Raw genomic sequence first — 72,089 nt, 5'->3', positions numbered from 1 at the left:
ATTGCCCCACCGATGAAACATGCTGCTGCATTTTCGAGTTCTTCGATTACTGCTTGATCTACGGTTGCTGTGAGTATGAGAATGCAGTTTGCTGCACCGGGACTGAGTACTGTTGCCCGAGTGATTATCCCATCTGCGATATCGATGAAGGACTCTGTCTCAAGGTATGGAAGTCTATCCATCCTCGTGCTCTTTAATCTTTGGCAATGAAAAATAGATGGAACTAGAGAAAAGCAAAGTGTCCGGTAGATATTTGCACAAGAGTCATGAATAATCTAAGGTAATGAATAGATAGCTTACAATAAATTGAGGTAACTATCCTCATCTTTCAGCTACATCGTTCTGACAATCAACTTTACCATGTCTGCGAGTTTTTCAAGTACCTGCATAGCATCAACTGAACTTTAACTGGAAGAAGATTAATTTTCTGTAGCAAGCAACTCAAATCTGCCCGACACTTTCATCATGGAAACATTGCAAACCATACAAAACTAACCGAGTGTAATCATATCCTAGAGCGATATTCCAAGATAATTAGAATTCGGGTAGCTAATCTCACATCTTGGTTATTGCAGAACGCAGGAGATTACCTGGGAGTAGCAGCAAAGAAGAGAAAGATGGCGAAGCACAAGTTCCCCTGGACCAAGAAAGAAGAGACCCAGAAGACGTACCATCCTCTACAGTGGAAGCGGAACCAATTGGCCACCGCGATGCGCTGAAAGCCCGTGAATCGAAGTCAGGTCGTATTTCCTAGAGCTTGAAGATTGTTCTCAGTGTTGGTGTTTCATTTTTCGCCCTAGGCGGGCATTCTTTTGTTCTGGTCTTGGACACACTTTTTCATAGGTTCCACGTCTGCACCAAAGCACACTCCCAGAAGAAAGAAAGCAAAACAAATGGAAGAGGAAAATCGTTTTTTTCCCCTCTCTGAATGATGTATCTGAAACAATTTGTTCTCTGATAATAGATCGTGCTTGATTGGTGGCGTCTTCAAGAATAATGATCCGAGTTTCCAATGTAAACATTCCAAAGGATCCATTAATGCAATTCTTATACCGTACTTTGCAACAAGGAATGTTTCAAACTTCTTGGCGCCAAGAAACTTCATACTTTGGATTTCTTATCGAGTTACAAACGTCAAATTTTTTTAGGGAGCACTTCATAGTACAAGTTAGAGCTTCATTTGGATACCTTTATGGCATGTTATCCGCAACTGTCCGGTCACGAGGATCATTCGGAGGCCTAATCGGATCCTGATGTCAAAGCTCGTTTTGTCTTCCTCACTCTTCATTCCACTGGATTTCCGCCTGGAATCGATTCTGTACAATTCCAGTGTATGGTTGGTGTAATACATCAGAGATTGTGGAGAGCATCGGAATCACATCGATGCAAACCGTGTCGCTTCCAATATCCCATTGCCGCTCTTCGATAGACATTGTGCCCGTAGTTTCAGGGCAGAGGCGGGCAACACCACCAGGAGACTCTGTCCTGGAAGCGTCTTCCCCGGTGCGATTAAGATTTAACATGGATGCCACCTTTTGCAAGGACAAATTGCGTCGATATCAACCGTGAAAACCATATTATAAATCACTTGACTGTCTCACGTACATGTTACGTAAATTATATGTTATAAATACATATAATGCACATGTATTATAAACTATTATAGTTGACAATTCAAGTTCACTAAATTTAATATCTAATTGAGGCGCTTTCTCCAAAAAAAAACAAATCATTTATTATAAGATGAGGTCTTTTTAAATGCAAACAAAGTTTAAAGTCAAAAGGTAAACGGAAAAGTCATCCCAAACCAAATTTCATAAAGTTAGCTGAAGATACGTATCAAGATATTAATGAGAAAATGCAATTTCTCGTACTCGTAGATGCTTAAATTCTTTTTTATCCAAAGATGTTCATGAATAAAATCATTGCGATAAAATCCTTAATAAAAAAGTTATACAAACTATACGTTAATGTAATGATTCCCACATATACGTTAATTGCTTAGCCTTTACCAGCTTCATGGGCAAAGAAGAGCATTCATGAGATTACAATCTCGTCTCCACTCTCCTTCTCCTTAAATCAACAAATTAAACTAGATGTACATAGATATTATTTTCTTACTGATTTGAAAAAAAAGAATTTAAAAAAAAAAAAGCCTCATTGGGAGACTAAAGTTGGGCCCAATGATTTTTTGGCCCAGATGATTTGATCAGAAGTGGCTTTTCTTTTCAGGGCCAATCAAATTGTCGAAATCTTTCAACCCTACGTCCTATTCCAGCAAAGGCCGTCAGAAGCTTTTAACCCACCCACTTCAGCCATTCATTTTGTAATTGCACTGAGAAAGTGCACCTGTCAGAACTTTTACAGCGTGGTCGTCATTTAATTATGCTAAATGAAGAGACATCAACGTGATCTATGTACACAGATCCTGCAGCAAATGAACAGACTTTGCCATATGATATGATGAAAATGTGGCAAAGAACGACAAGGAACGTTAGACAAGGAAACAAGAGAAATTGTATGCGTGTAATTGCTGATGAATAACTGAGTTTCTGACTTGATCCCATCTATGATGAGTCCAGGGAGTTTTTGAGGGCTAAGTAAAGAGCACATCTGCCATATAAAGGCCTTCTTGAAGTAGAAAATCTTGCTAATCAAAGTTTAAAGTGGACCATTGGGAGGCTTTCTATGGAGCGATAAACCTGTAGCAAGAAGAAGATCAATGCACCAAGTGTCAAGAAAAGTCAGATATTCCAAAGAGCAAAAAAAAAAAAAAAAGATTCAAGAATTCACCATAGCACTAGTAGATGAGATGGAGCTTTTAGATACCCCTATTCAAGTGGTAAGAGAAGGAAAGGAATGGGCTATGATGGTTAGTCTAATAAACCACCGAAGACGATATGAGGGTTTTGAGCTAAAACTGTCAAGAGTTGGACAATCCTTTAACGGTCCAAAAGCCAAGAGCCTTAGTGGCTCAGGAAAGGCCCACTTTAGTATTACTAATGGAAACAAAGAATAAGGAGTCGCTGGTGGAAAGGGTAAGAAAATAGCTTAGGGCGCGTTTGTTTGCGTTTCTGTTTAAAAATTGTTCCAGAAACAGAAATAGAAAAAAGTGTTTGTTCTCAGGAACAATTTCTGAACAAAAAAAACGCGTTTGGAATCTGTATAAAATTCATGTTTCTGGAATAGAAAAAGAAGAGAAAACACGTTTGGAATCGTAAAAAATTTCTTTTCGGAATAAAAAAAGAACAGTAAACACGTTTGGTAATGTACAAAATTTCTATTCCAATTTTTTTTTTTTTCAATTGTTTTTTTTTTTTTAATAAAATGTGAACTTGGTATTGAATTATCATTCTCATGAAATGCTCATCAATTTAATTTTGTTCATATTAAGTGAAAACAAACATTCTAAACTTGATCATATTTGCTTAGTCGGAAGAAATTTTTTTAAGTTCGTACCAAAATTTTCCCATTTATTTTTTTTAAAAATAAAGTGTAAACTTGACTTTGAATTCTCATTATCATAGAATGTTCATCAAGTTAATTTTGTTCATGGTGAGTAAAGTCAAACATTCTGAACATGGTTATAAGTGCATACTTTGAAGAAAATTTTATAAATAAACTTTGTTCCAAATTTTTCTCACGTGCCTTTTTTTCAATAAAGTGTAAACTTGACTTTGAATTCTCATTATCATAGAATGTTCATCAAGTTAATTTTGTTCATGGTGAGTAAAGTCAAACATTTTGAACATGGTTATAAGTGTATACTTTGAAGAAAATTTTATAAATAAATTTTGTTCCAAATTTTTCTCACGTGCCTTTTTTTCAATAAAGTGTAAACTTGACTTTGAATTCTCATTATCATAAAATGTTCATCAATTTAATTTTGTTCATGGTGAGTAAAGTCAAACATTCTGAACATGGTTATAAGTGCATACTTTGAAGAAAATTTTATAAATAAACTTTGTTCCAAATTTTTCTCACGTGCCTTTTTTTTCAATAAAGTGTAAACTTGGTATTGCATTATCACTCTAATGAAATGCTCATCAATTTAATTTTGTTCATGGTTGGTGAAGACAAACATTTTGAATATGGTCATGTGCATACTTGGAACAAAATTTCGTAAGTAAAAATCCCACAATAAGAGCTACCTAAAAGAAGAATACTTCATAGATCTCTACGTAGACCCTTTCATACATAACATCACAATAATGAAGTAATATAGTTCATTGTTCAACTTCATCACATTGGATTTGATAAGTGAATACTTAAAAACAAAATTACAAAAGTCGGAAACACAAAGTCATGAAATTTCAGGCATATTATGATCCTCGCCATTTTATTTGCAATCCTTGTCCTAAGCATGTTTATTCCAGGCGCATCATGCAATGTATCATCTGCAACCTCCAATTCTGCAGGTCCGCATACATATTCCGGATCTCCATATAGGGAAAAGTTTCTATCCATCGCATCTTGATCACGAATGTAATTGTGGAGAGCACAACAAGCAATTACAACAAGTGCTTGCTTCCGAATTGTAAATGGAGGCATCTGTCTCAAAATGGTGAATCGATTCTTTAATACCCCAAATGATCTCTCAATTACATTTCTCAGTGAAGAGTGCTTTTTGTTGAACAATTCTCTTGCTGTCCTTGGTCGTCCCCCATTCCCTCTATACTCGCTTAGATGATACCGATCGCCTCTAAATGGAGTTAAAAATCCTGGAAGTGCTGCATAACCTGAATCTACCACGTAATATTTCCCTGTAACATGATATATATAAAATTTGTTGTGATATTGAACCATAATATATAATCATAAAATTGTCTTTATAAACAAAGTAAATACCAGGTGGTGGTCGGGAAATTGCAGTTGTGGATTTTCGAGTCTTTGCTGAAAGCACTCGACAATCGTTGCAGATCCTTCCCATCCAGCATACACGAAAGTAAATTTCATATCAAAAGAGCAAATACACAGCACATTCTGGGTTGTTCTCCCACTCTTACCTCTAAATGGAATCTGCTGAGACACAGGAACGGTAGCATCTATATGGGTGCCATCCATAGCACCTACGCAGCCCTGTTAATATATTAACAATCTAATATCATATAAGATTATCAACTACATGTATTTCACGGTATAAAATCAATATAAAAATCATACCTTGAAGTAGCGTTTATGACTAGGATCAATAAGAATTTCTTGTGGAATGACGTCAAAGGACGGTGGTTTGATTATCTCCTTTGAAAGTTTGATCATTGCTTTCAACACTTTATTGAAATACTTGCTGATCGTTTCTCCTGAATGTTGGAATCTCTCACATAAATCTCTATTTGAGTTATTGTGAGTAACCACACTTAAAAATATCCCAACTTGTTCATCTATTTCAACAAATCGACTATCTTTCAACCAACCCCTTACCCTCATTAAGTCACATAAATTCAGAAAAACATGTCTCTCCATCCTAAATGCTTCATATATCCTATCTGAATGTCTATGAACAATCTCCCTTATCCATTCTCCTCCTGATAATTGACTATCCCTAATAGGTTCTCTCGTATGGAGGGATGTCTCCATCGTAGCTAAGCAGAGCCACGCTACCAATATGTTAATGTCATCACCCGAGAATTGTTCAACTGGTTGTACTTGCTCATTAGACACACTATTTGATCCCCCTTCCATAGTACCTATACAATCACAAAAATAACCAAAACATCAATATAGATTTTGAAAACACATCCTAATAACAATTAATAACATAAGTCATAAAATCTCAATAAGATATGCCATTACATATAAGTACAAGAGTCTCAACACTAATCATATTTGAATAAACTAGAGATTAATAGATAATATACGTTATACAATCTAATGAAACTCCATGCAATTCATAATATATTTCCAAATATCTACTAAAGAAATTGAAGAAGGCCAATCCTCCTTGCAGGTATGCATGTAATGAAAGCCTCCCTCCATTCACGATTGACGCATGCTCGTTCCACTGCTTTATTGTAAACATCTTGCTCTAGCTCGGGCATATTGTTTAGAATTTGGACCGCAGTAGATACGGAGAAAGGGTCAACAGGTGGTTGTGAAGTCCCTGAGCTTGCAGAGCCATCACCAGATGGAGTTGATGACCTAACTTTTAGAAAATCTTGTATGGCTCTACAAGTTTCAGCAAAATTGGATTGGTTGCTCTTTCTTCTCCGCCTACTATTTGGAGTTCTATCCAATTTGTGCTTCCCACGAGCTGAAGTTCCAGTATCGTCTGTTGTAAAAAGTCTGTCATCACTATGGTATCCAATGAAATCATTTGCATTGCTACCATCATAGTCACCACCTGCATTGACACCATCTGCATCGCCACCACTATTGTCACCACGTACATTGTCATCACCATTGTCATCATCATCCGACAGATTGTCTTCTTGAGCACATCCTACGGCATAATTCCCAGTAGCATATGTACCACCAAAAATAATACAAAGCTCAGGATACTGAGGAAGTCCATTCTTCCTGAATTTTGCCCACTCGACATTATCCTACAATTTTTACAATAATGACATTTCAGCAATATAATCATACATTTTATAAATGACATCTGTAATGATATCAAAATGACCACAAAAGTTAAGAAATACCTTGATATGAGATTCCCATACACTTGGATCGTCGACAATAACTTTTTTGTTGACATTATCCCAACCAAATCCGGACTGAGAAATGAGTTTGTGAAAACTGCCATACTGTTTTTTCAATTTATTTACCTTGTTCCTCAGCTGAACCATGGTAAATTGGAATCCTGTCTGTCTACTGAGTTCAGACTGTACATTCCTCCACCCCACTTTGTTGAAAGTGGAAGAGGTGCGGTTTCCCTTTTTGACATCATCCACCAATAAACCGATAAGTATATTGGTTACAGACTCCGTCCACTTTGCATTGTATGGGTGTCTCTCGGATGCCATTGAATCTTCGACAGGTTGAGCATCACATGAGTTATGAATTAAATCATTAACATAAAACCGTAAGAACTACACGCCATATACAAAATTAGCATGGTAACCTATATGGATCCGTATACCTATCCTATTTTGTGAATGGTCCAACTAAATTATAAGATCTCTAAGATTAAGACAATGAAAAAAAAAAGCCGAGAGGCCAACTTTAGCGTGCGGATGATTGTTTCCAAATTCAGCAAATTGCGATTTATGTGGCAGGGACTGGCAAATTCCGGACAAAGCAAGGGAAAAAGAATATGTCTTCGTGGATTGGCACCGGCAATCCGGAACTTTGGATGGATCCACCGAAGTTCTCAAAGCATCAGCGTTCACCTGAGAATGAATCAACCAATTGAGGATGTACCTTAAGTAAAGAAAAATTCAAGACAATAAGCAATAAGCCACCAACGAAACAGCACCCTCCATTCTCTGCAAATCCATAACTTAAAGAGAAAAAATCGAAGCATTATAGCCATAAGATACCAAGGATCTCGCATAATGTATAATCCCCAACATTCCTACAAAAAAAAGTCGAACAACGTTGTTCTTATAGATTCACAAAGAATGTACTAAATGAACTACACGTCATATGCGGTTGCATATGAAAAATGACATGGTAGGGCACAAAGTTTTCACTAAGCAGTTGTCGCGACCTACCCAAAGGGGGGAGGGGAGGAGAAGAAACACAGAAAACACCAGCACAAAACAGAGCGAGGGAGAGAATCGAGCCACTCTCTTCTCACGTGCCTTTTTTTTTTCTGTTCTTTTCTTTTCTTTTACTTTTATTTTTCTCCTCCCCTTTAGTCTACCCCTCTACACGTTCTCTTCTTTGGGCGTCATCTTCTTCCTTTTGTCTTTCTCACTTTTAACACCCATTTTTCCCTTTTTCTTCCTCGACTTCCGATTGGATCAAAATGTGGCTGAGCCGCAAGGGTTCATAGAGACACACAGAAAATACTAATATTAGACCAAATCCAAGCAATATAGGACAAAACGCAAATTGAGAAGCTTTAACACAAAGGCAGAAAAATAAATAACAATAACTTCGACATTGATTCACATCACTTTGATATATTCAGCCACAAATCCATAGATCTACATGATGTCATAGAGATTGAGATTAAAGAAACAATAATGTATAGAACTATGAGAGTGATAAAAGGCTATTTTGTCATGCCCGATGTTGTCAATTGACAGTCCACACACAATGAAAAGTGTAGCAGCAGTGAGTAGACGCTCGCTTGGCAACAATAACTTCTATGCTTGCTGTTGCGAGCGCTCGAGCGAGCAGAGCAGGGCTCGCTGCTCTGCTGGCTCTCGCTCGAGCGGAGAAGCAAGCGAGCAGACGCTCGCTACTCTGCTCGCTCGATTCAGGCATTTGCATGATTCTTGCTGACTACTTTGATTGACATTAATAGATCAATAAATGGAGAAAGACTAGGAAAATACCCACTGGAAGATATTGGCCTAGATAGGGCGTCGTTTTTTTTGCCACACAACAACAAGATCGCGGGACAAAGATCAACGGAACAGCAACTCCTCATGGTGTCGAGGAACGCCCGCAAAGGCCAGATATTTGCCCCGTTTTGTGCCCTTTCCCCATCACCAGTGCCAGCACCATTGGGCACGGCGGAAGAGCCGCCGATGGTTCCGGTTCCGGCACACGGGCGGCTCGCCGGAGCTCGAGCGAGCGAGCAGCGACGCTCGTTGCTCGTTTGCCGGAGCTCGAGAGCAGCGACGCGCCGCTCCGCTCGCTGAGCTCGAGGGCGAGCGACGCTCGACGCTCCGCTCGCTTCGAGCTGAGCAGCAGCGACGCTCGCTGCTCTGCTCTCTCTCCTAGATCTCGAGCGAGCAGGCGAGCTGCTGTCGCAGATCTGGGGGAGCAACGCTCGCCCAGATCTACGAGACTCGCTCGAGCAAGCGGCTCGCACATCTAGGCAAGCGCTGGCTCGAGCGAGCCCTAACACTCGAGCTCCGACTAGCCATTGCCCAGATCTGCGAGGGGTGGCTCTCACCGAAGTGAAGACAATCAGTGAAGGAGGAGCAGTGACCACGTTTTCCTGGTGAAGGAGCAGCGGCTGTCGAGACAGAGGCCACTGTCGGCGCCGGAGAAGACGATGGACTTCTCTACTCGCAGGAGGAGACGCTCGTTGCAGGTCGCAGGAGGAGAAGCTCGTCGCTCGTCGCTGGTCGCAGGAGGAGAAGCTCGTCGCTCGTCGCTCGTCGCAGGTTGCAGGAGGAGAAGCTCGTCGCGGGGGGAGAGAGGCGGTGTTCGAAGGGAGCAAGAAATAGAAAAGGAACACAATTTTGTTCCTTTTTTGTTTCTCAATTGTGTTTCAGAAATAAGAAACAAGTATTTTGTGTTTCTTGTTTCTGTTTCTTTTTTGTTCCTGGGAACAAAAGAACAAAAAAGGAACAGAAACGCACCCAAACGCGTTTCTGTTCCTTTTTTGTTCCCAGGAACAAAAAAACAGAAATTTCTGTTCCTGGGAACAGAAATAGGGTGCAGCCAAACGCACCCTTAAATTCCCACATTCATATCTAGTACAGCCGAAAGGAATAGCAAGAGTTTTGGTCATCATGTAGCTTGAAGAAGTAGAAATCAAAGTGAATTTTAGCTCAAAAGAAATCATTAATCTAGAGTGCAAAGAACCAAAAAGTGGAACACATATGAGAATCACATTCCTCCACGTGTCCACAAATTTTCAAGAGAGACTAGAAATTTGGCAATAAATACGAAGCTTCCAAGTAACAAACCAACTTCCGTGGATACACATGGGTGACTTTAATGAGATCTTGTATAACTAGGAGAAAGAAGGTATGAGAGAGGCCGACCATCACAGAATAGTGGCTTTTCGGGAATTCACGAACAATTGTTCCTTCATGGACATGGAGAGTAAAGCCTGTGCCTACACATGGACAAACAAGCGGGAAGGCGATGCGCTAATAAGGAAAAGGCTGGATAGTATTATGCACCATGGGATGGAGGGTGACCTTTCCAAATGTGGAAGTGGTGGCACTACCTATTGTGGGATCATATCATAGCCCGCTTATGCTCTATTTATATCCATGTCAAAACAAAAGAAAAAATGAGTTCAAGTTTGAGGTTTACTGGCTAGAAGAATAGGAATGTTGGGGAAATTATAAAAAGCACATAAAAAGCACCATGCTCTATTTTTTTGTTCCCGAGAACGGAAACAAGAAATAAGAAAAACTCCCGGGAACACTTTTTGAAGAAAACAAAGAACAAAAACACAAAACTTATTTCTTTTTTTCTCCTTTTTCTTCTTCTTTTTTCTTTGGCCGGTCGACGGCCTCGGCCATGGCCAGCGACCGGCCGTCAAGGGCCGATGACCTCGCCAAAGCGTCATCGACCCGCAATGAGGCTCAGCCTCACCTTGGCTGGGCGAGCTCGAGCTCACCCAGATCCGACGAGGCCGAGCTCGCCCAGCCCAGGCAAGGCCGAGCCTCACGCGGCCACGGCGAGGCTCGGCCTCCCCAACCGACGCAAGGCCAACCTCGCGCCACTGGGAGATGCCAAGCCTCACCGGGGCCAGGTTAGCTTCCAGTGAGCTCGCCGAACGTCACCCGGCCGGTCGATGGCCACAACGATGGCCGCGACCAAACAAAGAGAAAAAGTAAAAGTAAAAGAAAAAAAGGAAAAATAAAATAAAATATTTAAAAATTAAAAGAAACAAAAAAATTATACAAGTTTATCAAACATGTTTCTATTCTTTTTCTATTCTAGGAACAGAAATTTTATGCAATTACCAAACGCGTTCTTTTGTTAAAAAATTATTCCTCAAAACAGAAATAGATTATTCTATTTCTGTTCTCTGAAACAATTTTTGAACAGAAACGTTACTAAACGCACCATAAGTTTCTTAGGAAAAATTCAAGAAGTGTCAAAGAAATTAGCATCACGGAGTCATGGGAAGTTTTCCAACACATGGCGCCAAATTAAAGGACTAAAAAGGAAACTAATGAAGATAAACAACAGACCAATGGCAACCACTAGCAAAGAAGAAATCCAAGAGATAGTGGAACAATTGGAAAAGTTATGGAAACAAGAGGAAATGTACTAGGAGACGAGATCTCAAATTGAGTGGCAGTAGTGGGGAGACAAAGACACCAAATACTTTCACGCAACAACGATCCAGAGGAGACATCGAAACAAGATAACAATGCTAAAGATAGATGAAGGGAATTGGTCTAGAGAACCCAACATTCTTAAAAACCATATAAGGGAATTATACCAAAACTTATATGAATCAGTAGGACCTTGAAATTTCCATCCTATCCTAGACCAATGCTTGAGCCCAATCGAAGACAAGATAAATGAAAATTTGATGGCCAACATTACAATGGAGGAAGTTAAAGTAGCCGTGTTTCAGCTAGGAGCAACTAAAGCCTCGGGGCTCGACAAATTGAATGGCTAATTCTATCAGCACTTATGGGAAGAAATCAAGGAAGATATACTTTAGCTAGTCCAGAATTCCTTTGACATAAGGATCGTTTACCCAAATTTAAACATGACTCATATAGCTCTAATTCCTGGTTGAGAAGGATATAAGTCAGTTTAGACCTATAAACCTGCAAACCCCATCATACGACCCGATTTCGACCCAAACCTCAAAAAACACATATAATAGTAGATTTTTGATAATAAAAAAATTCCATATATCTTTCATCTAATATCAATATAATTGATTAGAATTAATTAAATGAAGAACAAACGAAATAATCAACCATATTCAAGCTTCAAAATTTTAGATCTAACACCTATGGCTGAAATTCGTTTTTCTCTTGTTTAATCCCAAAAAGCTTACTTTAATGCAACATATATATAACAATACCCATACAACAATTTACAACAAACATCAATCAATTGCATGTGATTTAAAAAAATTAGAACTTTTTCAATGTATAAACCCTAGAAATTTCAAATTCAAAATTCTCTCTCAATTCTCAACGAAACTATACAATTATATATGGTTGGAAAGATCTCGACATGTAGAACAAAAACCCTAAGGTTTCAGGATCAATCGATTAAAAAATCCACATGAAAAACCAATATTCGATTCGAGAGAAATTTTTTTGAATTTGTTCATAAAAAGAAAATAATTTTGGGTTCTACAATCATATATAACTTGTTATATATAACTTGAAATCACGAAGAACTACCACCGTAAATTTTCTAACACGTGCTTCTAAAGCACTTTATTTCAGTAGTGGTTGCCAAAAAGCCATACCATATACACATTTAATGTATCTATTAGCCAAACCCATTTTATACTACCGCTATTGTCCATCCCAACTAGCCTTCATCCACCTCGTCGCTCCCTCCTCTCTTAATTTTTATTTGGACACTAACTTATTGGGATGTTGAGTTTATAATATAAGATAGGCATCATAATTGTATCAACCAATTTGCCGTGATTAATAAACGGATTGTGTTTACATCATTTCTATGTAAACAGAATTCAACTCTTCCAACATGTTTTAACTTTAAATGGGTCATGCTGATTCGATTAATAATCTAACCACGTAGCTTTACCCTAAATGTCAAGTACCCATTTTAATGACTAGTATATATATATATATATGCGGCTTTATTTATTCATTTACGCAATAAGAGAACCCTACCTTCCACGAGAGGGTTGACTCCCAACAGGGAAAAGAGACCAAGACGTGACCGAACGATGGAGTGCATGACTTACACACGGCTGCTGAAGTCAGCTAGTTTGCAGTTTCCTTCCGTACCACAGTCAATCCAACTTCCTCTTTTCCCCATAAAATCACGTATTAATTTATTTCACACCCACGGAAAAAAAAAAAGAAGGAAAAAAACAAAATACAATCTCTTGCCCACCGCAGTAGCATGTTTGGTCTGGTTTTGTAAGCACGATATTCACCCGGTGAGATTAAGGAATGAAACTTAATTTTTCGCAGGACAATACGCATCTAATTTGTTTGTGCATAAATATCTCATGTCTAATTAGTTAATGTTTTAATGATTCATGTATTGTCTAATCCATGAAATTTGAATGGATATAACAATCTCGCAAATTAATTAACTCAATTCGCACTCAATTTAGCATCTCATTACGCAAATGTATCTCAATTTAGCATCCTATCATGTAAATGTATCACGAGAATTTGATTCATTAGATTTAATTTCGCAATCTCTTTGTTTTCTGCCATGATGTGAAAGTTCATTTTCCCAAGTCTGATCCGGTGACTGTGACCTTCCATTAAAGTTTTAGATCGAGTGAAGATGCAATTTCAACCGAATTCAATGATATAATCTTTAAATGAGCAAAATGCCCTAGGAGAGTCCTCAAGCTTGGACCCTTTTTAACACACAGCGCGACCCCTTCCCATTCCTTCTTCAACTGCTTTCGAAGTTTCAACATAGAAAAAGATCAAATGAAACCGCACTAAACTAAGCAACCGGATTGACACAACAGAAAAATAATCGTCATGCCTATAACCTATAAAGCAATCCGCCGCCTCGAGGCCGAGCTTTCGGCAACGTCACCCGGCTGCTGCTGCTGCTGCTAGCATGTTTCCCTCGAGCTGTGCTCGGCTTGGCTCTGCCTCTTCTTCCCCCACCGCCGCAGCTGCACCTGGAGCGCCGAGAGCGCCGCCAGGAACTCCACGCACTGCGACGGGCTCAGCTCGTCCAGCACCCCCTTCAACGTCTTGAGCCGCACGCAGTCCGCGGCTTTCATGATCCACTCCAGCCCGCTCGCCAGGCCCTTCAGCGCCGCGTCCACGAGCCCGTCCACTTGGCCCCCCGCCGCCGTCGCCGCCTCGGCCCGCCTGCCCGCCAGCCGCGCGAGCTCGACCATCCTGCGGTCCGCCAGCCCGACCTGCTGCCTCTCCATCTCCCGCTCCACCCTCTCCTCCTCCAGCCTGATCTTGGCCCGCAGCTGCTCTATCCTCGTCAGCTGGTCCTCCGCCACCACCGCGCCCCGCGCCCGCAGCGCCTCGATGACGCGGAACGCCGTGGAGGGCTTCCAGCCGGTGAGCCAGGAGTAGGCGTTCTCGAGCGGGCTCGACCACGGCGGCGAGAAGAAGGCGAAGACGTCGCCGCCCGCCGCGGCCCACTTCGCGGTGTAGTACTCCTTGTGGTGGGCCGTGAGTTTGGAGACGAGGGCGCGGAGCTCCTCCTCGGTGGTGGAGGTCTCTCTGGACGCGCTGTGGAGCTGGTGAGAGTACTCTTCAAGCCGAGATACCCACTTCTCGAAGTAGTCCGAGAACTTCTCCTCCGCTTGGGTTCTCATTGAGCAAGAGTGAGATAGAGGGAAACAGAGAGAGAGAGAAAGAGGTCCAGAAGCAGATTTAAAGGGAGGAGCGTGTGGGGGAGAGAGAGAGAGAGAGAGAAAGAGGTCCAGAAGCAGATTTAAAGGGAGGAGCTTGTGGGGGAGAGAGAGAGAGAGAGAGAGAGAGAGAGAGAGATGGACGGTGAAGGAGGGGGAGGGAGGAACAGATGGAGGGTCGATGGGGACGCCACGAGAAGAGAGCCAGTAGTGAGTACGGGAACTGCGTGGCTTGTGTATGGCCTACGCGCAGCGAGCCCAAAGCGGGACGTGAACTTGGTGCATCCCAAGGGTTAACTGACGCTTTGCTACCCACGAGGGACCATTTGTGTTCTTACCAAACTCCTCCCTCCATGTCTAGATTCATCCCAACCGTCAATGTTCATGAACGGAATAATAACGACCATCCCCAAATAAAAGATTCACACTCCGAGAGTATCAGTTTTTCGTCGCATCGTCCCATGTTCAAGAATTAGAATCAGATATATCAAGATTGGTTTGTGGTTTTATAAGCCGATGAACTTACAAATGCTCATTACTATTGCTTGGACATAAAAATAAACACCGCACGATAGTTCGTGTGTATTAAAACAATATGTTGTGGCACGCATTAAATTCAACACGAATAAATTTAATCGAGGGAAGACAACATACAAATTGCCACGATTGCGAGTCCATGCAATGCAAAGAACTCAGGGTGTTCGCGCCCTTTGACACGTTTGAAGGGTCAAGTGTGCGAGGGGTGGAGATTTGCTCACTTTCCTTCATGGGTAAGATGAGATTTCCACCGGGGTCCCGCAAGTGGGGTGCCTTGGCATGCCACGCCTGCATCACTTCAATAAGATTTGCCCACTTTCCCCTTTGGGTCTCTCTGTCATGCTTTTGACGACATGTCGCTTGAGCAACCTTAAAATGTGCAATTGTTAATTTACTCAACTTATACATTATTGATACGATATAATTATATCGACGGTTTTCCTCTAGTCAACTTTTTCCTCCCGCGTTTTCTTCTCAAATAACCACAGACCGGGGTTTCTCTCAAAATATCCTATGAAGTTGGTGATTTGGTCTTAAATGACCCCCCCTTCTCATCGGCAGCACAAATGTCCGCCTGATGACAATCACACGCGTCATGTGTGGTAAAGCGTGGGCAGGTGTTTTTTTGGCCCAAAATGTTCGATTTGACACGTGCCATTGAGTCACAGTTGAAAGCTCCCATTGACCCAAAGGGAGTCCCAACTCCAATTTTAAATTAGACCTACGGTCCTCACTAGGCTCCTTCTTCACACTGTGGTCAATTGGAAAGCGAGGAACAATGGTGCCGTTGCGGAATGACTGTAGTTGTTGCGAACGTCTTGGAACCAAGCTAACCCCACGAGTCATTTTATTGCATGTCCGAAAATCGGGGAAGGTCCAATTTGTTTGGCTTCGAGGTTTTTGAATTTTAAATTTACAGTTTATCATTAGGGTTACATTTTATCTGGATAATGCTTGTTACCCGAACCTTGCAGTGAGCTAATCGAAGCTTCTTCCACTAAATTTCCTCCCTTCGTGATGACCACTTCCGCTAAGTCATTGTTGGGCCTCTGCGAAGAGCAAGATTGATTAAAACTGACCTTCAATAAAGCAAAGATATAGAGAAGATCCTGTTAGGGGTATTGATCATTTCACGGCTAGTAATATATTTAGATTTTTTTAACCTAATGATATTAATACCATCGAAGATCATGGGATGCCAATCATAGATGTAGGAAGATGTGCGTATTGATGCGTTTTGAGCTTGGGATTGTGATTGCTTGTTCTAAGTATGTTTTGGAGCTTTACATTGTTTGCGATGGTTAGAATTTTGATAGATTGTTGGTATGTTAGTATGTGTAGGTCTAGTTATAGGTTTGGATGTGATCATTGTTTTTATTAACATGGTTTTGAACTAAGGTTATCTCTTTTTATGAGCGGATGAATTTATGTGCTGTAAGCTCCATTTTAGTTATTATGATATCTTTAATAAAATCAATTCAAGTGTTTGATGATGAGTTTCGATCGATTTTGCTTGATGCTGCCACTGCGATCCTATCATGGTCATGTATAGCTTGTTGTCTTCCTATCTGGCCAGATATGCATTTGGTGCAAAGCCAAGTGCAAATCTACACAATATTATCCGAAGGCAAATGCAAAGCTGCATATTGGTCAAGTGCAAGAACCAAATGCAGAATGCAAGTCAAATTCGCTTGCCAAATGCATTGCTATACATAGCCTTTGCTCAATAGTCATATGACTTTTGACTAGCCATATGCAACTAATTGCATGAAGTTCAATAGCCAAGACCTAGTCCTAAATCCTAAATAACCCCAAAACCCATTTTTTTACACCTAAACCCTAAACCTTAATAAACTTCTAAAGCCTAAACAAATCATTATAACCCCCAAACAATAATGAATCCATAAACCTTAATCAGACCCTAATAACCCTATAGACCATTTCCAATATAAGACTGATGAATCATTATAGAAGTCAATGCAACACGATGGGAAAAAAAAGGTAGTGGAATTTGCCACTTCCATATATTTGTAATGTGAAACCCCAAAACGTTACACTTGGCACTTGTACTTGTCCTTTTTTTATTATAACTTATAGCTATAATTAGCATGCGGAAGCACAATAAACATATTGCACGAGAAACGTAAATTTAATAGGTATGAATAATATACATAAGCATTTTTTCATTGACTTTTCTCTTCCAAGTATTAATACAAGTACAAAAATAAAAAGACAATTCAATGTATTAACTTTGGGAAGAATGTCCGGTCTCATTGATACTACTCCATACTCCTACACAAAAAAACTTGTCTACACAAAATCACGCTATTAAAATATGAATTAGCAATTTTGCCTATCACATGCAATTATTGCTATCAAAGCCCCTAAGTGGTTTAACCAACTCTCTATAGATGTTGAAATACCAAGCAACAAATCGATGAGGGATCTACTCTAGTATACCTATGTTGATCTATAACATCAAACTACACTCAATATAAACTATGGTTGATTTAGTTACTAACACATCGGGATATTTGCGGTCAAAATATACATGACCAAACTATAGTGATGGAGAGTGATCCATCCTACAAATGTAAAAAAAATAATAATAATAAGGGGGTGAGATAAAGCTTAGTAAATGAAATCTCTAAATCTAAGGTATAAGATCATCTCACTACTCAACCCGGTATCGACAAAACAATGTTAAATTGAGTACAAATTAGCTATAGGAAGTAATTGAAAGAATAAATGCACTACTCTTCCTATCACGACATGCTACTAGAAATCAATTTACAATGTTGCATGAAATCATTAACTTCATTGCAAGCGGATGACATAACATCTTTGATGCATAGCTACCATCAATTAGCTTGTTAATTGAACATACGCATACACACACACACACATACATATGTCATATTTATTTTTAGCATATCATCTCATCTCGAACACTTCTAGAGCATCCCAACACATAAAGCACTTCATCTCCCAAGACATCCCAAAACTCTTGACACATCTCAACTCTAAGGTATCCCGGACACTAAAGGTGAGCAAAAAGAACCGCATGAACCAAGAACCGCCAATACCGGACTGAACCAATCGGTTGGGTCCAATTCCCAAAGTCACTGGTCCGCTTCTTGGTTCCACAAAATTGGAATCAGTGAATGTCAATCCGATTCCCTATTTTAGAAATGGAACCGCTCACTCAAATCGGACTAATTATCAATTTTATAAATTTCTATATTTTATTAAAACGTGTGTAGAAATAATTTATACTCAAAACTTTCGTGCAAAGACAATGCCTCTCTCAGTGCAACATCACACTTGATTGTGGCCAAAGTAGCAACTCGTTCATTCCTTGTCCTCGCTATTTAAAGAGGTAACTTGCTGGTTAGCCTCTTCCCCCAGTTGATGTGAGACTGCTCACTATCAACTGCCCATGCTCACTCCCCCTCTCCCCCTTCTCTCTCTCACCCTCACCTGCAAAGACAAGTCCCACATCATCAAACATATAACAGTGAGACTAAGAGATTTCGTGTATAAATCCCAAGCCTAGTAGCTCCTTTTTGGGCTTATTCCTTGGCCTTTTAGCTGAGATCAAGCATGAAGTTTTGATGGTGTGGTCGATTAATGGATTCACACTCATGCTTGAGTTAATTGAATTCTTTTTCACGTTAAATATTTTTTCATATATGTACCAAGTGTTGGAAGCACATGGGATCGGTTCCGTTGGACCGCCTAGAACCGATCCAAACTGATTGGTCTGGTCCAAACCTCAATTCTAGCTTCCGTTGATTCGATTCTCAATTTTGAAAATTGAGGACCAGTCTCTTAGGTCCGATTCTCGGTGTGGAGTGATAAATCGGATTGCTTGGGAATCGAACCGCTTGGGAACTGATCACCCCTACCGAACATTCTCAAGGCATCCTAATACAATCTCAACTCCTAGATATTGTCCCCATTAATATATGGGCAATGGAAACATAGCATAATACATTTCATATACAATCACATAATTGTAGTGCACATAATAACACTCAAATCTTGTGATCTTTCTCATATCAACAATGAATTTATCACCCATTTATTATTTTGCGGTACATCCATTGTCAAAATCATTATTCGGTACACAACATCATCTTATGCAAATCATTATCGAAATATAATTGCCATGTCTTTGCCATGCATCACTATAAATAGTAGTAACATACTCACATATTTTCATTTCTTATGCAAGCAAGGATAACATTCTCAGAGAATCGACCATGCAAACATCGACAACCCAAAATAGTCGACATAGTGAACATCGACAACTTAAAGAATTGATGGCATGATTAATCGGAAACACTTAGCTGGTAAATAGGTAATTTAGTCGAATCAGAAAAAAACACTTAGGTCTAGTTTCTTCATTTTCACCTAACATGTCTGAGTCTTATGGACGTTGGTTAATTACAACATTGATATGTAAAGACTCGTCTATTCAAGTCATAAGAACATTATTCAACACCCCATCTAATAAAACCTTCATATATATGACACTTAAGTTCAAGCCAAAATTAACAGCCAATTCAAAAATATTAAGTAAATCAATCTAACTTAGCCTCAAGAATGACCATTCACATTGAACAAAAGGTTTAAGCAAAATCAAATATTTAATTATTTCAAAGCAAAACAATCAAGAACAAAATTTATGCCTAAAAATAGTTTTTTTTCTTCTGATTCTACTCTTTATATGAGTTTTTTAGCAAAAAAAAAAATGTGTTTGGTAACCGTACTAAAATTTCTATTCTAATTTTTTTTTCGAGTGCTATTTTATAGGAGTGTGAACTTCATATTAAATTCTCATGGAGAACTCACAAATTCAATTTTTTTTTAGTAAGTGAAGAAACACTAGTGATATGTACATACTTGGAAGAAAATGTAGGGTTTGTAAAGCATAATAATAGAAGTGTAGTTTGTATAATAAGAGCTAACATAAAGAAGAGCGTCTTGTAAATCTCTTCACTAACCCTCATGCATGACATCACAATAATAAAGTAATGTAGTCCATTGTTTAACTCTATCAAGTTGGCTTTCATAACCTAGTATTTAAAAATAATGTTACAAAAGTCGGAAACACAGAGTTATGAAATCTCAGACATATTGTAATCCCCTACCATTTTATTTGCAATACTTTTCCCAAACATGTTTATTTTAGTTGTATGCTTATGCGATGTATCATCTGCAACCTCCAGTTCTCTAAGTCCAAACAGGTACTCCAAATGTCCATATAAGAAAAAGTTTTTGTTCATCATGTTTTAGTCATGAATGTAATTATGGAGAGTATAACATGCAATTACAATAAGTGCTTGCTTTCCCTAGTGAAGAGTGCTTATGGTTAACTTGTTCAATTTTCTAAACAAAGTGAAAAATCGGTTGTTAGAATCATAGTATTTGCTTATAACTTTTACTCTCCCTATACTTGTTCAAATGATACCAATTGATTTTTTTTCACCTAATCTAAACAAAAAGTGAAAAATCTTGAAAGTATCTTTTATTTTGCATAACGCAAGGTTAGGTTAAAAACCACATAGAATCTACCACATAACCAATGACATTTTTTTTGTATGGGCCAAATCCTAATTTAAACTAAAACATTATCTTAACCAAAATAATCCTTGCTAAACTTATAACAAATTAAGAAAAAATATTATCTATAATGGCGTGCAAAATATGCTTTAACACTACATGACATGTATATGATGATTCTTTTTGTTTAGTTTCGAAATTAATAATAATTAAACATGTAATCCAAATTAAAAATCTAGCAACCTAAATTGATTGATTTGATTTTTTTTTAATTTTTTTATTTTAAAATTCGAAATAAAATTCCTATTCTAAATATATGAATCCTAAATCATGCAATATTATAACTCAAACACATTTCAAGATAAATATCAAGATAAAACAGATATACTCAATGGGTAATATTTCGCTGATAAAATGATAAATTAATAGCCTTAAAGATCAAAATATCAATTTTATTATATGAATTTCCAAATATACTAAAGGCTAATTATACTAAAAGGAATAAGATAAAATATAAAATGCAAATACCTAATGTGTTTCTCTTTTATTTTATTTTTCTCAAAATTAATAGGTGCGGCGGCGTCGGGCTTGTGGGATATACAATAATAATACAATCATTTGCGAGTGCTAGAAAAGTGGCGCGGCGTCGGCGAGGGCGGGAGCGCGGTCGTCGTGGGTGGCGCTGTGCAGTGCTCACGGACGGAGGAGGTGCGACGCGAAAATTATCAGCTTGTCAGAGGGGAAAAGAACAAAGAACGACAAAAGGAGGAGGCCTTTCTCTTTTTTTTTGGTATTTTTCTTTCTTCTCTTCTCTCACGATCGTGCTTCTTTCCGAAAATTATGGCTCCTTTTATAGTGATTTTCAGTAGACAAAGCAAACACCTTGATTTTTAAATTACTTCATGATGGCATAATCAATCAAATAAATTTCCCCATTTTTTCATTTTTTCCTTTTATTTGTTCCAATCAATTTTGAGGAAATTGTTGTTGATGAGTCTCGAGGAAATTGTTGTTGATGAGTCTCAAGTGTTGCTGAAAGTACTCGATAATTGTTAGTAGATTCTTCCTACCCAACATACACAAAAGTAAATTTCATAATAAATAAATAAACACGCAGCACATTTTTGGTGATATTCTCTTTCCATCTTTGAATAGGATATGTTGAAACATAAGGACGGAAAACATTTATATAAGTACTATCAATATCATTTGTGCAGCCTTGTGAATTTATGAAAATCTAAAGTTATACAAAATTATTAATTACATGAATTTAATAGTGTAAAATCAATATAAAAATCATACCTTCAAGTAGCATTTATGATTAAGATCTATAAGAATTTCCTTAGGGACAATATCAAATGATGGTGGTCCGATAATCTCTTTTGAAAGTTTGAGAATTGTTTTCAATATTATAGTGAAATACTTGTTGATTATTTTTCCTGAACATTGGAATCTCTTATATAAATTTCTATTAAAATTATTGTGACTGACTAAAGATAAGAAGATCTCAATTTGTTTATATATTCTAACATACTGACTATCTTCCAACCAACTTCTTGCCCTCATTATATTACATAGGTTCAAAAAAACATATTTCCCCAACCCAAAGGCTTCATGTATTCTATATAAATGTCCATAAACAATCTCCCTTATCCATTTGGGTTCTAATAGTTTGTTGTCCTTAATTATTTTTTTAGTATGCATAGATATTAAGGGTGATTGGGTCTAGGGTGGGTAGGGTCCAAACCTGGATCCTGTACTCGATCCTGTTATAACCGATTCCCCTTTTTGGACCTTGTACCCAATCCTATTTGCATTAGACTCTGTACCCGGACCACCCTATTTTTCCGAACCGGTTCTAGGTTTAACCTGTTTCCACCGGAACCTGTTTTGTTACCATTCGATATCATTGGAAAATACACTTGAAAGAAGTCCAATGGTTACCTCCTTAACTCGATCACCTCCAATATATGGTTCTAGGGTAATTTCACAACAAGATTCCTTGCAATAAAGCGGTAGTAATGATGAGAGAATATTTTGAAACTACTAACAACGGTTTTGATTCCTTAAGACAACACATCCAATGATCCATAGACTTGAAGATTTCACCACGTTTTTCTAAAAGAATTTGTTATGAATGCCTCACTAATGGGTGAGAAGCAAAGGGCATGACTCATCCTTCTGGACTCCCATAAGAGGGTCAAGTACTTTTGTGGCTCTAAGTTATTCAACTTAAAATATCCAATCATCAGCTTAAATAGTTTATAGCTGAATGAAGAGCAACCCTGGAAATGCATAAAGAAACGCCATTTCCAATATGAGCTTCTTTAAGAAGATTTTCAAGTACAGAGCATGACATTTGCCAATTTGCATCAACACATCACCTGTTCAAAGAACTACGCAGTAACAGTCCTTCACTAAAATAATGTAGCAAAAACAGATGGCAATGAACCCGGTACTTAAGAACTAATGCATGAGCTAGTATTACTAAGCTAGAGCAACAATTCCAAAAGAAGCAACATGAACCATAACTTCCGCAGAAGCATATAATCATTTTGGCTAGTCTATATGGTGTCAACAAGTAAAAGAAAACATTTGGACAAAGTACAGCCCAAGTGCCAAAACTTGGCATGGAGGAACACTTCAATGCCAAAAGTTTGGAAAGTGACGCTTAAGTATCAAAATTGGAGCAAAATGGATCACTTAAGTGTCAATTCGGCCAAAATCCGGCCAAATTACTGACGTAGAAATTTTCTAGTGAAATAAGTGTAAAACGGCATCATTTTGCATGCTGACATGGCTAAAAAAAATGCAAAAACAACGTCGTTTTGTCTCGACGTGGTAAATAATTAATATAAAATTAATTAAATTTAATTTAAAAATAAATTTATTTAAATATTTTAAAAAAAAAAAGGGGGGGGCGAAGGGAGGCGGTTGAGGGCTGAGCTCTCGCCGCCGCCGAAGGGCCGGTGACAGAGGGGGGAGGGTCGGCTAGGGTTGCCGGCCCCTGGCCGACTGGCGGCGAGGGCTCACGAGACATATCATTTATGCAAAACAAAGGCGCTTTTGTCTTATACGATTACATAATTAAAGTTATGCTTTATTTAATGGAATGATCGATTTTTCGACAATTAGACATCATAACTAACAATATTAGGACTTCATTTGACAAATTTTGAAAAGTTTAGCACTTGATCATGTTTGTTTGAAAACATTTAAAATTCATTGTACTCTATGAAAAATGATTAGGACAATAAACTAAGATTCTCTTAAGAGTTACCATCCCCTTGTATTTTGTTATGGTCAACATTCATCAATAAGTATAGGAGTGTTCTTTAATATAACCATTTTGAGATAACTTTTCTTTTTTTCATTCTTTGGGAAGAATACTCCTCTAATATATTAGTAAAAGATCTCATTTATCATTTGCTCCATCTATGAAGATCGAATCCCGGTCCATGAAGATCTAGCACTAGGGTTTCGAGCTCAACCTCAATAGGCTTGGACTTGGGTGTTGAGAACTTGAGCCCTAACATAGGGACTTAGGCATAAGCACTTAAATCCTAGGCCTGACCTCTTTGGACCTAGACTTGATCTAATGAACTCTAGCTTAAGCGTCAGAGACCTGAGTCCGAGTGCCGAGGACCCAAGCATGGGCATTAGGGTCTCAGGTTCAACTATTTTGGACATAAACCTAGTCTCAATAAATTGTAAGCCTAGTCTCCATAAATCTGGGCTTGGGTACTTAGGACTTGGGCCCAAGTGCCCATGTCTCGAGTTTAGTCTTTGTGAATTGGGCCTAAGCATCAAGGAACCAAACATGGGCATTGAAGTCTCGAGCTCGGCCTGTTTTGGAGCCCACTACTAAGGAACCAAGAATGAGAGTTGGTGTTCCCATACTCGAGCTCAAAGTCTTTGGTCCAAGTATTAATGTCTAACCATATTTTGAAAAAAAAATGATTTTTTATTTTTGAAAGTGGAAATCATTTTCTTAAATTTAAGCATAAGTTTTCCTTTTGACTTATTTTTTGACGTGGTCTATGCACCAAGAGGAAAAAGTTTGCCTATGGAACCATTATAACGTTCAAAAGAAAAAAGAAAAAAAGAAATTCGGCCAATTCAATTGTCTTTTTCTTTTTATTGAGGGACAAATATATGGGAAGTCCTAAAATTTATTATAAAAATACAATTAAGTCCTAAAACTTTCAAAAAAGTATAGTCAACTCCTATAATTTATCATGAAAATGCAATTAATTTCTAAAATTTTCAAAATGTGCAATTAATGAAAGGACTTGAAGGTCATATCCATTCCCTAGCTCTAGCAAAGGGTTATGGACCTTTTTAAATAAATAAATATATATTTATATAAATTACATCTAAAACTTATCGCTCAAACGCCACTTAAATTCAAAATCCCTTTTTACTAAACAAAATTTGCATTTCCTCAAAAGACTTTTAACTTTCAGTATTTACATTACACCCAAAAGCTCATTGAACCAAACCGACCCTTATCCCTTTTATCAATCCTCTTTTTCAATCGGAAAAAGGAGGAACAACATTGGAGAGAGGAATAACATCTACATATCCATAGCTATGTACATTTAAAATAATAATAATAATAATAATAATAATAATAAAAAGCACGACAAAAAAGAATTAAAAAAAAAAAATGCAGACGGGCTGGATCTTGCAGTCTTCCTCCTCCTCCTCCTGCACGCTCCAGTGTTCAATCCTTCCTCAATTCCGTCCCCTGTCTCTCTCTCTCTAGCGGACGCCAAACCGAAGATCTGAATTTCTCCGCCCTCCTTCCTCCGATCCTCCGATCACCTCTCGGATCTCTCCCGGCGAGCCGCCGTCGGTCTCCAAGGGATCCTCCGGCTCCGTCCGATCTCCGTTGGGAATCCGCCGCCGCCGCCGCCGCCGTCGCTGTAGGGCCCGCCCTCCTCTCGGTCCCCGGAGACTCTCTAGGGTTTTAGGACCCGCCTTCCAAGCCCCAACTCGTCGGGGCTCGCCGATCAGGTAAGCCTCGGGGCGGACGCCAAGTTTCTCGGTGTTGCGGTGGGAGAGGGGTTTCGTCTCCCTCTTCGCGGCTGTGAAATCCGCGGTCGAAATCGATCGGCCGCGGCTTCGCTTGTTTGGAATTCCGTTCCTTGGTTCGGTTTAGAGGGGGCAGAATCGAACGATCTGCCTCGGCATCGCGCGTCGGCGATGCGGTCGTGTTGATTCGGATGGATTGATTGATGGGGGAACGAGTCTATTTTTAGGAAAAGGCTAGCTTTGTGCTTCTCTTGTGCCTAGGATTGTCCAGAGAATAGGCTGAGTTCCAATTGACGTGGCGACCGCGGTCTATTGTATCTTTTCGATTGGCTATGCTCTAATTTAGCTCTAGATGCTTGCTGCTTGGTCACTGACTAGAGGACTGTGAGAGTTCGGTTTAGATGAACGGATTGTGCATATCAGGAGAATGTTGTAGCATTCTAAATGTTACATTTCTTTCAATTGGGGTTCCTTATTTTGTTTGTGCTTTTTCTGTTTTAAATGACATTGTGGCATGTGATGGCACGAATTCTTTAACTGTTCAAATCCTAAAATGTCTTCTTACATCAGGTTTTATGTATGGAAGTATAGGGATTCGGAGTTGATTAAGTTATCGGACCGATTACATGGGGACCGAAAACCCAGGTCGTCCGGCTTTCACTAGCAGGCCCACTTCGCCTTTTACATCCTCGCCTCCGGTGGCTACACCTTTTTCATCGACAAATCCAATGGTTGGATCAGGGGCCTCCACTTTCAGACCTAATACAGCTGCTGCTCCTCAGGCTCCGCCTCGTTCGCCTTTTGTTCCTGCAGCTGGATTGGACAGATCTAGTTTCCGGCCCCCTCCACAATCTACATATAGTGATCCATCAGTACCATCTCTGGCGACTTCATTTGCCCCTCCCAATTCAGGAGCTTTCCAACGTTTTAGTTCACCACAGTTCCCTGGGACAGCACAACCACCACCTACACAAGCTCCCCCTCTTGGACAGCCACCAATTCAATCTCCTGCTGCTCAATTATATTCTCAGCCTGGATCTTTCCGCCCGCCAACACATGTACCTTCTCTGCCGATGGGATCTCCGCCAATAGCAAATACTATGCCCCCTGTTGGAAGCATGCCTCAGGCGAGCCCGTTATATCCTGCTGCTAGGGTAAGTGGACCACCCCCTATGCCTGGATATGCGACTCAGCAGTCTAAAACGGTTCCACCAGCTCCAACTTTACAATCTCCTTTTGCTACTGCCCCGGGAGGATATGTGCCAACTCCATCAGTATCAGCTCCCCCTTTGCATGCACATCAAGGAGGTTACATTCCACCACCACCAGTAGCAGCTCCAGGGGTCCTGCAAACACAGCATCCCGGATTTGGACCCCCCACAGGTCCCATTCAAGGTCTGCTTGAAGATTTCAGCTCCCTCTCTCTTGGGTCTATGCCTGGATCACTGGACCCTGGACTTGAGTCAAAATCTTTGCCAAGACCACTAGACGGTGATGTGGAGCCCAAGTCATTTGCTGAGATGTTTCCCATGAATTGTCATTCTAGATTTCTTAGGCTTACAACTAGTGCCATACCAAATTCTCAATCTTTGGTCTCAAGGTGGCACTTGCCTCTTGGAGCAGTTGTTTGTCCTCTGGCAGAATCTCCTGATGGGGTGAGAATCCTTGAACTGAAAAGCCTAAATTTTTTATGCAAACGTAATCAGATGTTTATATTGAATCATATAGTCACCTTATTTTGTCGCTATGCTTTTATACAGGAAGAAGTTCCTATAGTGAATTTTGCTTCAACTGGCATTATTCGGTGCAGAAGATGCCGCACCTATGTCAATCCATATGTGACGTTTGCTGAAGCAGGGAGAAAGTGGCGCTGCAACATCTGCTCCTTATTGAATGAGGGTAATTTTTTAGGCTACAGGCTCTCTGGATGTTTGGCCTTTCATGTTGTTTCTTCTAGAAGTTGTGCTATTACCTGCCTAGGCTTTTGTTTTGTTTTTTTTCTAAATGTTGCTTGGAATTCTGAAATTATCCTTTTCCTGCTTATGATTATTCCCCGTGGATCAACCATTCTCTTTCTCTTTGCATTGACATCTTTAACCTTCTAGACATCAACTTGAAATTGACGCAGATGCTGAAGATATTTTTCATGAATTGGATTCAAAACAATCAAGCTGCATTCCTTTCAGTAGATTATGAGGGGCGATAATTTGTGAACTTTCTATAACTTTTGATTTCCTTAAATTTTTCTTCATCTGGAAGGTGGAGGTGCTGTGAGAATTAATTAACTGTTTATTCTTTTCTGCCAATAGTTTTATCCACAATGTCCAAAAATAAAATGCCATGGCTCGGGGGTGTGAAGATGACAAAATTTACAGCAGCTTCAAAAGATTATCACAATTTTACACATATTTCTCTTTGGGGCAAGATTTGTTTGAAGGTGGTTTAACAGTCCTTCTGGATTTCGGTGCTTGCTATGACTGAGTCTCGTGGCTTCTTATAGTATCTTCCTGGGTAGACTACAATTATCCCTTGAATTGTCTTCTATTTCAAAGTCTGTCACAATGACATATTTTATATTAATGAGTTATTTACCGGGTACATATCACCACCATGCAATTCATAGCTTGTAAACTGTGTGGCAGGGAGAAAGTAGATGATCGTATATGCAAAGTGTTTGCTTTTATGGTGCATATTTGTATGACCCACCATCTTTACTGTCTTATACAGTCCCCGGTGATTACTTTGCGCATTTGGACGCTGTTGGCAGAAGAATCGATCTGGATCAGCGACCTGAGCTTACAAAGGGCAGTGTAGAATTTGTTGCTCCAACTGAATATATGGTTCGGCCACCAATGCCACCACTCTACTTTTTCCTCATTGATGTTTCGATATCTGCGGTTAGAAGTGGTATGGTACAGGTGAGTGTGAAGCAAAATTTCCATAGTTGTGGTGCCATTCATCCTGCTTTTTACGATGGCTATGTGTTTCGTGTTTTTGTTGCATCTTGATATATTTGTGTTTCTACAATTTTTTTATCAATTGTAGTTGTCTGTGGATGCTACTATTTACTGTGCGTGTCAACTAAGCATCCTTAGCTCCACAGAACATTATGCTACTGCTGAAACACAGATCTAACGAGTTACTTGAAAGGGTTAACTGGCACTTGTTCAGTTCAGTTGAAGAATTGAGCTTTAGGAAAGCTCAAGCAGAATAAGTTCATTCTTGCTTGAATGTTTATCTCCTGAAGGGCTTTTTTCTCGCAATTTATCGCATAGGCTCCTATTGTGAAATACATGTAATGTGACTCTCTAGAAGGATCAATGTCTTGCAGGTCGTGGCCCAGACTATAAAGTCATGTTTAGATAATCTTCCGGGCTTCCCCAGGACACAGATTGGGTTCATAACTTTTGACAGCACTATACATTTTTACAATCTGAAGGTAAGAGATCTATGTGCCACTTGTGCAGGAACTCCGTTTGATTTCAATAGACACTTTCATGCCATCTAATTAATCACTCTGATTGTGACACTGGGTTTTTCACTTGTGCAGTCATCCTTGACCCAACCTCAGATGATGGTTGTCTCAGATCTTGATGATATATTTATCCCATTGCCAGATGATCTCCTAGTCAACCTGTCAGAGTCCAGAGAAGTTGTGGAGACTTTCCTTGATAGCTTGCCATCGATGTTTGAGAATAATCTAAATGTGGAATCTGCTTTTGGTCCAGCTCTCAAGGCGGCATTTATGGTTATGGTATGCTATCATTTCCTTCTTCTTGCCTACTTCTATCAGAATTTTTTCAATAGAGCATATATTGTAAAATTATCTTCTCTTCCTGGCAAATCATTCATTCACTATTCATGAATGTTTTTTTGCTCTGCAGAGTCAACTTGGAGGAAAATTACTTATTTTCCAGAATACACTGCCGTCTCTTGGTGTTGGCCGCTTGAAGTTGCGGGGAGATGATGTTCGTGTTTATGGAACAGATAAAGAATATACACTGAGAGTACCAGAAGATCCCTTTTACAAGCAAATGGCTGCTGATTTCTCTAAGTACCAGATAGGGGTTAATATATATGCGTTCAATGAAAAGTATGGTGATATAGCCTCCTTAGGTATATCCTCAGCTTCCCTAACTTTACGTCAAAATTATGATTGACAAATTGAATGAGTCTGACAATAGTGCTGGATATGTCAGTGACTGCTTGTTTAGAGTTTTAATTAGCATAATTAGAGATAAGACGGTTTTCTACTAGGGTTGTTATGACTTTCAGCCGCATTAATATTTTGGAAGAATCTTTAAATATCATTAGTGGTCTGTCTAATATGATGCACAGGACTGGTGAAAGGAAGTTAATAGATCTAATAAAAAATTTCTGTTCATTTGAGTTTTTATTTGGTAAGAAACATTTTATGCTCTTGGACTATCTATGGCTGTTGTGCATGAATTGTGAAGCTCATAATAAATATTGTTTCTCAAAGGAAGACCTTGGAGTTCCTAGAAGTATAGTAGCTCTAATATCGAGCTTTGCTGTTGTCCTCTATTGATTGATCGTAGATTTTCGTTATATTGTTAATTAAAACCTCAAAAGGGAGCCTTGGGCAATGGCAAAGTTGTTGCCATGTGACCTCAGGGAGGTCACGGATTGAGTTGTGGAAACAGCCACTTGCAGAAATCCCAAAGTAAGGCTGTGTATTTTGGGAGCTTCATGCACTGGGCTGCCCTTGCCATTGTCCTGTTATAAAGACCTCCATAGTTAGTCTTTTATGTGAAATGATGTTTAGATTTAGCTTACATCCAATAAGGGCATATTTCTAACCATTTCCTGTGCACATAACATAAAGCTGCTGATGTATGCATCTGATGCGTTATACATTCTTCGGAGGATGAATGCTTGTCACATTACATCTATGTAGGAACCCTCGCGAAATACACTGGGGGTCAAGTCTACTACTATCCCAGCTTTCAATCAAATATTCACAGAGAGAAGCTGAGGCATGAGTTAGCCAGAGATCTCACCAGGGAAACTGCCTGGGAGTCTGTTATGCGTATAAGATGTGGGAAAGGTCTGTGGATGATGTTCAAAAGTGGCTATCAAGCAATTTAATTCGTTCATGTGCTTTGGGTAACATGTAGTTACTTTGTTTCTTGGTGGAAACTTGCAGGAATTCGCTTCACATCTTACCATGGAAATTTCATGTTAAGATCCACCGACTTATTGGCGCTTCCAGCTGTGGATTGTGATAAAGCATATGCAATGCAGCTATCTCTTGAAGATACATTACTGACAACTCAAACAGTATATTTCCAAGTTGCTTTGCTGTATCCTTTGATGAGGATGGTTCTTTATCTGCAAAAAAAATTTCACTTCTACTGTTTCCATATTTGTACCAGCATTTGCTTCATGCTCTTTTCCTTTCTTATATAGTCCCATGTGTAAATCTTGTTTCAATGCATTTTCTTTTCCCCGGTCCATATAATTATGTTAACTTTAAGATTAAAATTGAAAGATTAGAGTGGTTCAGTTGTGGTCATCAGTCAACTTCCTGTTGTAACGTGTACTTTGTGCTGTACAGTAATAACTTTCCAAATTTTCCATCATGTTACTATGAATAACTTGAGGAGTTCACGTCTGCTTTTGCATTATAGTTGGCTTAGTTTATGGGTTCTGATAAATACTTATCGATAGTTTTTTTGTTATATCATAAATATTTACGTTTGTATAGTTCAGCATGCTTCTGGGTAATATTTCTACAATCTCAAGCCCTTGCACTGCTTCTTCAATTGGAATTAGGGCATTCTGGCTGGTATTATAGACATTTGCGTTTGGATGCCCTTGACAAACAAAGATACACTGCATCTTGTGGAGAAAGGCGTATTAGAGTACACACAGCTGCAGCTCCCACTGTAACAGATCTAGGAGAAATGTACCGCCAGGCAGACACGGGTGCCATTATATCTTTGTTCAGTAGGCTAGGTAGAGTTAAAAAGATTTCTCAAGCTGTGAATGACTTCTGCTGCTCAATTCTAAGTAAATATTGCTTTGATTTTCTAACCTTGGTCTATGCACTGTAGCAATTGAGAAGACATTGACTCATAAGTTGGAGGATGCACGAAGTGCTGTCCAGCTGAGGATAGTCAAAGCACTCAGGGAATATAGAAATCTTTATGCAGTGCAGCATCGTTTGGGAGGCAGGTTGATATATCCAGAATCCCTGAAGTTTTTACCTTTATACGGCTTGGCCCTTTGTAAATCAACAGTCCTAAGAGGAGGGTATGCTGATGTGCCACTCGATGAACGTAGTGCAGCTGGTTTCACCATGATGGCATTGCCTGTGAAAAAATTGTTAAAACTTTTATATCCGAACTTAATTAGGCTTGATGAGTATCTGACGAAGGTAATGACCCTCGAATCTCATGATCGCATTGGGTTTTCCTCGAAGGACTTTGTTGGTCCTTCAAAGTACTTGATACTATGTCTGCAACATTCTTGCAGGGATCTTATCTGGATGATGAGCTTAAGAATGCAATCAAAAGGTTACCATTGACTGCAGAGAGCTTAGACTCCAGGGGGCTTTATTTGTTTGATGATGGCTTCCGCTTTATTCTATGGTTTGGTAGAATGCTTTCACCTGATATATCCAAGAATTTGTTGGGGCAAGACTTTGCAGCTGATTTATCAAGGGTTAGTTTTTCGGCCATTCTTATATGCATTGGATTGTTATTTTTTCCTTTTCCCCCCTAAATATACCACTGCAAAGAGTTATTCAGCTTGGCTATCAAGTGAATTTATTCCTTTAGGATTGTGGATAAATTAAATGGTCAGTTTATTGACCTGAATTTATGCCAGAATTAAATTGCTAGTTTTGTTGGTTGGATACTCTCTGCAAGATGTGAAGTATATGGAGGATTGCTGGTGACTGAGTTATCTCATGGGAAACGTAGTTATATTTGGAGATACATGATGGACTAATGTTTTGTCGTCTAGCTTTGATAAAAGATCAATGGAACAGTTAATGGGATGGTACTCACGGAAAGATCAGTAGTGAAGGAAATGAGAAATTAACTATTCGTGCATTGCCAAGTCACAGTTGGTACTCACGGAAAGATCAGTAGTGAAGGAAATGAGAAATGAACTATCCGTGCATTGCCAAGTAACAGTTGCCGACCTAGAGATGTTCTGAATAGTACACTTTCACTTTTGTGTGGGCGCTATTGCTAATTACTGAGTTGGCTTATTCCCCATGCCAAAAAGGAAAAAGAGAAAGGAGGGAAGGAAAAATGCCAAGTTATTTATGCATAGACTGGTTACTCATAAAAAAAATCATGCCTGAAATTGTCAGTGCTATGGTTGGGATTTAAACTGGCTGGAGGCACTAAAATCAGAGTGATAATTCCTGCTGGAGTGGTCTGGGAGATCCAAAACCAGTGGTATCGTGATATCAATCTTCGGGGAAAATGCGTGAGTCCTTGAAACTGGTGCTAAACAGATGTTTCCTGCAGATGTTGAAAGTAGAGCTATAAAGTTTCAGTAGAACCATGGGTAATTTGTCTCGAATATTAGAGTTACTGTGGCTGTCTTGAAAGTTATTGTGAAGTAAAAAAATTAGCAGCCGGAGACTTTCAAAAGGATGAATAGCAATTATTCGGATGAGTGAAGTGGCAACTAAGTTCTATTTTGATACTCGTTTCTTGAGATTGACTTTACACCTTTTGTGAATGTGTGGATTCTATCTCACTGTGTGGACTATTCTTTGTTATTTTGGTTTTGAAGCAAAGTAGTGCATGGTGGTGCAGATATGTGTGGTCAACTCTCTCAACTGATGGGTTCTATGTAATTTTGTTGTTCTGTTCTGAACTTTCATTTAAATCAATTAGGTGCCCCTTGTTTAGTTCTGCTGTTAGGCCTGTTTTATTTTATCATTAATAATCTCAAATTGGTCTATTGGTCTATTGTCTTTTCTTCTTCTTAATTTTTTAGCTTTCGTTTTTCTTACTAGAATCAAGTTAACTTCACTGAACTCAACCACGAAATGTCTAAAAGGCTCTTTGCCCTGCTCAAGAAACTGAGGGAGACTGATCCTTCATACTACCAGTTGTGTCATCTTGTAAGACAAGGAGAGCAGCCAAGAGAAGGGTTTCTTCTCCTTGCAAACCTTGTTGAGGACCAGATGAGCGGCACCAATGGTTATGTTGATTGGGTGCTTCAAATACACCGCCAAGTCCAGCAGAATGCATGAAGTACAGGTATCTTTTGTGTTGGAGGACAGGTGTTCATGTTAGTATATTCATGTTAATCAATAGTTGTGGCATTTTTGTATGTTTCTATTTGAGTATGCAGGATTTGATTTGGTCCATTGCTTGTTGTCCATTGCTTGGTGTACATTAAATTTGATCGGAATATTTACTTTGTTAGGAGACTTACTGAATCTTCTTACTGTGTTTTTAGTTTTTCTGTTGATTCTTTATTTAAGTTGCAAAAGTCCATTGCTGGTGAACACTTTGTCGAAAGTTGTTATGTTGTTCAAACATGGAAACTGGTTTTATAGCTAGTTTCCATGCATTTGTCTTTGAGCCTGCCGTTTGTCATTAAAGAGATGTCACTTAAAAGTGTGTATAGTGGATTGTTTTTCTTTAATGAGTTCTCAAGAATAATCTGCAGAGTAAACTTTGAGAATTCATAGCACAGACACTATCAGTGTGGTCTCTTAGATGCCGTAGCGGAGTATCTGTGCTTGCACCATCATCTTCGGTTTATTTTATTTTCTTTTGGAGATCATGATCCTTGAAATCTTCCTCTCTTTTTTCTGTCAGGGAATTATCATTTTGTTCCATATCCCGATTATAAAGTGAATGAATACTCCATTCGAGCAACATGCATAACTACAGGTTTCGCTGGGATTCCATTGAATATGCGGCTGGTTGTTGAGTTTATGCAATTGGTCAGCAGGCAGATCTGCAGACGATTTTTCTCGGCTCATCACGAAAATAAGGGGAAGATTCGATTTCTGTACTTATGTTTTATTCGAGAAGGAAATAGCAAATTTTGTCTTTCATTGATCTTTGAGTCATCTTCTGTATTTTTGCATATTACACTCCTTTTTAACCTCCTGACTCTGGGTTTGCTTGTAGCTGTAGGGATAGACTGATTGATAGTGTGATAAATTTGCTAGCAGAGTTGGGGACATTGTTCATTTAACTGTATTTACAACTCAATTCTGGGAGTTAATTTTCAATTTTACGCAATGCATTCTGTTCTCTTCTCAAGAGATCCGGCACAAAATGAGGGGGGGAGGAATGTGGAGGGTCAAAACCGAAATCTGGGTTTTGAGAAACCGTACTGTTTCGTTAAAGCAGCCAGTCCTCTGTCGCCCTGCTGGTCTCGGGGCGTATCGCCGCCTTGATCATGAATGAAGAGCAGCTTCTCTGCTGCCGCATTTTGGCACGGAAGTGCCCAAGAGGTCTTGGGTTTGGACTCTCGTCCTTCTCTGCAAATTTCTGGCTTGTCTTGGTTGATTCTTCGGAGCAAGTGCCGATGCTGCGAGTTGAACAGATCTTGAGAAGCATGAATATGCTTATGACTTTGGGTAACTCATTGGGCTTTGATGTAATGATGTGTTGTAAAGCGGCTTTTTAGTGTTTTAATTGTTCCATGGAAATTGAATAATTCAAAAAATAATTTCTTAAAAATGATAATTTATCATTTGAAATAATTAGTTAAGAAAAATGTTATCATCAACAATAGTTGATCTGGCTAACGTGTTAGCTTGCCGCTCATGACACGACTGCATCCGGCAGTGACTGACCGATTATTCCCGCATCACACAATCAAAACAAGGGGCACTGCGAAGGCAAAGCTCTTCAAGACGAAACTCCCCTTCGACGGTGAAAAACAAGAAGAGAGAGCTTCATAATTCCGTGGAGAGACTTTGAACCTCAGGTGAGCGCGGAGGAGGGATGAGCTTTTATTAGCCCATGCCGCGGTTGTGGTCCCTCCGCTTGCCCCACTCGTGGATGCAGAGGTGGGGCTTCCTGATCGCCGCCAGGACGTCCACGGCATGCACCGGCGGGAGTGCCCCAACCATCTCCTCGCGGGTGTCCAGCCTCAGCCCGTCGGCCTTCTCCATGATCGCCAGCATCTGCCTCTCGGACTCATTGAGTGCAATGTCGGCCTCCTGGCCCGGCTCTGCCGTGCAGTCCATCCTCCTTGTGATGGTCACGATTGGCTGGTCGACGATCTTCTCTTCCAGGCTCGCCATCTGCCTTGTCTGCTTCTCCTCTTCTTCGATTGTGCCCTGCAGATGTAAGTACATATATATACGCCGGTGACATGGATGATAGTATGGCAATCAAAACTAGATTTGCCAAAAAGGTGGTTGAATCAATCAGATTGGGATGCATCAAATATCTGTCCAAGCCAAATTAACCCATTTAATTCACATTGATCTATTTCTATAAAAAAAAATTAGTGATCCGTATCCAATCTGATCGGAACCCAACCCAATCTGACTTGTAACTAATTAAAAATGAATTAAATAAAAGAAATTAGGAGCAATATCAATAATAGTAACAATTTTGACAAAAAAAAAACTATAATATCAGCTACTTTTGGCCCAAACAATAAAATTCTTTCAGTAATAAAAGACGATATCTTGTAATGGCATAATTTAGATACATCAATATGGATAATATTCATGACATGCGATTTTATTTGTGATGAAGACTAACTATATTGAATCATGTCAACAGCAAAGAAACAGAACGGGGATTTATCAATTTTAAGATATAACTTTAGAAGGTGGTACAGCATCCATATTCTTCCATGTCAACAACAGGAGTTTGCATACAAAATTCCAGTCTCGAAAACAGGTATCATCGGTGGAATTTCTATCAACTCCATTGATAGTGTGTAAATGAGAAAAAGCTTTACGTGCACCATCACCCCTCGCATCCGCAACCATCACCGCCATCTTCGCCGCATCCCCACCGCCACTGTCGATTGTGAAACAGGACCAATTCGACACCGCCACCGCATTCACCTTCTGAACAGCCGCCATGACCGTTTGCCGCCACCAATTTCTTCGCTGCATTCCACCACCGTCCACCACCGACCAACAATAACAAAGGCGGTGAACCTCCACCGCCTCCCTGAAAACCAACCCTTCACCTCCATAGGTACCACCTGAAACAAGCATCCACGCAATCCATTACCGTACAATATTTAGGGTCAGCAAGAATATATTGAGCCAATTCCTGTCTTCGTACCTGTGAAGCATCGATCCTGGCAAGCTGACTCGCCGAGAACCCCGCCACATCCTCCTGGGCTAGGCAGCGCCCCTTCTCGGCGTTCTCCTCAAAGTGCTCGATGTTCCTCTGGATGAGCAGCCTCCGGTGGTCGCTGCCAAGCCCCGACAACCTCGGCGAGGTCGGACTCCTGGAGGTTCATCCGCTCGAGGAAGCAGCAATAGGAACGTTGTTGATCTGGAGGGAAGCCGTCGCTAGTTGCCATTTGTGAGTGGGGGAGTTCGAATGTAATGTCTTCATGGTCTGTCTTTTGTCTTTTTGGGTAGTGACAAGGATATGTGTAATTTTATAGAGTTTGATATTATTGTCGAGCAAGAGCCGATAAATTTATAGTATTTAAGATACAGTAATATCGAGATTCTGTTATTCAGAAATATACGAGTAATTTTTTCAGTATGATTGATCATATCCATCACATCATATATAAAATATGAAATTAGGATTATCTTCAATATTTGTTTTTAGTTCCCATCTTTATAGGATAATCACAAATGTTGTCCATATCACGTGCATTGGCGAAATAACCATATGTATTCCACATCTTTTCTCATTAAATTGCTCATCACTCGACAACCTTCCGCCCACTCTCTCTTTGCTCTAGCCCTCTTCCAGCAAATTTTCTCTCTCTCCACCTCTCCGGTGACTTGGAGTGGAACGGACGGCAGTTGTGACAGCGGAGACAGGCCGAGTAGGCAGTAGATACTCCATTTTGGTGCAGAAGAGCTTGCATTCATGGGGAAAGTAACGAGACATCTGCGCCAATTGATCTCCAATGGCCAAGGTCCAAAGTGCTTTTAGAATCGAGCCGGATATATAACGTCAAGAAATTATTTCGCGACTCTAGTATAGGTAATGAAATGAATCTCGCGCGCGCCAGCAGATTCCCAGATTATATCGGGTACCTTATATGGTTCATAAGGTAATAGCCCGTGAATCGACGTTTCCAGGACACCTTTTTTTCTGTGGCTTTGTCAAAACATCTAAAGAGAGCACAAGAGCTTCTCCTAAAATGGCCATTGCAAAGCCCTAGTACCATCTTGTCTCGTAAACTTGTAACACTATGATATGACAGTAACAGTAACAGTATGTACATCTTCTCCAGGCACGGACCACCTGGAGCTTGAACACACCGAGAGGTGTCTACAGCAACATCTTCTTCGCCCAAACCTAGAGCTGACAAGATATGGCCTTCAGAGCAAGGACGAAGATGACGGAGTTTCCATTTTATAGCCGCTTGTGGAACTCGTCTGGTGAATCTACGTTGCGAATGATTGGTCTGATTTGGCCTTTTGTTTATTTGAAAAGTTCTATGTCAAGACTCGAGACGAAACGCATGAGACATCGTTGAGCGGAATTGGCCATGTTTCGCTCTTGCAAAGCCGCCAGAATACCAATGGGGCATTTCAGTTTGAGTTGTATCTTTGGCAAATGGATTACAGACGATCTATACCCAGCCGACTTGGGCTGAATCCATGGCGAAGTCACCCGCGGCCATGGCGAAGTCACTGCCGCTGCCCGTGGATTCCCCTAGACCTACAAAAATAGATGACCTGGATTATGTATCTCTGTCGGGTTCCGAGAAAACTTATGGAGTTTTAAGTTTGTAGGTTCACTTCTTCATCTTCTTTTAGACATTTCTCAAGATCAACAGAAATTGATTCTATCGATTGCATTAATAGAACGGACTGCATAAGAGTTTGCTAATTTGACTGGTATTTTGTGTAACCATCCTGTTGCACGCACGATAATGATTAGCACAAGGAAGATGGAATTGACCAAAACTGAGATGAAATCATTTGCCAATTGATATGCCTAGACAGTAACTGCTGCAAATGGTGATATGACTACTCCCCAATTGCTTCATTTGGGCTGGATAGATGAGTTCAAAGCATAGTATCTCTTACTCAGAGTAACTTCGAAGGCAGCACTCGCCATCGCAGGAGAGGTGCGTTTGCTGATGCGCACAGGTGATGTGGTTTATGCGTAGATGTGAAGTTTGTTCGAAAGCCAAAGGTTCTAATTACCTATGTTAGAAAGAAAAGATCAATCCCAAACCCTTTTCTAAAATAATGCCTTCAATGAGCATCTTCAAGAGGCCTAGTTTGAACTTGATGTCAATGGCTCAAACACACCAAAGGAGTCAGCAGTGTCGACTCCTCCCCCATGGCGTTTGGTACTCGGAGTATCGAAAATTACTGTACATCGCCCGCAGGAGTTATGAAAATCATTCTCGAACTGAGGCCTTTTATAAGAAAAGCGATGATGGATGACTACAGCAGTTCATATTGCTGGCATCGAGCGATGACGCTCATCATGTTCACCAACTGAAATCTCCCTCAGTTCATAACGTTTCACTTCCTCCCCCTCGCCGCCGTCGCCATCATCAGAAGCAGGTGCGGATGCGTGAGGGGTTCACGTGCAATGGGAATGGGACATGAATAAGGTTCTCTTTTGCTCTTGCTGTGCATGAGCTCTTCTTTTTGCTTCTCTCTTTGGATGTTTCCTTGCGTAGAAACTGGCATGACGGCAATCACTTTCAAAAAGGCATGTGCATGGCTGGGGTTTCTAAAGTGCACGCATGTCCGAAGGACAACTTTGTTTCCCGCATGATGATCCTTGTCTTTGAGTTCAGAAAAAGGGAACGTCGCTTCTGATTCTGAAAATCAATTTCAAAAGTAAGATATATGGACTCGAAACGACAGCCTTTCAATTCAAAGCACGTCAAAATAGAATGTTTTTTTTTTTCTATCCAAACAGTAATTAGATAACCCCCGAAATACAACTAATGGCTTGGCATTTTTGGTTTAAAAGTACTTTTTTAATCATAGGATAGATATGGGTAGGCCAACTACCTAAAAAATCATAAAATACCCGGCAAATCCTTCGAATTGATTAAGTTCAAACATTTGACCCATAAAACAAGTATAGGTAACTATAACCTAAAATAGTTTGCACGCAATTGCTTGAGTCTTAACGAGTGCTATTAGATGGATATCCTCTTATATCCAAACCAACACGTCGATTATGTCGGGACAAAAGTACCTTGCAACTCCACTTTACATTTTGCTTCATTTGAGATTCTTTTTTTCCCCCTAGGAATGCTAGGAACACCAAGACCCATCCATTGAATTAGTTTTCTAAATAATATGATACTTTATTAGTGGCCATTGAGCTCGTGTCTGTTTAGGACCTAACAGGAATTTATCACATCATTTTGATAAAATCTTTAGATTTTATTTTATTTTTTGTTTGGCAAAAATCTCAAATTATGTTGTAGAAAGCAATGTAATGGAAAAGAATGCTGCCATGCCGTGACTTTAAAGTTGATTTCAAAAGTAAATGAGATACCACATATAGGACCGAGTTTCGATAATATCTATCGCATATACCTCTCTTCCTCAAGATCTGATGCCATTAGATGTCTAGGGTTGCACTATTAACTTGATAAGGTCAATTGTTTATGTGAATTTGCTCTTCATTTGCCACTCTATGAATTCAGTATATTGAAAAATTTGTAAAACTTTAAAAAGGTTTATAAAGTAGGTTTTCGTTGTCTAGAGACTAAGAAGCGGTCACTTGTTTTGGATAGCATATTTGTCTCCCGCATTCACGAGTTTATATATAGGGCAAACTAGGCTGGAAGTTTGGCAATAATAATATTTACCATGCGCTATGCTTTTTTATAATAAAAAAAAATCTTTTTATTGCATAGACTTACAATGATTTCAGTGGTTACCTCTTTTACAGATAGTAAACTAAAAAATCGCATCTATGCGATTAACAATGAAGGTGAGCAAATTCACTCGTTTTAAAAACTAACTTATAATTTACAAGAGCAAGACCAAGAACGCTGGTGACCTTTAAAGTTTTCAAGTCAACGCAAATATCTCCATGGTGATAAATTTGAGGAGTCGTTTCAAATGACTTCTCAAAGGAAAACGACCACTAACACATTTTCGAAATAGCAGGAATTCAAATTTCACAAGACACTTCAGCAATGACAAGATTGGAGTAGATCACAGCTAGACACAGAGTCACGACCATGAAAGCCATATTTCAAACAGCTTGACAAAGCGTGGGCCTTTCACACACGGAACCTACCATGTTCAAGGACCAATCCGGTACCCCATTCATCGAAAGGTTCCCCTTAGGGCTGGCAATGTACCACGGGGCTCGATAACAAGGTACGAGAAGACGCAATGCAAAGAGGCAAAGACTGAAAAGAGAAGACGAGGAAAAAACCTAGCGACCATCACCGCGGATGACTGATTAATCATTATGTTAAGATGAATCGACGCGATGGAAAAGATGCATCGTGCAACGCTTATGCTACGTAACATGCTAACATGACATCAGACGAGTTAGGCATTCTCATTTCCTACACATGAATTTCTTGTCACCCGATTAGCAATAACCAAGAGACCTCGACAATTCAATGACACCATGTGAACATGCCTCGTTGCTATACAATAAGCTCTGTGTCGTTTGGACGGTCCAATAAGAAGGAGAAATACAGGAAATTAGGAAAATCAACATGCTGCAGACCGATCCAAATGACCTGTCCCTCGTGCTTACGCAACGTGCATTTAATGGACGCACAAGAGGATACGCAAACTTTAAAGTAATATAATTTGACCCAGAAAATGGAGGAGGGAGAAGAACAGAAAGAAAATGCACACTGTCCAAATTTCTGCCAAGTAGCCCTTTTGGCAACGTCAATTCTCATCCTCCATCAGTGCCCACCTATAACTTTGGTGCAGAGATTGACTTCTCAAGCTTCTTATATTAATGTCTACCTAAATCTGGTGCCACGTCATTGTCTTCCTAATTCATCTTTCGCAGAAGATGAATGCCCAGATTCCCCCTACCAGAACATCATCATTTTCCATTTTTGCAAGTGGTATTAAAATAAAATAAAAAACATGTCCATAGTCTTACATTTCAAATCTTTCTATCATGTTCTCTTGCGATGTCTCTATCTTAGCAAAAAGAATGAAGATGTTGGATTCAAATTCCAATCAACCTTTGAACCATAGTCTAATATCCCAATGCTTTTTATAATGTTCTATTGTGCTCAATGCCTGCCAGAGTATGGGCTTTCTGGGATCTTTCCTGGTGTTGGGCACGTTTTCTTGCATCCAAGTCCAAGGAAATATAGATTATCTAAACTAAAAACCTCAAAGCTGGTAGCTGGATCTTCTTTTAAAGACTTTAGCAGCAAAATGGACGGAAACACCATGTCCACACTGCACCAGTTCTCATGTCAAAACATGCTGGCGTTCACATTTAACTGCAAATGAGGAACTCCTCATTGAATTGCGTCTATCAAATAAACCATGTGGACCTAAAAGCTAGCCGGAGAGATGCAACTACCTTAAACATTGACTAACTCAATCTGACTTATCAAAGTCAGCACAAAAAATAAGAGGTGTACTCAAAACTTCAAAAGGAACTTACCTGAATGAAACTACTAAACAAGCTGCAGAGTAGAAAATTCTATATTGCTTTTCAAGAAAATTCTGCACATGGGTGGACTTTTATCATAATCTAAGAGCTTATCCCTTTGAGGTCACTAAAGAAATCGATCTCAAATTTTCTTTTACACAGTATTTGTGTGAGAGAAAAAAAGGGCAGGTTCGCCATTATTCTTGTTCATATGAAAAGGAAGGCGTAGCCAACTACATCAACAAGCTAAGACAAAAGACTTTTCCCTCTTGAACTCCAGTTAGTAGCAAGAGGACACAAAAGAAGATAACGTCCAGACCCAGACTCCACCAGTTTTCAGGTCAGGTTTGCTGGTCAGAACATGCTTGTGTTCAAGTTTAACTGGAAATTAGGAACTCCAAAATGTAGGATCGAGTACAGTATTGAATAAACTACAATGGACGTAAATATCTGGAGAGCCAAAGTGTAGAAACATTGACTACCTCGATCCCATTGATCAAAGTGAAAACACCAAAAATAAGATTTCTGTTCAAATAAAGTTACTGCAATAGCAAAATGAGCTGCAGAGCAGCTTTAACACATTGCATTTTCGAGAATTTTATGCAAATGGGAGGACTTTTAGAGCTTATATGCTTATCACTTTGAGATTGATACGAATGTCAATCTCAAATTTTCCACCACACAGTACTTATGAAATACAAAAAATGGCCTGCACCATGCCTGCCATTTGTAATGTTGATATGAAATAAGGCAATGCCAAACATTGCAGAGAGCTTAGAGCCTAAGATATAAGAAAGTTGCATATTCACTCTTGGTACTTCCTTGTTGGATACAAGAATAGCACTGAAATTATATAATAACAGTTAATGCCCCATCTAAGTACACCCCAAAAAGAAAAGCACATCAAAAAGGATAATATGATACAGAAGCTTAGCAAAGAAAAGGAGAGAGGTAAAAGCATACCCATTCTCTCCTCCCTCTCTATTCACTATCAGATGGCAAATACGAAGAAGATGTTGCTGCCTCCTTCATCAAATTCCGCAGTCCAGGTTTCAATTCCCTATTACAGAATTCATCATATTCTCCTTTGTCACCGCCTTTCTTCTTAACTTCCACTACCACCAAAGATGGTGTCAATTCAAATATCTCGGCAGCAATAGTTAATGGCCCCTTCACTCCCTCCCTCGACCCCTCCAAGCTCACCCTGCAGTCCTTCTTCCTTACGGTGAAACTGACCAACTTTGCAATCTCCTCCAATTTCAATAAAATCTGCGAAACCGGTGCCCCCGACACAAATCTCGTCTGGTCTCCTGCTTCCTCAAACAAACCCGACAAATCGAAACCCCGAGAGAACGATATGATATCGAACGCGTTCAAGCTCGCGGGTCTCGGCAATGTCGTGACTTTCCTCCGCATCTCCACCTCGCTATCAGACTCGGACAAAGACTGGTCCGACGAAGAACCCATGTCGTCCTCCTCCCCATCCTCCACACTGCAGAGCTTATCGTCCTCGATGTAGAACTTGATATGCTTAAACCCTTTCTTGAACCACCTATTCTCCATTACCACCGGAATCGTGATCCGGGTATCCGGGTTCGTGTCCAAGAGCCTCGTGAGCAGCTTAGATAGCTCGGTCGAGAACCACCTGGGACACCGAAACTCGCCCTTGTAAATCTTCTTATACATGGCCATGATGTTCTGATCGTGGAAGGGCAAGTAACCAGCCATCAGGACAAACAAAATCACACCACAAGACCAAATATCGACCTTAGCCGCATCGTAGCCCTTCCTAGCTAGCACCTCAGGGGCAACATACGCAGGGGTTCCGCAAAACGTATGAAACAAACCATCCTGCCTAATTTGGTCCGACACCGCGCTAAGCCCAAAATCCGAGACTTTGAGATTGCCATCCTCGTCAAGAAGCAAATTTTCGGGCTTCAAGTCCCGATGGTACACGCCCCTGGCGTGGCAGAAGGAGACGGCGGAGATCAATTGCTGGAAGTACTTACGGGCGACCTCCTCGCGGAGCCGGCCCTTGGCGACCTTGTTGAAGAGCTCGCCGCCGCGGACGTACTCCATGACGAAGTAGATCTTGGCCTTGGTGGCCATGACCTCGAAGAGCTGGACGATGTTGGGGTGGCGGACGCGGCGGAGGATGGAGATCTCGCGCTTGATGTGGGCGATGAGGCCGCCCTTGAGGATCTTCTCCTTGTCGATGACCTTGATGGCCACGCCCTCCCCGGACTCCACGTTGCGGGCGTAGTACACCTTGGCGAAGGTCCCGTGGCCCAGCAGCTTCCCGACCTCGAACCGCCCGAGGAGGAGGGGCTGCCCGTCTTTCTTGGAGCCGGAGGTGGACCTGGCGGCGGCGGCAGAGGAGGAGGAGGAGGAGGAGGAGGAGGCGGCGGCGGGGGTGGTGCCGGTGCCCGCCATGGATGATGGGGATCTTGTGAGGAAGCAGGAGGAGGAGGAGGAGGAGGAGGAGGAAGAGGATGGTGGGTAGGTAGGGTTTGGGGAGGAGAGGTTCAGCGGATCATCGCCTTGGGAAGGCGACGAGGGATTCACTGTTGGGTGGGGGCGTGCGGTCTTGTTCTTGTTCTTGTTCAGATGTTCGTGAGGGTTCGATGGGTTTCTTGATTTTCTTGAGTGGCGTAGAGAGAGAGAGAGAGAGAAAGTGATGATGTTGTTAGGTTTTTTTTCAGGTTTGTGGGAGAAGAGAGATGATGTCTTTAGGTTCTTTTTGGGGTTTGGGGGAGGAGAGAGATGATGATGGTTTGAATTTGGCATTTTTACATGCGTTGGGGAGGTATATTCTTATTGGGGCTCCCCCCTATTCCCTGTATTTTGATTTTGATTTTGAATTTTTTTCTTTTGTCTCTTCAATTTTGTTTTATTCATTTCCTCTCTCTCTCTCTCTCTCTCTCTTTCTTTTTCTCTTTGCCGTTCATTCCATGACCGTGCTTTGCCGTCTTTGGGTCAATTTTCTGATCCTAGTGCCTTGGAAGAATGATGGGAAAGGGGGTAAACCGAAAATGATATGGGGGAAAAAGGTTGGTGTCATTAGATCGGTATAAAATCTCGAATCGAAAGGAAAATATTTAACGTTTTGTGCAGAGTGCAATTAGAATATAAAAAAAAGGGTGATCAAATTTTAAATATCTTGAATTCGTGTAATTTAAGTCTTTCCGGTAGCTTTCCCAATCAATTTTGTGAGCATGGTGTGATAGATATCTGATGTGACATCATTTTAATTACTTTAAATGGACAGAAAAGAAAACCCAAAAAACAGTAACGAGGAAAAGCCAAAAAAAAAAAAATCAAAATCAAATAAAGGTGCGTACACACAGGGATTTTGCTCCTTGGTCCTAAGTTTTTTTTTTCTTTTTTCTTTTATTTGGAACTTTTTTTTGTTCTTCTCCATTTTTTTATATTTTGGCTATTTTGTTTTTATTTTACTAACCCATTTTCTAACTCGACACCAAGTCAAAGCTACAAATGTCGGCCTTATGATGTGTCACACTTATAGCCGGACGAACTTAATTGTATTCCATGCCATTACTTGGTGATCGCATTGGCATCTTTTTTGCTAGGAACATAATTGATGTGATTTTTATGCTATGCCCACTTTTCTACTAAGGAAAAATTCGAAGGCTATTGTAGCAATTCGATCTGGACGGTTATCTCTTCAGCCATTCTCTTCTTATATTACTTCTTTTTTGACTAGTCATGTCCCAAACATGCAATGTTTCTAAAAGAATGTAAATGACAATATTGAATAATTTTCTCTTAATAGAAAAAAATTATATTTTTGGACAAATTACGTTATACTATTATTAACTTATTGGATAGATGGATAGTGGAGAAATGACCTAAATCTGAGGGTACCCGTGCATAACTTGTTACAGTGACTCAACTTTCTCAATCTTTCTCAATCATCTCCACTTAAAACTTTGAGTGGCTTCAATTTTAAACTCTAATAAATCTTAAGGGCTTTATGATAGAATATTTCAAGATGTTTTCGAGATTTTCTAAAATTTAAAGTTTTTAATTTAAGGGAAAGTAAGATAAAAGTTATAAGTAGTTTCTTTCCCTCTAAACAAGCCCTACTTCATAAGATTTTTCAAACTCCCCCGTTAGTCACATTTTTCTTAAGGCGGGGTCCAGGTGTCCAAAATCAAGGTTTCCAAGTTGAATTGACTTTCGAAAATGAATCACCCCTTTATAAAGCTTAGATCATTCTTTAAACGTGAAATGTAAATTATTGTTGAAGATGAGAATATATCTTTTTATTGATTAATTTTCCTAAACAGTGCCGAAATGTAGAAAATGAGAAAAAGGCTTTTCAGTAGCTCCTTTTCTTAAATAAAAAAAAAAATAATAATAATAATCTAGCCCATAATCTTCATCTGCAGAAAATCGGCCTAGGATATTATTCGTGCTTCACTCCGATTCCCATTCTCATATTGTACGTATCACAAAGCATTGCTAGTTTCAGAAAATAAATGCAGAAAAAATATTTTCAGTGCATCTAAGATCATAATTAAAAAAAAAAAAACTAATCTGCAAACATTTTTTTTTTTGAAAATTTCCAGAAATTTCGCCGGAAAATCGACATCTGCATTGCTTAGAAGTCATAGTAAATTGGATTTAAGTCCAAGAAATTAAATAGGGAGAAAAAAGGATGAAGAGTCAATTTGGTTCCGGATAAGATTGCTCTTTCCCCAACAATTTCTAATAGCCACAAGAACACCGTCTGCAAAAAAAAAAAAAAAAAAAAAACGTCGCTGACGTGGCGCGTATCGGAGGAATTACGCGAGTGGGGGACACCTCCACCCCGCCTCTGACGCCATCGCCCGCAACGGCTATTTCCTACTTTGGAAAGGGAAAAAAAAAATCCGGAATTTCCCCCTATTTTCCCGGACCGGGGGGCAAAAGGGTAAATTCGCCCCTCCCTCGAGCTGACAGTCAACGCCCCCCCATCATCTGACCGCCACGCTTGATCCACCTGTCGCCACGCGGTTTCGTGCGTCGGACGTCGGCGTGCGCGCGCGATGTTCGTTCGAGCTCGGGGGGGATCTCCGCCGTCCGTGAGGTCAGGCGTTGACGTCACGGCCGACCACGTGGCGCGCACGAAGGAGGGGGCGGGGGTGGGCTGGACTCGCACGTAGGGGATTCTGACCGTTTTTTCAAAAGGGGGACTGGCGAGTGGGCGGCCTGGGGCGGTCCGCGATGCTTGCGTAGCGGATCCGGATCGCCCGCCCGTTTGAGGGGGTGGTTTGGAAAGTCAACGCGATGGTCGGCCGTGATTTGGCGACACGTCAGGAATTGAGCGTATTTTTTTAAAAAGTCAAGGAAAAAAGAAACGGAGGGCGTTAAAAAGCCTCGAAACCGTTGGAAATCAAAACTTCAAAGTACGGAAGTTTCAAAATCAGAACTTTGGGAATCGAAACGTTGAGAAAATTTTAAATAAGAATATAAAGGATATATTTTTTTCAAATAAGAATTTAAATTGGACATTATTTTAAATAAAAACCTATATTTATTAGATCATTTCAAATAAGAATGTAAGGTGGTTGAATAGTCTTAAATCCAAGCAAGGGCGCATAGGGCAAGGGTGACCTTTGCTTGAGTCCGGCAACCTTCGCTTGGCCGATGGAGGAAAGAGAGAAAAGGGAAAAGGAAAAAAAAAGTTGAAAAGTGAAATGCCAAAATGCCCTTCGACTGATGAGATCGGGCTATTTTTTTAGATTAAGATGGCCACTTTGAGCCATTATTTAAGAAAATAAAGATACTTTATATTCATATTTGAAATAATATCCACATTTGAAAAAATTATGGCACTTTAGGGCATTATTTGAAATTTTTCCGAACGTTTCTTCACAATATATGCTCATCACTTATTAACAAGTTCGAATTAAAAGATGCTTGCGAATATGTAATCTTTGATGCATTCGTCCTTTTGTCATGTTATAATCAATACATTGAAATGAAAATAATTCTTTCTTAAACTCCGTTTTTTTTTACAAAAATGTTACACTTTCTTTTAAAAAAATTCCAGAAAACCGTTTTTCAGTAAAATAAATCTAACCTCACCCTCACCATGGAAACCCTCATGTGATTAGTCCTTGTTGAGTACCACAAATAGTATTCGACGTACAACCCGATAATTATTAGAGCTAGCGAGTCTTCTTAACAAGTGCCCACGGAGCATTTTGTAATTGAATTCACTTTAAGACTCTGTTTGTTTTGTAGAAATCAATTTCCAAGAATTTTGTTATTATTTTTCAGTGTTTAGATCGTTTAGGAATGTCAACGGAAAATCAATTTCTAGAAAACATTTCCACAATTGGATCATTTTTGTGAAAAAAAATTAAGCAAAAAGAACCTCGAAAAAAAGTTCAAAAATTAAAACGCAAAAAGAAAACTATTATCTACCACAAACGGATTTCGCTAATCAAGGAGAACTTGTATTGACTGAGAACAACTTACATTTATAATGGTGATAAACTTGATTTATCTATGTTAAAGTGAATAAATCCGTGGTTAATCTTATTTGTTCATGGTAGATTTTTATTTCAAGAAGACACAACTTCAAATAAGCTAATATTTTGAACTTATTTCTAAGAAAAATAACTTTATAGTTACCAAAAGCATCTTACTTTTTACCGAGAACAAGTTGTATTTACCGAAAGCAAGTTACCTATACTTTAAATGGAAGAAAACCTTATTTGTTTTTGATAGATGGAACTTGTTCTTGGTAAATGCTAGTCGAACCTCGCCGGCTAAGCCCACCGGCCTTTTAACCCTTATGCCCCTTCTAGTATTTTCTTTGGCTACTTTTCAGCCTTTTTTTTATAAAAAAAAATAACTTTTTAATCTAATTTTAATTAAACTTCAGAGAAAAATTGGATCCATTTGGTCATCATTGCTCTCTTCATTAACATAATGGTAGCGTAAGAATGAGAAAATTAATTAAATTCATGTCAATGTTGTCTATAGATCAAATTATATGAAACTAATAGAGGCACTCGATTAATCAGATAAATTTTAAAACTTAATTGCATAAATTGAAAGTTGTAGGATATTATGATATTTTGGTGACAAGTTTTACGATTTTGATTGCACTTATTTCTTTTAAAAATCTACTAGTGAGAGTGGGGCCAATAGCTCATTGTTGTGACTTAGAATGATTGGTTTTAGGTGGGCTGATTCTCACTCTAGAACCGGACAATACAAGATCAGTTCTCAGTTTGCGAAATTGAAAAGCAACCATGTTCACCAGGAACAAGTGCTGTTCTTTTATTTTCTATTTTTTTTTTCCGATTTCTTCTATATCTTGCCTAGTGCATAGTAGATGGACATCCACACGTATATAGATACAAAACATACAAGAAACTTCAAAAATTTTGCTCTAATACAAAGCACACAACTAAATCACAGAAACCAACATCGTCTAACAACTAAATTACAAAATCGATTCATTAGCGCAACAAACTGATTATTGTCGGTTCCAAATTTGTGAAATTAAGAGCTGGATCAATTCTTACGAGAATCACCCAAAATTAGTAAGTCAGATCCGGTTTTGTTTCCGAATGGGATCCTAAATGACGCGCACCCCTAACTGTGACGAGGACTAAAGCTAATTTGATTCGCTTGCAAAATGGACCATACATCTCATGAGATGAGTGATTGATTATTCACTCCACATAATTAACAACTTATTTTATTCTTGCAATGCAAAAAGTTCACAACCAGCGGGGCCCAGGTACACCCTCAAATCCCAATTTCTTTGTATTGCGCTGGGCTCGATGTTTTTCCTAAGCCTTTGACAATTGCATCCTGGTGTCCGCCGAGTTTGCACCATCATGGAAAGCATCAAAAAGTGGATTACCAGACCCACTTCTCAATTAAAAGTACGCAAAGCAGCGCTTTCATGACTTGTCCCAAGACTTGGTGCTGAGTCTATTTGAAAACACACAATGTGTGGACCACTTAGGGGAGGCAAATGTGGTCCTATTGCCAAGCCCGGATCTGGTTGGACGGCTTCCTAAATTATTGAATCTCTACTGTCCCTAGAAGTTCCTAGAAATGAAAGTCGTCGTGTCGTACCGTGCCAACGGATTTCACCTCCTTATTATTGGCCATGCTCTTCATCAAGGAATCGCCACGGCTGCAGCACCTTCCGTAGCAACCTTTATAAAGCAGCCCCCTAGTTTACTTATGTAAATGGGACCCCGTACATCTGTAACAGTCACAATGGTATTGTTGAAATTTGCTTGAACATGAAATACGATACGATTACGGAGTAAAGTATGACTGTATTGGATGGCGGTTTCGTCTACTTTTATTAGAAAACTATTTCTACATATTATCCGTTTTTCTTTAGTAAGTAAGGTGGCTTATATTAGGATTCGGCGCATGATTACAAGGAATTTGAAAATAAAAACAAGAAGAGAAATCGAGACATAAGGTTTTTATCTCAATTCACCCACTAAACTAGGACTACGTTTAGTAGAGGATTCCATTATAGTCAACACCTCGAATCTCTCTACTATATCCTTCAATTACAAGAAAAAAAAATTATATATATACAATAAGTATTCATGTGCCTATACCTAAGCTACTAAAACAATATAGGCTGAAATTATAAAAACTTCTTTAGCGGCTTCGAGGCACTATCTCGCAACCCCACCTCTTTATCAAGTAGTGGGACCTCCGTGCCATCTTATCGATGGGGAGTATGAATCACACCCTAACAGCTTAGAAGTTACAACGTTTGTTGTGACAATTTGTAATGTTAGAAACAGATTACCTTGTGCTTGGGTCAAAGACGCGCGATGGATTGAAAGGAATTGAATTCGAGAAAATGACAAGTCCTCGAGCGATCAAAATCAGACTATTGGATAAGATGAGATGGTGTGGAGAAACACCTGGACAAAATGGTTGAGGTTTTAGGGGAGGGCCACTTTCTGGAGCGACCCCATGACAAAGTCCTACACAATTGAGTCGTCTTTGAAAGCTTGTAAATGGGCTGATGTTGTCGTTCAAACTCTTAGATATAGGTCTTATCATGTATTGTATTAACCTTCTTCTTAATTTGGGAAAACTTAACTAATTTCGGAAAACCTCGCCTGGTTGCAAATGGGTGGTGTGGATTGAAATCGTTCGGGAGGGGACATGAGGAGATGGGGGGCAGGCGGTAGGTAGATCTCTTGAACGAAGGAGAGATGCTAGACGAAGTCCATTGATGACGAATTTTGGATCTCGAATGCGCGATCAAGATTGTTCAAATACCCAAAGAGGAATCTGACCATGTAGCTGAACAAATTGGCAAATCAGCGACTGTCGTTTCTCCTTATCTCTGCATAAGAGTGCTTCAAAAGGTAAACTGATATCACCTGGTAAATTTCGGCGACCTGCTCATCATTATTCTTCAAATTCTAACAGTCTTGTTTGGAGAATAAGAGGCATTCCAATGATGTGGCATAGCTCATTCAAAAGCTGGATCTGTGTAAGAAAGCTGGGCATTGGACAAATTTTTGAAAAGCTAAGCTGACATTTATGTTGACGATATATCACCCCTCTAACCGGTGGAAAGAATGTTCAAACATTCTCCCAACTTCAAGGAGTTGGGCTGGGCTTAGTTGAAGCCCAAATCACATGAAGGCCTCTAAGAGAAACATCCCATGTGGCTATTTTTTGCCATTTTCATTAATTGATTCTCCTCTCTTCATTAATCACAATTTAATAGAAACTCTACGTATTTAATAGAAGAATTTTTCTTTTTACTATATCATAAGAACACAATATAGATGAGAGATAGAAAATTGTATTGAAATTATTTTATAAGGAAATCAAGACATAATAGGGAATGTATGAAATAAAGGTCATATTACGTCTGTGATAATTGCTCCCAAAATTTAATCACCTACTTATGTAAATTTTTATCACCCAATGAAACATTAATATAATAGTGTACTTATGCTACTTAAATTTAAAGGAACATTCTAAATAAGAGTTTAAAGTGGATATTGTTTCAAATAAAGGCTCGAAGTACTCTCATTTTCTTAAATAAAAACTAAAAATGAACTTTATTTCAAATAAGAACTTAATTTAACTAGTTGTTTGAGAAAGGAAAATTTCATCTTTTAATTATTTTAGTTTTTCCCTTTTCTGTTTTTTTTCTTTACCAAAAAAAAAAAAAAAAAGTAACATAGGAGGGAGGGCTCCCTCCCATTTGTGGCCGCCGTCCTATCGCTAGTAGGGCGACAACATTAGCTAGGGGATTGCTAGCATCTCAATGAGGGCTAGCGTCTCTGACGAGAGGCGAGGGCTAGAGACAGGAGAGGGCAATGACCCTCTCCTAGATCTGGGCGAGGGTCGCCCACCCTTCCCAACACTCCCTAACATAGGCGGCGAGGTCTAGGGGTGCTGGGTGAGGGCAGTCGACCCTCACCTAGATATGGGAGAGGGTCATCGCCCTTCTCATCTTTGGCAAAGGCTTGCTAGCCTTTGCCTCTAGTCGGTGGGGTTGTTGGTGTGGGTCACCGACCCTCGCCCAGTCTTGGTGACCCCACCATCCATCACCGTTGCCCCACTAGCAAGCTGCGCCACAAAGGGCTCACCTTGCCTATGTTTCTCCATTTTTTTTAATTTTAATTTAATTTTAATTAAATTTAAATTGTATTCGGAAAATAATATTCCCGATCAATCGAAATTTTTTTCCCAGCTAGCGAAAGCCGGTAAGGCTAGGCTCTTTTTTTTTTTTTTTAATCGTCCTATTCAATTCCTACTCTACACTCACTCTCACTCTCAGACTTTTGTCCTGCCTCTTGCAAGGCGTGAGAGTCAAAACCCACTCCTGAAACTTACGCGTCCCCACCCATCCCTCCCGAGAAGACTAGGCTCTTATTTGAAACAACCATTAACACTTGAGGGCATTTATTGAGACTAATATAGCCACATCATGTCCTTATTTGAAACAAGATCCACCTCGGATCCTTATTTGGAATTTCCCTAAATTTAGTTATATTAAGATGATCCAAATGTTCCGTGTAGTTTTTTTTTTTGTTGGTAAAAACACATGTTTCATGTAGTTTAAAAAGGAAAATTTGTCAAAAAAGTCATAAACTTATTATACAACAATTAATTCATTCTTAAACATTTTAATTGCATCACTTTAGTCCTAAACCTTGTAATAATTTATCAATTTAATCATAAACATTTCAATTATGTCAATATAACTCTAGACTTTTTAATGATTTGTTGATTTGTCAGTTTAGATATTCTACCAAATTTTAGCCGAAAATTATTGACGTGATCATTTAGTCAGCACCATCTGTCATACATGGCATGCTAATGTTGACATTGACAGTTTTTGTAATTTTTAAATTTCTTTATATATTTTTTCTCTTTTTCCCTTCGATGGCCATCGCTAGCCTCCCTTGTTGGATCTAGCGAGGGCAGACCTCCCCAGGTCTAGAGGTTTGGCAAAGGCTATCCGCCCTTGGGCAAGGTCGACTATCACTTGAGGTTGGCAAAGGGAAAAAGGAAAATTAAAAAAAAATACAAAAATTGTCGATATCAACACTGATTGTGCCATGTCAAATAAATGACATTGATTGAATCGTCACGCTAGTGATTTTCAACCTAAATTAGCTAAAATGACTAAATTGGTAAATAGTTAAAAGGTTTAAGACTATATTGATTGAGAAATAACTATGTAAAGAAGCTCCTTTAGATAAACTCAACCCGCTTTCTCTTTTCCCCCCACCTCTCTTTGATTCCCTTTTTCTCTTCCACTACAAGCTCCCTCGATTGAGAAATAACTCTTAGTCAAAGGGGGCTCCATATTCTCAATTTGAATTGAGATTTTCTCTTCCGACTTGATTTGGAAGTATTTTATTATTTTCATCAGTTTTTTACTTTTTCTTTGCTCACCGTTAATGCTCTTCTTTACTCGCTAAGCGTATTTTCCACTTCCATTATTAGGAATAAACCCACTACTTCAAATCCTCTAACCCAAGAAGTTCAATAGGATCGAGGAGAATGCGATGAGTTCATGCGGCATTGGAAGTGGTTATATGACTTCTCCAAATTTTGAAAGCTCTTCTCTCTTGATCTCAATCTAGATATGTGATCTCTTCTTTCTCGTTCTAGATTTAGATCTAGGAGTTCCTTAGAGGCATTTGTGTGCTCGTTCAATCTCTTCTGATCTAAATCTAGATCTGAGAGTCTATTCAACTTAATTTCAATATCTCCATAAAGTGATAGTATTGAGGACGCTGAACTTAAACATGCATAGCTCATTAAGCAAGGCATGACTATTGGAGAAGAAAATTATAGTGTGTGCTAATCACTTATGATGATGCAAGATTCGATAATCGGCCATCATTGGTTCTGTTTTAATACCAAGATAGGTCTATTCTTGTATGATGACAATGTGCTTACTTTGTTATTCTACTTTGTTGTTTGGGATTCATTTTGTTTTGAACCTCTCATGATATGAATGAAATATTTACTTTTGATTAAAAAATTAGCAAATTGTCCAAAAATTTAGAATGAAATCAAGACAATTAAAAGATTTGGTATTGAGGTACCAATTTAAGGATTTAGGATCAAATTGACTACCATACAATATGTTTAAGATTTTTTGGATAATTTCTATATTTAATAATAGGAGGTTCTTTACCAATATGAAATGTGCACACTCAACACAAAGAATTGTGGATGGGATTAACACTCCATTATTTTGCAGCATCAACCCCAGTGCCCACGAGAATCCCTAGGAGATAAACCACTTGCCCAACTAAAAGTTTTCGAGCAGTTAAAAGCTGCTTCTTTCGTGCAAAGTGACTTTTTTTGGCTCCACAGAGATGAGCATGAGTAACGGATCCGAAAACTTAAGATCCTACTTTTGTTTTGACCCTGCAATCATCGTACCCCTTAACCTACACGAAGAAAACAAGGTTTCAATCGATCGGGAGCGTTGAACTTCTGCCAGATCGTCCAACAAAGTCGGTCTCTTTTCTTTTCTCGGGTTTCGCAGCCCGAATTAAGCGGGGACTGGCGTGGAAAAGCGAGTCGTGTCTTGCGGTGGATGATTGGACATGGAAAAAGCACGAGCCAGGCTTTGCTCTCCAGCTCACCCTCGGTATGAAGTTTCCTAAGGAATCCAATATGATAATAGAGTGTTGTTGCGTTATGGAAACCCTAATCAGAGGGGACATCACGCCGATGTTAAATCAACCCAATGTAAGTACAAACAACATCCATGGTTGTAAACCACAAATCGGAAGACCGTTGGAGGAAATTTCCTCTGAAAAGACGGTCCATAAAAGGTGTGGGGCAATTGGTGTGCATTGTAAAGTTTATCGGTATATGCAAACGCGATCATTAAACCTAGTTATTGAACTTAAAAGATGAGTGCACCTCCTTTTAAGAAAAATTTAAGGATAACTTAAGACGTGAGAAGATAAGCACACTCTCACTGGAAAACCTTTTTAGCTATTTATCTTTAGCTCCTAAAAGCTCCCATCCTCGTATGCACGGCCCAAAGAGACCCCTCTTTACCTTTTGCAAATCGGCACACCACCGCCACCTCGTAATCTAAATCCAGCAAATTCCCCATCAGTTTCTTCTTTGAAGTTCTTTTCTTTTCGCTTGATTTGACAACCTTAGCCTACCGTAGCGTGCGACTTTGGCATCACCACATCTGTCAACACCCAGAAAGGAGTAGGGCGGGAAAATTATCAAAAATGTCGTGAACTTATCATACCCAAAGCTTTAAACCTGTTGATGTGGTCAGTCTAATAATAAATATTTTTTTATAATTTTTCAATTTAATCCCAATTAATTTTGGCTAGCAATCTTTAACGTAAATGTTAATCGTTTTACATGATATGACTAGTATTAATATAGACAATTGTTGCAATTTCTTTCAAATCTTTCAATGAATTTTTTCTTCCTTTTTTTTTTCTTTCTCTTTTTCTTATCTAGTGGTGGCTAGCGGAGGTAGTCAACCCTAGCAAGGGTTGGATGACAGCCCTCTCCAGCCCTCAGTTAGAAATAAATAAAACTGGCTAAAATGACTAAATCAACAAAAAATATTCATGCCAGCGTTCACCTTGTCACTTAAGATAGTTAGCGCCTACATTAGCAATTTCCTGCCAAAATTGGCCAGAAAAACTACATTGGTAAATTGTAAAATTTACTAAATTGATTGAATTAAAAGTTTAGGAATAAATTTATATTCATGCACTATATTTATCATTTTTTTTAATAATTATCCGACAAGTCAATGGTGGAGAACAATATTACCTTCAAAATCCACTATCTTTAAAGTTATAGTTCTTGACCCTCCACATGTTCGCGATTCTGGTCCCGTTTGTTTTCATCGAAATCTATGGGTGCCCGATGACATTGTTACATAATAACCAATGTGAGAAAGGTTTTCCTTGAAATTTAGGCTAGATAATATGGCCCAACTTAAGTATTGATAAGGGTTTTCAAGGCATTGAATTGAATTAAAACGGATGTTACATTTTATCTTCATAGACAATCCATGTTAGCTTTACCATATTCTTAAAATTTGAGGCATGTGCTAGAATGATCGATGACTCATTTTAAAGACAAAATAGGATTAGTGGTCATAATTACCCAAATCAGTACACTGGAGATAAATTTACTCAAAATTAATTTTTTTACCACCAAAAATCCTAAACTACTACATTTATGATAAATTTATTATCTGTTAGTTTTCGTTAAATTTTACTGTCAAATTAGTAAGTTGGATGGCACGTGATAATTAATAGATGTACAAGTTTGAGATTTTATCATCCGTTTGTCATAAGTATACCATTTTTGGAGTTTTCGTGGTATTAATTCAATTTAACGAAAACTAATAAAGAATAAAATTGTGACAAATGCATTAGTTTGGAGTTTTTTATGATCAAAAAATCACTTCGGGTTAAATTTATCTCAAGTGCACTGGTTTAGAGTTTTTTGTAGTTAAAAAAATAGTTTTGAATAAATTTGTCCCAAATATATCAAGTTTTGATTTTTTTAATTGTCAAAGAATTAATTTGGAGTAAATTTGTTATAAGTGTACTAATTTGGGGTTTTCTACAATATTGGTCCTAAAAAAAAAAAAAGAGTTCATAGACTAAAAACCTCAATGTTCTACTTTTAAGCATTTAAAATGTCGAGTAAGTTCATACTTTAGATAATTTTATTGGTCGTGGTTGAATCCTTGAGAGGTTCACGCAGATTCAGATAATTGCCAAGCTAGAATCGAGCTTTCTCAAGTGAGTCCCAAATCTAGCAAATACAGCTTCAGCAATGAGCAAAAAGAGAGAGAGAGAGAGCAATGACCCTACATAATGTGGAGGAATCGATTGAGAGAGCAAATGAGATTTTTCTGAGAGATAACATGAACAAATCCTAAAATTTGAGGCAAATGAGTTCTTCAATTCAACGCGAGAGAGAAAGGGAGAGAGAGGAGAAACGTGAAGCAGTATTGTTCCTAGTTTAAATGGCCATCAAAACATTTTGGCCATACGGAAGCCACATTGACGTCATGTTATCATTGTTTTGCCTTCGTCACGTAGGCAGCCACATAAGATTTTTAACTGTCATCGTTAACGAAACTGTGATGGAGGGTATACATATTTCATAGGTATAAGTTTGAGATTTTTTGTGTAAAAAAAAAATTGAGATAAATATATTATAATGGACATACTTTTAGAGTTTTTGGTGGTTTTTTTTTCTCTAAATTATAAGATGGTTGAATTTGGAGTTAGTTCTTTATTTACTGCCAATCTTAACTTCACTCAACGACTTGAAAATTAGTCATACTTGAGTTGAAAGTAAACTTGATAGCAGGTTTCGACCATTTGTCAAGACTTGCTTGAAACGTGTATTGAGCCTAGTGAGCTCAAGCTTGTTCACTTGGGCTCCTCCAGGCCAAATCATTAATAAAGGGAGACATAATATCTTTGGTTATGTTTGTTCGTCCGGATTTCTAATAAAAATATGATTGGATATGATAAAATGTGAGATCCAAGGGATTTTAATATATCATATTTACTATTTAGTAATTGTAATAATAAAGTTAAATATATTCACATCATATTGTGATATCATGTACGTTATAGTATAAACAACATATTAGGAAAAATGAACCAAAATTTTTACAAACATATATTGTAAAAATCTTTCACAACACTCTTCCTTATTTTATTTTCCTCTCTTTTATTAATTAATTTCTTTTTCATTTTTTTCCTGCAATCATTCTCTAATAAAATTTATTAAATAGTAAACCATACTAATATAACCAAAATACTAAAATACCTAAAATATATAATAAATATAAAAACAAATTTATATTTATATATTGAAATTATTTTATAAAATATAATTAAATTCGAATATATAATATATATATATATATATAAGAATAAGATTAGATTAAAATAACTAAATTGTTATTTTTTTGTTATTTTAAATTTCTTATATTAGAATTCAAATATTATTTATATTGAGATATAATTTTAATTTTGTTAATTTAAAATTTTTGTCATTCGAGAAAAATAACTACCTCTCGCAACATTCTTACTTACTTTATCTTATTTTCTTTTTATTTTATTTTCCTCTCTTTTTATTAATTAATTATTTAATTAATTATTTATTTTTCCCCTCCCATCGTTCTCTAATAAAATGTTATTAAATAGTAAACTATATTAATATACCTAAAATACTAAAATACCTGAAATATATAATAAGTATATAATATTTATATATAGATTAAATTAAAATAACTAAATTGTTATTTTGTGTTATTTTGAATTTCTTATATTAGAATTCAAATATTGTTTATATTGAGATGTAATTTTAATTTGTTAATTTAAAAAATCCGTTATTAAAAAAAAATTTCCTATTATGGATGCTATAAATTCTATTCACATTTATCTCATCTCCCCATGAGATAATTTTATTTAATCTATATCACACTTATATTCAACTTTATCTTGTCTTGAATATGCATCAAACATAGGTATTAATAAATTTTATTATATCCTAAATTTTATTCACATAGTCTTGACAATCTTAAAGTCTACATTTAATACTATGGAAAAACCCTAGATTGATATACTCATAACAAATTTATTCTCTATTAATTTTCATTAAATTTTATTATTAAATTACTAAGTTGGATGATATGTAACAATGACAATCTTAAAGTCTACATTTAATACTATGGAAAAACCCCAGATTGGTATACTCGTAACAAATTTATTCTCCATTAATTTTCGTTAAATTTTATTATTAAATTACTAAGTTGGATGTCATGTAACAATTAAAAGGTGTATCGATGCGGCATGTTATACCAATTTGTGGTTTTTTGTAGTATTAATTTAATTAAATAAAAGATTAATTTATATAAATATATCAATTTATGATTTTTGATGGTTAAAACATTAGTTTAGGATAAATTTAAATATATCAATTCAGGTTATTTATGGTAGTATCCCTCAAAAGCCTGTTAGGACGACATTTAATAGGGTCATTTTGCCGTTCAAAACGATGGGGAGAAAAGGCATAGGATGCAGAGACCCTTGGGGGCGGAGGGGGTGGTGGGGGTAAAAATCATGGGCATTTTAACCATGGCTGATGCAAATGGCAACATATGCCGCCGAATAGCGACGGTTCTGTTCTGAGCCGATCCGTACCGTGGCGCAGGCGCACCGATTTCTAGGCTGCCGCTGCTGCTTGCCTGTACCGTCGCCTCAGAGGGTGAAAAAATAGTCGTTAAGAGGAGTTTTGGCAAAGCTTATGATTCACACGTCGGGGTCTAGTCGGACCCCCTCTTTTATTTTTATTTATTTGTTTCAATTACTGGAAAGATGACAAGATTAGACCAGAGGAGAAGACAAAGAGCTTTTGAAAAAGTATAGAAAAATGATGTTCCTTGGGAAGCTTAAGCTATTAAGATTAACTTAGCCAAGTGAAACTCTGTTTCGTCATGGGATTTGCATTTTGATTTCTTCTGTTTAAACAATTTGACTTGTCTTTTTTTTTTTTATCATTTTTTCAAAATATGCAGATTTTTATGTAGAATCATTCATTAAGAATTCCTTTTTACACTTTATTTTGGAGGCATGGCCCCAGTCTCGGTACTGGGTAGAGTGATCCCTAGCAAGTACGCAAACATAGAGATGCATGTTTTATTCGACTTAGGTGGATCACAACTTAATTTGACAAGAGATGAGATGCCAATGAAGCATGAAGAACTTTTTGGCTTACAAAAAGTGGAAAGTAGCAAAACAACAAATATTAGAAGAAAGTGCCCCCCAAAATACATACCACATCAACTCAAACTTCAACATAAATGTACTCGGTAGATGGACAACCTTATCCATTTAAGGTGCAAAATAAATAAACACCACGTCAAGGTCGTGCCATGCCAGTCGAATTTGTATAGGAAAGTGAGGATGATGGTCAAACTGGAATTTATATTATTTAAATGAGGGCAAAGCTGGAAAAAAAATTCATTACTCCCAAAAGTAGTATTCCGAAAATGCTCGATGTCAATACTAGGCAGGACTTGCATTAGACTAAGGAACTTTAGAAATGCTAACTTTAATTGGAAAACCTTTAAAATTATGTTGCCAAACGTCTCAATTCAACCAGAGTCGGTGATAGTTTTTTTTTTTTTTTTTTGAACAAGTAACCAAGTAATTGGGGAGCATCCTCAGTGCCGATTTTCCCGGAAAGTTATGTCTCGACAGATGTTCTTCACCTCCATACTCTCGTTAATCAAAACGACGCCGAGTCCTTTGAGTGCGTCATCTAAGGGTCTATTAAAAAGTTGGGTCAACATGCATCATGACTTCAAACATTGGACCCACGGAACGGATGTTGACCAATCATCCTGGGCCCCCCCTTTTTTTTAGCACATGCATGATGAAACTCATTTCTCTTTTATCATTGACATATATATATATTTCTTCCTCATTAGAAGGATGTTGTATTTCACAAAATTAATAGAAGGCATACTCAATTTTTTTCAATAGATTTTGTGCCTAATGTAATTATCTTTTAAATAGTGCAATCTTTTATGTTTCTTCTGTTTTCCCCCTATATTACTAGCTCGACTTTTTAGGACCATTAGCACATCTTAAGAATCTGTCATAATAAGTCAGTATAGTGTCCTAGAATTCAATGGATAAACAGACCCAATTCATGTAAGGTCGCGGAAAGTGTCTATGTGAATAGGTCATCGTTTTGAAGAGAGAGAATCCGTAATTCCCGTTGAAGAAGCCATGCTCGATATCCATTTATTAAAATAAATTCATGTACATCATCAGAGATATGTGGTGTAATTATGAGTTAATTACTCAACAAAAAGCGCCTTTAAAATTATGACTCTTCGGTTCATGTCCTATCGGTTTTCTACCATAGTTTTCTTAATTTTTAATATTATAATAATTATGGGTTCATGGTTCAACCAATTTGAGCATAATCAACACGACTCTATAATCCGTGTCTTTTTGCAATAGTTTTCTTTCTTTTTTTGTCTCTGAAAAGGCATGTCTCTTTAGTTATTAAAAGGTGGTTCTCGAGGTGTGCCAGATTCGAGAAGTGTCTGACTGACTTCAAAGTGTTATATCTTGAGAGGCATAATTTGCAAATCTGCAAAACACTGTTGACAATATCTAATCGTCTTTAAAGAGATTCGATAATCTGTACGTCTCATTCTATGGTACAATCCATTCAGGTTTTTCCCACATGATGTACGACAAAGTCGAATGATTGTTGCTACTTCAACCGACAGTGCACGCAGGCCCCTCGCTCGCGTCTCTGCCTCGTCGCACTGAGTGAAGGAACTCGCAAGCCTAAAACATTTCTTCATTTTGAGACTACATCTTTTCAAGAAGATGGTCCGATGACTTTTTTGAGTGGATGCCCAGCACAAAGTTAGGCAAATGAGCCATTCACTCTGTCCAGGGGCTGCATTTGTCATTGGAGATATGTTGCTAAAGTCACTCAAATGAAGTTTTTTAAAAATCATGACACCTACGTAATTGGTAGAACCCAAGCTCAGTATTATAGTAAGTTATAATACTGTCAATGATTTTTTTCTATAATTTCATAAAGTAAGGATGCTACATTTGCTCGCGCAACCAACTGACCCTAACAATATGTTAGCCATGTGACCTTCTCCGATGACAAAAGCTGACCTTAGGACTCAATTATCAATAGAAAATGTTCAAAACTTGATTGACTAAGGGGTAATATAATAAGGAAAATATCGTATATATCCCAAAAAAAATAAAAAAATACATGTTTCCATTTTCACTTAGATTATGGCGACCTCGGCACAATTGAGTAGGAGCAAGCATTACAACCTCGAATGGAAGAATTGGACCGGTAGGAACTTGTCTATTTCTAACATCTAGGGTATGCATAATAGGTTTCGAGTACCAAAAATTGGAAAATCTATTTTGACGAGTAAGTTTTAGGTTTTAGATAGATGGAATTTGGAACCTAGAATAACTTTTTGTATTTTTCTTGATCTATATCTTTGAGTGATCTTACGATATTCCATGGCATATGATGATGAGTGTATAATTTAGTATTGGTTCAAGCTTCTATTTTATGATTGATATTTTTACCTTGTTAATATTTCATACTATTTGTGTATCTATATATATGTTGTGGTCAATGGATTATAACAATAAATGATAGTCATTAAATGTGTTAATTCACTGTAATTGTTTAACTAATTATACATATGAAACCCAGATAAACCTTGAAACCAATCCTGGAGTGATAGGATAGATTCATGATGGAACCTATACGGAATCTACAACCCTTCATCCCTACAATCGAGGGTATTCATTTTTTTTTGTCCATGATTAACTTGCTTTCATGATACTAGCTAGAACTAGAGAAATTCTTGTAATTTTTTTTCATGATTATATTCAAGTTCATTCGGTTACCATTTTGCTACCAATAAAGCAACGTAATGAATCACTAAAATTCAATATTTCGATTGCGATGATTGTCAAATGAGGCAAATTAATTCGACACTTGAAAGTGGGAATCAAATAGATGCGACTCTTATAATTCAGTGCTATAGTACTCGGTGTTTATATTTTCAGTTTTTTTTCGAACAGTCTCTTGCTTGTGACATATACATTCGGCATTTTGAAAATCGAACACTTTCTCAATCCATTTACATATTCAAAGGGCATTTGGCGCAACTCTCTCGCAGCAATTACAGAATTAAAAACATGCTTCTTTTTATTAAAAAGAATTCATAAATGTTTGGATATTCATTAATAGGCAATCCTTAAAAAATTGATATTTGTAAATGAATGTCTTGAGAACACTTATTAAGGAATAAATGAATAAAACTCGAAGTCTATGTTCATGTAAAGTACAGCAGTATTCCAACCAAAAACAAAAGCACAATGATATAAAAACGTTTCCGAAAGTTTTAACTTTTTCGAATTGAAACGCTTGTTGATATGCTTGAAGAAAAGCGACTTGTGTTAGATACCCGTATAAGAAAAGCTTGTGATTTCGAATATACTATGTAGCTCATACTATATGTAATCAAACATTGAAAATCAGAAGGGTTCTCATCTCCAAGGCACAAAAGAAGATTTGCAGCCCCTCTCTCTCTCTCTAGCTTCCAACTTTTTCTTTCTCTCCTTTTGAGGAGGGGAAAACTAGCAGCCCCGTGCAAAGATGGAAGCCAACAATACACAAATCGCCATCCTCCCTTTTTTCGGGCCTGTTGTCTTCTTCTCCTGCGGGTCAAAATTTAATAAAGGTTTGCTGATGCTGCTGGGGTCTCCTTGCAGTAAAAGCGAGATTTAATAACCGGGAACAGTACAGGGGGGGGCAACGGTCAAAATCCAGTTCGGACTCTCGGGAGGTGGGGAGTTCCTTAAGGGGCAGTTCGGGGACAAATGCAGAGGAACGCTCAACGGTTCTTTTTCTCTCTCTTTCTCTCTCTCTCTCTCACTGTGCCAAAATCCGAAAGGAGCTGATGCTGCAGTGACTCACTTCCTGATGCTTGTCAAAAATTTAACACTTGCTTCTCTAAAGGGGTTTAAAGTGGGGGGCAAGTGCTTAGGTTTTTCCCTCAAGACCTTTCACACTTGTTCTCTCTTTCGCTCTCGAGCTCGCTTTTAGCTTTTCCATTTCTCTGCTAGCTTCTCTCTCTTTGGTCCATTCTCTCTCTCTCTCTCTCTCTCTTAGACACAGAGACAGACATTGGGTTCTACTCAAGTTGCAGTTTTGATATCAGTGGAGACCGAGGTTTTGTGCCCATTCGTCTCTGTGGTTCATTCTTGGGAGACCCGTTTGGAGATAGAGGCAGCAGAGGAGCTTTTTTTCTCAGAGCGTGAGAACTGACAACAATGGCGGCTCCAAAGGCAGAAGAGATAAGCCACTTACCGATGGACCAACTTCAGGGCTTGGAGTATTGCATAGATTCCAACCCTTCTTGGGGTAAAGGCCAATCCTCTCCTTTCTGTTCTTTTATTTCTTTTAGGATCTTGTTGATCCCCCCATTTTCATTACTTGATGATCTTCAGCACTTGAAACGCCCCCTTGTTTGTCGCGCTTGATGTGTGTGAGTTTTTGATCTTGCAACCAGGGGAAGCAATAGCTTTGGGCTTTCAGCACTACATTTTGGCCCTGGGAACAGCAGTGATGATCCCTTCGTTTTTGGTTCCTTTGATGGGAGGCAGTGATGTGAGTGGATACTATTTCTGGTTCTTTCTTGTCTACTGATTGATCTCATTTTACTTTTCTTTTATCTATCATTTCACTCCATCTTTAGTGAACCTTTGTTCATTAATTTCCCTCTCGTTAGTGAATCGTTATCATGGATGCTCCTTTCATTTATCTGTTGAGTGGTGCTTGTGGGAATGGATCATTGAGCAGAGCATCTTTCTTGCTAATATTGCAATAACTGCAGAGAGATTTATAGTAAATAATCGCGGTTAGGATGAGTTCAATCAGCATATTTATCACAAATTTCTTAGTCATTTCCTTTTCGCAAGAAGCTTATAAGGATGCGTCAGCATCATGACTTAAGTCATTCGAAGAATCTACAGATTTCGCGGTAGCTACCCTGAAACTTTGACAGCAGTCAGCACCACTCGTCTTATAATCAGTGTGATTTCCAATTGTAAGTGAGTTTTTGCACGTTCGCATATCTTGTATGTGCGAATTTATCATACGGGGTTTGAATGATTTTCAACATAGAAACTTACTAGCAACCGCTTTCATGGCACGCGTTCGAATGGCCTAAAACATGAGCCATTAATCTGACCAAAGTGCTCTCTGTCCTTTCTCATTATGATAGGTTAATATTTTAATTGATTGTTCCAGGAGAATAAGTATAAATTGAACTTGTCTTGGAAATTTACTGGGGACTTTTGCTCACCCTATATCGCTGAAATCTTTTGGTTTCTATGTTGGCCAGGGTGACAAAGTGAGAGTAGTGCAGACGTTGCTATTTGTCGAGGGAATTAATACGCTCCTTCAGACGCTATTTGGAACCCGGTTGCCAACGGTTATAGGAGGTTCTTATGCGTACATGGTCCCCATTATATCGATAATTCATGATTCCAAACTAACAAGAATTGAGGATGATCACTTGGTAAGTTAAGAAGATTTTTTACTTGCCCACATGGTTAAGTCCACATGAAACAGCATTGTCTAGGAGACAATGTTGAATTTCATGGGTAAACTTATAAAGTATCTTCAAGCGCTCACATGACTAGAACTGTCTATACATTTCTAGAGATTCCTTAGTACGATGAGAGCAGTTCAGGGCGCTCTGATCGTAGCATCAAGCATCCAAATCATTCTTGGTTACAGTCAGATGTGGGCAATATGTTCCCGGTATAGAATTTATCCCACACATTATTTCCCTCTGCTAATGAACTTAACAGAAGCACAATCTCTGATGTATGTGACTTACGATGCAGGTTCTTCAGCCCGCTAGGTATGGTACCTGTGATTGCATTGGCGGGCTTCGGTCTGTTTGATCGAGGTTTCCCAGTGGTAGGATGCTGCACTCTTCCTGACACTGGTTATGAATTTGTGGATTCCTCCAACAGCGAAGAATCACCCTCATTCATTAATCTTACACTCATGGTGCATCTTGCAGGTTGGAAGATGTGTTGAAATCGGCATCCCCATGTTTATTTTGTTTATTGCTTTCTCCCAGGTAACAGACCTATATCGGCAATAAATTGATTTTATTGAGATATGATTCAGATAAATCCTACTTCATATGAAATATTATGGAGAAGGCTTTTACCATTTCCCATATTTACCAAGTTTATATATTCAAAAAATAATTTGTTTGTCAAAGAAGTATTTAACGTTAGTTACAGTATTCAATATTTGTCACCCTTTTCCCTTAAAAGTATGTGAGAGCAAATCTTCTTTTTGTTTATAAAAGTATGGCAACTGGTACATCTTCCTTCCTGCTCATCTTTTTCTTTCTTATGAACTTTATTACAGTACTTAAAGAATTTTCATTTAAGAGGACTGCCTGTACTCGAACGGTTTGCTCTCCTTATATCAATCACCGTGATATGGGCATATGCACACCTCTTGACGGCAAGTGGTGCGTACAAACATCATCCAGAGTTAACTCAAATCAATTGCCGGACAGACAGGGCCAACCTGATATCCACTGCTCCCTGGTCAGTAACTTGTCTTCTCAGTTTAATCCACAACATAGGTAGAGCATTTACTGTAACAAGTGCCTCTGAGAGAGCAAAGCAATTGGCTTTGCTGGATGTGCATTTAGACATTAGAGGGGTTAAATATATGCTGGTCGAAGAACACCAAGCACTGAAATAGGAAACACCTTTCACAGTTTAAATTTTCATAAGAGCATGCAATGCACCAATAGCGGATAGGTCTATACTCAAGCATGACTCGCGGGCATTTTTTTAGGATAAATCAAATCTAATAGAAAGAAATTATATGACTAGCTGAAGTCCCAATTCGTGAGAGTAAAAAACACGAAATGTTTGTTTGATGTGAGAGTTGCTTGCTGTCAGGATAAAAGTTCCGTACCCTCTTCAGTGGGGTGCGCCTACATTTGATGCTGGACATGCTTTTGGGATGATGGCTGCCGTGCTGGTCTCATTAATCGAGGTACTAATCAGAAAAACTAAGATTTAGCACAATCCATTTCAATGTCACTAGTCCACTGGTGACCCTAAGAGGTTGTCTATTTGACAGTCAACGGGAGCATACAAGGCTGCATCTCGTCTGGCTAGTGCGACGCCTCCTCCAGCTCATGTTCTTAGCCGCGGCATCGGATGGCAGGTCTGGCAAGTTGCCTTGTTTTTTACTTAATTTAGACCGGAAGAAATGATTCACACACATACGCACACACACCCACACCCCTAGCTTTGCTGCCGATAAAAGAAGTATTCAAGCAAATTTGTCAAACGGCTGGCTCATCAGAAGTACAATTAGCAGGAAATCAACTAATTTTGAAGAACTAACATGAGGTTTCATCACACGCAGGGAATTGGCATATTGCTGGATGGCATGTTTGGGACATTGACGGGTTCAACAGTCTCAGTGTAAGTGGCATTGTAATCTGATATCAAGTTCCTTCATTTTCACCCTTTTCTCAATACTAAGCTTGTTCTCAATGTCTCAGAGAAAATGTCGGTCTTCTTGGAAGCACCAGGGTGGGAAGCCGCAGGGTCATTCAGATCTCGGCAGGCTTTATGATTTTCTTCTCAATGCTCGGTGAGTCATATAGAGCATTCACTTATCGAGACTTCTTCATTCCATCTCACTTCCCTGACATACTTCCCTTTCTATTGAAGGAAAATTTGGAGCACTTTTTGCTTCAATACCATTTACAATCTTCGCTGCTGTGTACTGCGTTCTATTTGGTCTTGTCGGTAAGTGCAACCAAAGTGATAATCCACACGACTGTCTACATATACCATCCTCACATTTTGAGATTAGCATCTGATTATTATTGAGCAGCTGCATTTGCTTTCTTCCAGCCTCTGTGGGGCTGTCATTTTTGCAGTTCACAAACATGAATTCGATGCGGAATCTCTTCATTGTGGGCGTTTCGCTCTTCTTAGGCTTGTCTGTTCCCGAGTACTTCAGAGAATACACATTAAAGGCCCTCCATGGTCCTTCTCATACCAGGGCAATATGGGTAAGATTTCATATTCTGGACCTTTCCGATGACACTAGCACACTTGTAGATAATTCTCATGAAAAGCCCTTCTCTTTCTCTCTCTGTGCAGTTCACACTTGTAGATAATTCTCATGAAAAGCCCTTCTCTTTCTGGACTTTTCAAGTAGACTTAGCCCTTCTCTTTCTCTCTCTGTGCAGTTCAATGATTTCTTGAACACTATCTTCTTCTCGTCCCCAACGGTCGCGCTGATTGTGGCCGTGTTCTTGGACAACACTCTAGACTACAAGGACAGCGCCAAAGACCGGGGGATGCCGTGGTGGGCCAAGTTCCGGACGTTCAAAGGAGACAGCCGGAATGAGGAGTTCTACACCCTTCCCTTCAACCTCAACCGTTTCTTCCCGCCGTCGTGAAGTAAATGTGCTCCGCGGTTGCGGATGAATTTGTACGAGGAAAAGCATCATTTCCGGAGGGTAGTGAGGATTGTGTGGTGTGAGCTAAGTTAAAGAAGGTGTGACGATGGAATGGACGAGGAAAAGCATCATTTCTCTGCCATTGAACTTTGCTATATATGTGTTTAACCCAGCTTGTATATGGGTTTAATGCAATAAATTTGTTTATTTTTTTTCCCTCCTTTTCTGCTGTCTCAATTCTTGGCACACAACAGGAAAGATCTGCATCGAAATGAAGTGATTGTTTGAAACGTTAACAATAGAAATTCCTTTGGTTCTTTTATCATTGCAATAGAAGGAAAGAGGACTAGAATGAGTTCATAAGAGTTCATAAGTGAAATCATTGTTAAACATGTGCAAATAGATCTTTTCTCAAATATATTGTAAATATAGTGAAGATATATGACTTTGGAGATTATGTATCCGAATTTCCAATTGACGGACTCCGACTTTAATTGATACGCAAGTAATAGATCAAACCATTCTAGAACCTCTTGATCTTATGCGGATATACTATCTTTTTGAGCCGGAGAGACGATTGGAGGGGTTGTTGATCTATCATGATCATCATTCTAATTGAAAATGATAATTTTAATGCCTATTTAAGACTGTTCATGACGAATCGTTCCATTTGAAGACATTTGCAACTTAATTTAACATTTTCCCTACAATTTAGAGCTTCATTTGGATATACTATCTTTTTTAGCAGGAGAGACGATTGGAGGGGTTGTTGATCTATCATGATCATTTTAATTAAAAATGATAAGTTGAATGCCTATTTAAGACTGTTCACAACGAATCGTTCCGTTTGAAGACATTTGCAACTTAATTTAACATTTTCCCTACGATTTAGAGCTTCATTCATTCTTTGATCGTGTAAATAATTTAAGAGATAATATTATAGTAGGGAGTGGGTTTTCTTTAAATCTCACAGAATAATTAAAAATGAGATCCTTCAATAGAAAAAGAATTATAGAGCCTTGGATCTTATTGAACGACTGCATATACATATAAAATATAATTGTCATCATTGAACGGTTTAGTCAACCGTAGTTCCATATATTACTAGCACATTGCCACCACCTTGCCATGGTAATTCCAATTATTGTTGATACATAACTTTATTTTCTAAATCAGAGTACATGGTGAAAATCTACAATTTTTCTATTGCCACCACCTTGCCATGGTAATTCCAATTATTGTTGATACATAACTTTATTTTCTAAATCAGAGTTCATGGTGAAAATCTACAATTTTTCTAAGAAATTGACATATCAAGTAGACCTAAGGAGACCGAATCTAGTAGTAGCAAGCCCCATTCCTCACCCATCTTTGCCCATGATGATTAAAAGAATTAATTTGATCTGGGTGGGCCGAAACGGTTTGCTCTCGAGAAGGGAATTGTTAGGCCCACTCATAATCAATTTTAATCAATTAGGGAAAATATCGCTCAACAACACTCCACTCAATCGATTTTTTTTTTTTTTCTTGATGACCCAGGAAATCCGCGTACCGTACCAACATGGACAATCCGATAGGCCCAGGGGAACGAGGGATAAACCCTGGGGCGACGCTAGTAGATGATCCACCACCCCGACGTCGCACTTAAGGCCGCAGGATTCGAACTCCTTTCCTCTGGCAAAGGATCATGGGAGCACTTATCCAACTGGGTCACCGCAGGCAGTGGTTCCACTCAATCGAATATTGATTTTGAGTAAACATTTAAAAGTTTTGATGCAAGATTTTTCATAAGATTATCATTAACTATATTGATGAATTTTTTTTAAAAAAAAATCACATATGAAACCATTCTTTGGATCCCGTAAAAAAAAATTTCGGCCTTTTGCTAATTACTTTTTCTACTTTCATGAAACATATACAACTTTAATATGTAGATTTTATAGCCACCCAAACAAATACACAAATTTTAGTCCTGAAATGAGATGAATAATCTTAACGGAGCTCCCAAAAAAAAAAAATCTTAGTTATAGATGAATGTAAGACTCATATCTATAATTATCTCCAAATAACCAAAATTGACAATTTTAGTTGTCAAAATCACTAAAACCAGAACTCCACCACCCCAGCCATCACCGGATTATAAATGCAAAAAGAAGCACTTCCGAACCCTATAATATAATAGATATTATATAGAGCACCACGTACGACCTTATAAATACTAAAAAAACCCATTTAATTTTTAGCATACAAAATTCACAATTAAAAAGCTAAAAGAGCAAAAGAACAAAAAAGTTAAAGGTAAGCGAGCACGTGAAGGCCTTTTATGAGGTGTTTTGTATTATTTCGTGGTGGCCCTTATATACCGAATTTATCTTATTAGTGCCCTTATGTACCAATCTAATGTAGTGTAGGATTTCTGACTCTTGACTTTTATACCACAAAATAAAATACTCATTGCATACTACATAAGTCTAATTTTCTAAAAGCATATCTCGAGTTGTGTCCTATTTAAGTGAAACAAAATATACTTGTTGGTATGGACTTAGGAAATATATTATATTAAATCTCGTAAGTTCTTAAACTGTAAAAGTCAAGATCATACAATAGATACTCTTTTTAAAAAAATATGAATTTAGAAAAAGATATATTAATATTTCAAATGGTGAGAAAGGACAGTAAAAATAGGCAAAAAAAAAAAAAAGACTTTTTTTTTTTGCTAGAACAAAACGAAGATAGAACTAGAGTAGTTGAAGTATAATCATAGAATAGGAAGAAATTACTTAACCTATTTTCATAAATGTTAACTGAAAAAACAGTCATTGAAGGAACTTTGACTAGATAGAAATTATTCAAGTGCCAGTCGAGGGCAGGAAAATTATCAAACACGTCTTAAACTTTTTATACTTTTGTCAATTTAGTTCTAAATTTTAATTTTGTCAATTCAATCCTAAACATTTTCACTTCTTGTCATTTAAGTTCATCGGACCAATTTTGGTCGGAATTCAATGCCACCGACCGTCTTATCTTTGCTAACGTAGACACAATTTATTATTTTTAAAATATTTTTTCGATTTTTTTTCTCTCTTCTTCCTCTGTTGGTCACCCAGTCGGCGACCGGCCAGAGGCTATGACTGGCAAGGATGACCTTGCCTCACCCTTGCTAGCCTTGGGCGAGGCTTGCCCTCACCAAATTCGGCCCACGAGCCTCACCAGCCAATTCCTAATGAGGGCAAGCTCGCCTTAG

At 38.7% G+C, this 72,089-nt stretch overlaps 5 protein-coding genes across 7 annotated transcripts in view; 3 read left to right on the top strand and 2 right to left on the bottom strand.

Annotated features, from left to right (window-relative positions):
- The window catches only part of LOC104440897 (low-temperature-induced cysteine proteinase), a 3,273-nt gene extending 2,205 nt beyond the window's left edge, over positions 1 to 1,068 (top strand). Inside the window, exons 4-5 of the mRNA XM_010053886.2 lie at positions 1 to 164; positions 576 to 1,068. The exon at positions 1 to 164 is cut by the window's left edge and continues 361 nt beyond it. Coding sequence (XP_010052188.2) covers positions 1 to 164; positions 576 to 719 — 308 coding nt within the window. The 3' untranslated portion in view covers positions 720 to 1,068. The remainder of the gene's footprint in view (positions 165 to 575) is intronic.
- Positions 1,069 to 13,335: 12,267 nt separating this feature from the next.
- Positions 13,336 to 14,352, bottom strand: LOC104440895 (protein DOG1-like 4). The gene has a single exon (XM_010053884.2). It carries the CDS (start codon positions 14,285 to 14,287, stop codon positions 13,559 to 13,561), a length of 729 nt encoding a protein of 242 aa, XP_010052186.2. The 5' UTR covers positions 14,288 to 14,352; the 3' UTR covers positions 13,336 to 13,558.
- A 10,764-nt stretch (positions 14,353 to 25,116) lies between these two features.
- LOC104440894 (protein transport protein Sec24-like At3g07100) lies at positions 25,117 to 34,734 on the top strand. 3 transcript variants are annotated; one of them, XM_010053883.3, is made up of 14 exons: positions 25,117 to 25,447; positions 26,052 to 27,120; positions 27,226 to 27,364; positions 28,193 to 28,383; positions 28,797 to 28,904; positions 29,016 to 29,219; positions 29,350 to 29,581; positions 30,384 to 30,533; positions 30,633 to 30,789; positions 31,317 to 31,444; positions 31,543 to 31,865; positions 31,964 to 32,152; positions 33,468 to 33,714; positions 34,282 to 34,734. In XM_010053883.3, exons 2-13 carry the CDS (start codon positions 26,092 to 26,094, stop codon positions 33,705 to 33,707), a joined length of 3,090 nt encoding a protein of 1,029 aa, XP_010052185.2. In that variant the 5' UTR covers positions 25,117 to 25,447; positions 26,052 to 26,091; the 3' UTR covers positions 33,708 to 33,714; positions 34,282 to 34,734. The 3 variants fall into 3 exon arrangements, with proteins under 3 accessions (XP_010052185.2, XP_010052184.2, XP_010052183.2); XM_010053882.3 differs by having other exon boundaries at positions 26,036 to 27,120; XM_010053881.3 differs by having other exon boundaries at positions 25,118 to 25,447; positions 26,057 to 27,120.
- An 8,095-nt stretch (positions 34,735 to 42,829) lies between these two features.
- Positions 42,830 to 44,980, bottom strand: LOC104440893 (CBL-interacting serine/threonine-protein kinase 12). The gene has a single exon (XM_010053880.3). The coding sequence runs from the start codon at positions 44,647 to 44,649 to the stop codon at positions 43,198 to 43,200; it is 1,452 nt and encodes a 483-aa protein (XP_010052182.2). The 5' UTR covers positions 44,650 to 44,980; the 3' UTR covers positions 42,830 to 43,197.
- Positions 44,981 to 64,222: 19,242 nt separating this feature from the next.
- LOC104440892 (nucleobase-ascorbate transporter 2) lies at positions 64,223 to 69,162 on the top strand. Its single transcript, XM_010053879.3, has 14 exons — positions 64,223 to 64,740; positions 64,889 to 64,986; positions 65,723 to 65,899; positions 66,044 to 66,144; positions 66,231 to 66,306; positions 66,413 to 66,472; positions 66,772 to 66,956; positions 67,320 to 67,416; positions 67,504 to 67,590; positions 67,795 to 67,853; positions 67,934 to 68,025; positions 68,106 to 68,183; positions 68,292 to 68,452; positions 68,633 to 69,162. Exons 1-14 carry the CDS (start codon positions 64,650 to 64,652, stop codon positions 68,843 to 68,845), a joined length of 1,575 nt encoding a protein of 524 aa, XP_010052181.1. The 5' UTR covers positions 64,223 to 64,649; the 3' UTR covers positions 68,846 to 69,162.
- Positions 69,163 to 72,089: the final 2,927 nt, after the last annotated feature.

Source organism: Eucalyptus grandis, chromosome 4 (genome assembly GCF_016545825.1).
Source record: "Eucalyptus grandis isolate ANBG69807.140 chromosome 4, ASM1654582v1, whole genome shotgun sequence".
NCBI lineage: Eukaryota > Viridiplantae > Streptophyta > Magnoliopsida > Myrtales > Myrtaceae > Eucalyptus > Eucalyptus grandis.
This window is presented reverse-complemented; position numbering and strand designations above follow the sequence as displayed.

Coding starts and splice junctions, on each gene's coding strand:
- LOC104440894 (XM_010053883.3), top strand. CDS start 26,092: ATGGGGACCGAAAACCCAGGTCGTCCGGCTTTCACTAGCAGGCCCACT. Junction 28,384..28,796: donor TTAGAAGTGGTATGGTACAG/GTGAGTGTGAAG, acceptor AATGTCTTGCAG/GTCGTGGCCCAGACTATAAA. Junction 32,153..33,467: donor TTGCAGCTGATTTATCAAGG/GTTAGTTTTTCG, acceptor TTTTCTTACTAG/AATCAAGTTAACTTCACTGA.
- LOC104440895 (XM_010053884.2), bottom strand. CDS start 14,287: ATGAGAACCCAAGCGGAGGAGAAGTTCTCGGACTACTTCGAGAAGTGG.
- LOC104440892 (XM_010053879.3), top strand. CDS start 64,650: ATGGCGGCTCCAAAGGCAGAAGAGATAAGCCACTTACCGATGGACCAA. Junction 65,900..66,043: donor GAATTGAGGATGATCACTTG/GTAAGTTAAGAA, acceptor ATACATTTCTAG/AGATTCCTTAGTACGATGAG. Junction 67,417..67,503: donor TGCTGGTCTCATTAATCGAG/GTACTAATCAGA, acceptor TCTATTTGACAG/TCAACGGGAGCATACAAGGC.
- LOC104440893 (XM_010053880.3), bottom strand. CDS start 44,649: ATGGCGGGCACCGGCACCACCCCCGCCGCCGCCTCCTCCTCCTCCTCC.